Source organism: Phyllostomus discolor, chromosome X (genome assembly GCF_004126475.2).
Source record: "Phyllostomus discolor isolate MPI-MPIP mPhyDis1 chromosome X, mPhyDis1.pri.v3, whole genome shotgun sequence".
In the NCBI taxonomy this organism is placed as follows: Eukaryota; Metazoa; Chordata; class Mammalia; order Chiroptera; family Phyllostomidae; genus Phyllostomus; species Phyllostomus discolor.
In genome coordinates, this window is record NC_050198.1 from 29,787,160 (window position 1) to 29,859,248 (window position 72,089).

General features: G+C 38.1%; 2 pseudogenes; both read left to right on the top strand.

Annotated features, from left to right (window-relative positions):
• Nucleotides 1-35,641: 35,641 nt before the first annotated feature.
• LOC114505692 lies at nucleotides 35,642-36,786 on the top strand (annotated as a pseudogene).
• Nucleotides 36,787-42,539: 5,753 nt separating this feature from the next.
• LOC114505472 lies at nucleotides 42,540-43,881 on the top strand (annotated as a pseudogene).
• The last annotated feature ends 28,208 nt before the right edge of the window (nucleotides 43,882-72,089 follow it).

Below are 72,089 nucleotides of genomic sequence, written 5' to 3' on the forward strand. Positions count from 1 at the left end.
ATCTTCAAGTGAAATTGTACTCCAGAAAGATAGATAATTGTTCTTTGGTTGCTATGAGCCTTGGTTTTGTGTATATTGAGTTGAGAAAAATTTATGAATAACAGAAATATTCATAGTCACCTTAAAGAATGGCTCTGAGAATTACAAGAGTTATTATTTACTGGATTGTCCCTATTGACTGAACAATACATATAACTTATACTCATTGAACATTTCCTGGGTGCTGGGTACTCTTTTAAAGGTTTTATTTTCATTAACTCATTTAATCCTCATGACAATCCTATATGGTAGCTTTCTTTCATTATCTCTACTTTATAGATGAGAGAACTGAGAAACAGAGAAGCTATTACCATTAACACCATAATGTTCAAGTTGGGCGATTAGCTCCAGAGCCTGTACTCTTAGCCACAATACCACTGTACCTCTGTTTAATGCCTTGCATCCCAGGCGCAACCTAAGGACTAAACCTCATTGTTTGCAGTTTAGAAACCTGACTCAACAGCCCACTGAGAGTGGATCTGTCTCTCCAGGGAAGGTTTTCATCAACCCAGTATATCCAACAAGGAAATTTATTAATAAACTTTTGTAAATCAGAGTCATAGGGATGGGGATTATTGAGCCTCCCTGACTAGCATATTCTCTTCCTGTAGGCAGCCCTTCACAGAAGGCAATACCACAGCCACAGCCAACAAAGGGAGTTGATGAGTTCAGGGTTGCATGGTGTTGGGCCAAGATTGTCTGATATGCATGTATCCCTCAGACTAAAGAAATGTGTTCCACCAAATAAATTGCTTAAGTTCCTCTTATGGAGAAGGGTGCTAGAAATGCTAATGTAAGTTTTTCCTGTTAAAACCAGGGCTGATCTTGAGAACACCAGAACCCATTTGATACAGTTCACCCAGAAATGGAATCTACAATGAGTACCTGTGCACATTAATCCACATTCCATCCACATCTTTGAATATTGCCTTGTGCTGAGATGTTAAGTAAAAATGTTGTAACATTCAAAATTTAGTTGCATTTCTATTTATGAAATCTTCCATCATCACTGTACAAGTTAGGTCATTTCTTGTCCTCAAGTCTTAGTTTATGCTGTTCTTTCTTTCTAGATTTCCATTTGCACCAACTTTTTCTCATTAAAACCCTCTCCATTCTTTTATGTTCAGTTCTTATGTTACTATTCTGATATACATGATTTCCCACTCCTACTCACTCCCCCCCAACATACACACAGAAGAAAATTACAGTAGTTCCCTTTTTATCTGCAGGGAAAATGTTCTAATACCCCACCCCACTGGATGCCTGAAATAGCAGATAATGCCAAATCCTATCTATACTATGTTTATACTTATACAGATATACTTTCTCCTTTAAAGGAAGCACTTTACAGCTTCTCTTTGGCATATCTAAATTGCCAGCATCACTAGTCTTCAGCTTTGGAGCCATTATTAAGTAAAATAAGGCTTACTTCAACACAAGCACTGCAATACCACAATAGTCAATCTGATAACCAAGACTGCTACTAAGTGACTGATGGTTGGTAGGGTATACCATTCGAACAAAGAGATGATTCACATCCTGGGTGGGGCAGAGTAAGACAGTGTGAGATTTAATCATGCTACTCAGAATAGCACACAATTTAAAACTTGTAAGTTGTTTTTTCTGGAATTTTTAAAATATTTCATTTACTTACTTTTAGAGAGAGAGGGAGGGAAGGAGAATGAAAGGGAGAGAAACATCAATGTGTGGTTGTCTCTCACCTGTCCCCCAGTGGGGACCTGGCCCTCACCCAGGCATGTGCCCTGACTGGGAATCAATGGGAGACCCTTTGGTTCACAGGCCAATGCTCAATCCACTGAGCTATACCAGCCAGGGCTAGAATTTTTAATTTAACATCTTTGGGCTGTGGTTGGTCATGGGTAACTGAAACTGTGGAAAGTGAAACTGTGGATAATGGGACAGGGTGCTACTGTATAGTGATTATTTTATTTTGTATTATACTGGATTTTTTTGTTTGTATTCCTATCACAGTGATAGGAATTTACCACCACATTCCAGGATTCCCAAGCTACTCTCTCTTGGTCTTGAATATAGAATCTGGACAAAAACAAATTTGTGGTGTATGTATGACATGATTAAACTCTTATTATATAAATGTAACATTTCTGGCTTAGGTCTCAAAAACCCATTGATGACAATAAGCACAATCCAGTACATAGCTATTTAGTGCCTACTACTTGCCTGAACACAAGGGTCTATATTGGAGGGACAGTGATAAGTAAGATAGTCAAGGTCCCTGACCTTGTAGAGCTTACAATCTAGCAGGAAATACACATAAAGAAACAAGCAGTCAAATCATCTTGTACTTTCAGAAAAGGAAAGATATGTACACATATGAGTTGGTATCATATTTTACATTGGTTTCAGTTCTTTTTATTTTTATTGTTAAATAATCAGTTATTATTCTTTTGTTACAGACCAAGATGATTTATAGGACATAAATTATATGGTATAGTTCTATAAGCATAGTTTTCACAATATTTCCAAAACAATCAACTTGTTTTAAATATTAAGGATATTTTTATTTATTTCAGAATGGGTGAATATAATCTGTATTCAATGGAAGATATCATAGAAAAGCAATTAATTATGTGTATTAAATGTTTTAAATAACAGTAACTTTCAATAATGATTAAATTCAATCACTAATTCCTAGAAAGTCAATTTCTACAAAAAGTAGAAATGAGGCCAGTGTGAGAGGCAATCATTTCAGATTGACAGACTCTTAGTTTCTGTGACGTGTCTGGACTATGATAAGCACTGTGGATATAATGAGATGGAGGGTCTATCCCTGCCTTTGAACATCACACATTTAAAACACATCAGATCAAGGGACTGATCCACTTCTTGTGAACTGGTTGGGTAGCCAAAAAAGTTAAATAAAATTCCAGAGCTGCAATGCCACAGAGGCAAATCAGCATTCCCAAAGTGGCTGTATTGTGGGGCTCAACAAAGGATACTTATCCCTACAGGACAATATAGCAACTAGAACCAAGATTCAACATTTTTCTTATCCAGGTGAAAGAACAATTTTTTTGTCTTTATAACTCTACAATCCTCTAAAGTCTTATTTATTTATCATTTACTTTTGAATATATAATACCAAGTTGAGATTCTTTGCTCTTTGTCAGCATTTTCAGTGCTCTAAATTGAAAGAAAGCCTGTGCTTGGCATGAATGGTTTTGATTCACTCCTCTCCACTACCTACAATGTTGTCTTCTCCCATCTACTCATAAGGCAAGTCAGACCTAGGTCAGTAAGAAATAATATATTTAGGCATCTTGGTTTCTATAGAGTAAACAGTTTCACATATCCCCCAAACAGTTCACTCTTTTGGTTTGCCTATAATGGTAGTCGATTGATTTTTTAATTTTTTAAATTGTAAAATAAAATATAGATACAAAAAAAATCCCATCACATATGGGGTTGTGCCCTTGTAACCACCACCCAGGCCAAAAAAAGGAAACTTTGCTAGCCATCCTAGAAGCTTCTGAATTCCCTGCTCCCAATCCCAACTCTTTTCTCACCCCAAAATAATAACTATCTTGACTTGCTTTTTTTTATAGTTTTGTCACCCAAGGGAGTATTTCTATGTACTTTAGTCTAATGTTGCCTATTAAAAAGTTGAAGTTTCTTAATTGACAATTCCCTTCTCCATCTCTTTATTAATACTATTACTATTACTATTATTTCCATTGAAGAACTGGGAATGTTTGACCTGTATAATTTCCCACGGTTTGGATTTTGTTGATTGCAGGTGCAATTGTAGCAGTTCAGCAAATTTCTCTGTCCTCAGTATTCCTACAAATTGGCAGCTAGATCCAGAGGCTGGATCAGAATCATGTTCAATTTCTTTGGCAAGACTATGTAAATAGGTGGCATTCTGTTCTTTCATTGGTAAGGTCACATAACATCTGATGGTCTTCCTTTTTATGATATTAGCAACTGTCAATGTTCAATATCTGGATATGTTAATACACTGGGAGGCTGTAAACCAGTGATTTTTCTAATTCTATTATTTCTTATTTTTATTAGTTAATACAGTTTTACAAAAAGACATTACCTATCCTTTATAATTGTTGATAAGAGAGGTCATGTAGAAAAGACAGAATAAGTGATATTTTCTTTTCTCTGTATTATCACCTGATGGTGCCCAATTCACCAGTGTGAGCCTTTTTTAATATCTCTGATGTTTTTCAACCCGGATTCTCTTTTATTCTCATGATCTTGGTTTAGGGTTTTCTATCAAACTCTTCTGTATCTCACATTGGCTTGTGTTAAGGTCTTTATTGCTAATTTAAGCATCTTTCTTTTTTTTTAAGTGATGGTTCTTAAAGTGTGGTGTCCATATGAACACCATCAGAATCACTGGGGAAATTGTTAGAAATACAATCAACAAAACAAACAAGCAGGCAAAATATAACCAGAGACATTGAAATTAAGAACAAACTGAGAGTAACCAGAGGGGAGGTGGGAGGGGATAATGGGGGGGTGGTGAAGGGTTTTCAGGAACAAGTATAAAGGACACAGGGACACAACCAAGGGGGTGTGGAATCAGGAGGGAGGTGGGGATGGCTGAGGTACAGGGGGAGTGGTAAGGGGAAAAGGCAGACAACTGTAGCTGAACAGTAAAATAAAATAAAAAAGAAATACAGACTTTTAGATCCCATCCAAGGCTACTGAATCAAATACTCTGGGGAAAAGACCCAGAAATGTGTGTTTCTTTTAAATCCCTCCAGGTTATTCCAATGAAACCTAAAATTTGAGCACCATGACTTAATGAACAAATTTTGTAGAGTCCTCCTTGAATGTATTGTTATAGCTCTAGCCATTGCAAAGGTCTGTTAACATTGGAATAAAGATTGATTTTCCTACCATATATTTCGTCAAATGCTTGTTGCATTTGACAATTGCTCTAGGAATGACACCTCTGGTACTTTTAATGGGGTCACAGCTTCTGTTTTATTTGATCCAAGAGCTGGGAGACCTGATATTTTCTGCTAAGATAAACATAATAATGTACTACTTTGTAGTTTCTAGGGAATTAGTGGGGTTCAGTGAGCATTTGTTGTGTCTGCTGAGAGCCAGCATAGAATAAGACACAGCCCCTGCCTTCAATTATTTAGAAAAAAGGCATTTGAGAGCCTATTGTAAGGATCTTCAAGAAAGCAATTGCCACCAAGGTAAGAACTTGGCTATGGATTACTTCAGTCAGCGTGGGTCAAGATTACACTTGGACTTCCTGGAGTCTCTTAATAAGGCTATATCCATATTCACTAAGAGTTCATGGACTACTGATGCTCTACTAACCCAGCCATGGACTGTGAACAACATTATTACTTAATCTGTTAATATGTGATCAGAGCACTGTGAGGAACCATGCACACACCTATGTGAACACAAGACAATCCAGATTCTATGTGCTACTTCCATCTGTAGCATTATTGTCAGCACTCCTATAGTATATCTGTCTTTGCAAGGGCAGGCCCAAGGATATGGATTACACAGGTCTTGGGAGCCAACTAGAGATCATGTAGGCAGGGAATCTAAGGGTTCCAGCTACCCATGTTCTGGAAGAGGGATTACAGCCTCTGGATGAGCACATCTCTTTGAATTAATGGAATTCTTATCACATGAGGAGAGGTCAAGATAGAAAAAAGCCAACATAGTTCCTTCTAAGGAGCAGGGTACAGGTTAACTATGTCTAACGGTGGTACTGGAGGAAGGTGGTAGAGGTGAAGTGTGCTCATAAGTTCTTGGCTCACTGAGGAAACACATATCTTTAGAGCTTTTGGGGTTGGCTTTTGGTCCTGAATCTGGTGATTATGCCTGGTAAAAAATTGTCATTGAAGATATCAACAAAGATACTAGCTCTGGTTTACATTTGGACTTTAAAAAAAAGACTCATATATAAAATCATAAATGAAAGGTGACATAACAACTGATACCACAGAAATATAAAGGATCATAAAATACTATTATGAACAATTATATGTCAAGTAATTGACTAACCTACAAGAAATAAATTCCTAGAAACATACAACTTACCAAGACTGAATCATGAAGAAACAGACCAATAACAAGTAAGGAGATTCATTCAGTAATCATAAAACTCTCAACAAAGTAAAGCTCACACCAGATGCCTTTACTGGTTAATTTTACCAAACATTTAAAGAAAAAATTATACAAACTCTTCTCAAACTTTTCCAAAAAATTGAAGAGGAAGAAACACTCCCAAACCCATTTTACAAGGCCAGCATTACTCTTATATTGAAGCCAGACAAGGATACTACACAAAAAGAAAGTACAGGCCAATGTCCTTGATGAGTATAGGAGCAAAAGTTTTCAAAAAATATTAGCAAACTGAATTTAAAAGCAAATGAAAATAATCATACACTATGATCAAGTGAAATTGATCCCTAGGATCCAGGAAAATTTCAAGATAAGCAAATCTAATATGATATGCCACATTAACAGACTGAAGCAGAAAAAGCATTTGACAAAATGCAACATCCCTTTATAAAAAAATTCTCAACAAATTGGGTGTAGAAGAAATAATGTAGCTCAACATAATAAGGGCCATATATGACAAGTCCACAGTTAACATCATACTCAATGATGAAAAACTGAAAGATTTTGTTCTAAGATCAGGAACAAGACAAGGGTGCCCATTCTCACCATTGCTAGTCAACATAGTACTAAAAGTCCTATTCAGAGTAATTATGCAAGAAAGAAATAAAAATATATCCAAATGAGAAAGAAAGAAGTAAAATTTTTCTTTGTTTGCAGATAACATCATCTTATACATAGACAACCCCAAATACTCTATTAGAACTAATCAACAGACTTTTGGTGAAGACAGAGACATAGGTAAATGTGGCTTGCCTCCTTGCACAACCATGGCAAAATTGGAGCAAAACTACAGAACTATCACCCAAAACCATCAGAAAATAGAGCAGCATGGAAGTCCAAGAAATAATGAATTAAAGAAACCAAATTCATCCAGACAGGCAGGAAGGGCAGAAGGGAAGAGATGTGGAGACATGGAATGGGCTGGTCCCACACCCACATGTGGTAGATATAAATAGCAGGAATATCTCAGGAGTGAGAAGTCCCAGCCCCACAGCAGACCACCCAGCCCAGGCTTCCAGTGCCAGGAAGATAAGTCCCTGTAACTTCTGCCTGTAAAAACCAGTAGTGGTTCAGTCGATGGAAGAAACTGAGGGATTCTTAGGTGTCTCTTGGATGGCCTTGCACATGGACTTACTCACTCTCACTCCCTCTGGGCATGAGCACAAAGGCAACACATTGAGGGGCACCAGTGGCATACAGGGAGGAAATGAAATGTCTGGCATCAGGGCAAATGCTGGGGTACAGCTTCCTCCTTGACAGGACTGCAAACAATGGCCATTGTTCCTTTTCTAAACCCTGCCCCACACAAAGCTACAGTGCTGTGGTACAATACTTGAGACTCCATCAACCTACCTCTCACAATTAGCCCAGCCCTAACAATTACCTGAGGTTCCCACCCTTCCAAAATATGTGGCCACCCAAACTAATAACAGTGACTTTTCAATATTAATGGCTGGGCTAGGTACAGGCTTCAGACCTTCCTAAACCCACTCAAACAAACAACAGCTGAACCCAGCACCCATATCTCTCACCAAGTGGCCATAGGCCAGACACTAGCAGTAGCCATCTGCAGGCCCCTTTTATAGCTTATGCCAAGTGGCCCAGACAGAACACAGATGATGGGCAACCTTGGACTATACTACTGGAGAAACCACAAAGTCTGTGTACCCAGAAGACAGTTACAGACCACATTGAAGCACCACCACCCAACCACCTTCACAAACCACAGAGGGAGGTGGTTGGTAGCCAGTGGTCATGCCCAGTTTTACTAGCTGTCTGGGCTGGGTAAAACCCTACCATTGACCTGTTGACAGGAACCTAGACTCAACTACAAGAGGAGGGAATACTCAGTCCACATGGAAGGGGCACCTTGGGTACCCAACTTAGAAGATAGGGAAGGCTGTGTGAATAGACCCTAAAGGACACCTACTACATTAGCTCATGCTACCAAGATGCACAGTCAAAGCAGCTCTACTTAATACATAGAAACAAACATAGGGAGGCTGCCAAAATAAGGAGACAAAGAAACATGGCCCAAATGAAAGAATGGAACAAAACTCCAGAAAAAGAACTAACCAAAATAAAGATGAGCAATCTATCAGGTGCAGAGTTCAAAACACTGCTTATAAGGATGCTCAAGGAACTTAGTGGGTACTTTAACAGCATAAAATAATCCAATCAGTAATGAAGGAGATAGTAATTGAAATAAAGAACAATTTACAGGGCATAAACAGCAGAGTGGATGAAGCAGAAAATTAAATCAATTAGTTGGAACATAAGTAAGCAAAAATCATCCAATCAGTACAGCAAGAAGAAAAAATAATTTAAAAAATGAGAATACTATAAGGATCCTCTGGGACACTTCAAGCACACGAACATTCACATCATAGGGGTGCCAGAAGAAGAAGAGAAAAAGCAAGAGGTTGGAAACCTATTTGAAAAAATAATAAAAGAAAACTTCCCTAATTTGTTGAAGGAAATAGACATACAAGTCCAGGAAGCAGAGAGTCCCAAACAAGATGAACTCAAAGAGGACCACACCAAGACACTTCATAATTAAAATATCAAGAAAGAATCTTAAAAGTCAAAAGAGAAAAGCAGAAAATTACCTACAGAGGAGTTCCCATATATTTTCAGCTGATTTCTCATAAGAAACTTTGCAGGCTAGAAGGGATGGCAAGAAGTATTAAAAGTGATGAAAAGCAAGGACCTACAACCTGGAATACTGTATCCAACAAAATTCTCACTTAGAATCAGAAGGCAGATAAAGTGCTTCCTGACAAAGCTAAAGGAGTTCATCATCAATAAACCACTATTATATGAAATGTAAAAGGGACTTAAATAAGAAAAAGAAGACCAAAACTGTGAACATTAAAATGGCAATAAATACAAAACTATCAATAATTAGCCCTGGCTGGCGTAGCTCAGTGGATTGAGCGCGGGCTGGGAACCAAAGTGTCCCAGGTTCAATTCCCAGCCAGGGTACATGCCTGGGTTGCAGGCCATGACCCCCAGCAACCGCACATTGATGTTTCTCTCTCTCTCTCTCTATCTCCCTCCCTTCCCTCTCTAAAAAAATAAATAAATAAAATCTTTAAAAAAACATCAATAATTGAATCTAAAAAAAAAAACAAACTAAGCAAACAAGCAGAACAGAAGCAGAATCATGAATATGGAAACATTGGGATGGTAACCAATTGGGAAGGGAGTCTAAGGGAATGGGGGAAAAAGTGCAAGTATTAAGAAGTACAAATTGCTAAATACAAATTAGCAGGGCAATAATAAGAGCAAGTACAGGAAATGGAGTAGCCAAAGAACTTATATGCATGACACATGGATACATGAACAAATGAGTGAGGAACACCAGAGGGAGTGGAAGGTGCTGGGTGGAGTGAGCGAAGGGGGGGAATTGGAACCACTGTAATAGCATAATCAATAAAATACCATAAAATAAAAAGTAACCTCCACAAAAGAACTAATCAACAAATTTAGTTAAGTTTCAGGGTACAAAATCAACATAAAAAAGTCAGTCCATTTCTCACATTAGCAATGAACTATCAGAAAGAGAAACTAAGAAAACAGTCTTATGCACAATAGCATGGCAAAGAATAAAATACTTAGGAATGAATGTAACCAAGGTAAAAAACCTGTACACTGAAAACTATAAGATTCTAATGAAAGAAACTAAACAAGACACAAATAAATGTAAGGGACTGGAAGAATTAATATTGTTAAAATGCCCCTACTACCAAAAGCAATTCAATGCAATCCCAACCAATTTCAATGGCATTTTTCACAAAAATTTCAAAAACAATCCTAAAATTTGTATGGAACCACAAAAGACACTGAATGGACAAAACAATCTTGAGAAGGAAAAACAAAGCCAGGGGCATCACACTTCCTCAATTAAAACTATGATACAAGGCTATAATAATGAAAATAATATGGCACTGACATAAGAACAGACACAGACTAATGGAGAACAGCAGAGAGTCCAGAAGACCACACACATATGGTCAACTAATTTTCAACAAGGGCACCAAAAAGGACACAATGGGGAAGAGATAGTCTCTTAAACAAATGCTGTTGGGAAAAGTGGATATCAACATGCAAAAGAATTAAACTAGATGTCTATCTTGTACCACTCACACACAAAAAAATTAAACTCAAAATGGATTAAAGACCTAAATGTAAGATCTTAATCCACAAACCTCTTGGAGAAAATACAGGGGAAAAGCTCCTTGACATTGGTCTTTGCAATGCTTTTTTTGGATACAACACTAAAAATACAGAAAAGAAAAGCAAAAATAAACAAGTGGCACTACATCAAACTAAAAGGTTTCTACGCAGCAAAAAAAAATCAACAAGAAAAGGCAACTTATGGAATGTCAGAAAACATTTGCAAACCATATGTCTGATAAGGGGTGAAAATTCGAAATACATAAGGAACTCATAAAACTCAAATAGGCTAAATACCTAAATAATCTGACTTTTATTCCAGCTCTGAATACTTTTTTATTTTTCACATCTTTTTTGTGTATTATATTACTATTATTATTTTTAGATTTTATTTACTTATTTCTAGAGAGAAGGGAAAGAAAGGAGAGAGGGAGGAAAACATCAATATCTGGTTGCCTCTCATGCTCCCCCTACTGGGGACCTGGCCCTCAACCCAGGTATGTGCCATGACTGGGAATTGAACTAGTGACCCTTTGGTTTGCAGCCTGCACTCAATTCACTGAGCCCCACCAGGCAGGGCTTATTATATTTTATTGTTGTTCAAATAGAGATGCCTCCATTTCCCTACACAATACCCCCTACCCCAGCAATCCCCACCGCCAACTTTTGATCCTACCCCACTTTGCCTTTGTCCATGTGTCATTTATACACGTTCCTTGATGAGCCTTTCTGCTTTCAGCCCATTATCACCTCCCACCTCCTCTCTGGTTATTGTCAGTTTGTTCTTTATTTCAATGTATCTGGTTATATTTTACTTCCTTGTTTGTTTTGTTGATTAGGTTCCACTTACAGATGAGATCATGTAGTATTTGTCTTTTACCACCTGGTTTATTTCACTTAGCATCATACTCTCCAGTTCTATCCATGCTCTCACAAAGGGTAAGAGCTCCTTCTTTGTTTCTGCTGTGTAGTATTCCATTGTGTAAATGTACAACTGCTTTTTTATCCACTCATTTACTGATAGGCACTTAGGCTGTTTCCAGTACTTGGCTATTGTAAATAACAATGCTATGAACATTGGAATGCATAGGTTCTTTTGAATTGGTGTTTCAGGATTATTAGGGTATAATCCCAGCAGTGGTATCACCATGCCATGAGGCAGCTCCATCTTTAGCATTTTTAGGAAATGCCATACTGTTTTCCACAGTGGCTGCACCAGTCTGCATTCCCACCAACAGTGCATTAGGGTCCCCTTTCTCCACAACCTCTCCAACACTTGTTGTTTGTTGCTTTGCTTATGATGGCCATTCTCAATGGTGTGAGGTGGTATCTCATTGTGGTTTTAATATGCATCTCTCTGATAGCTAGCAATACTGAGCATCTTTTCATATATCTCTGGGCCCTCTGTATGTCCTCCTTGAAGAAGTGTCCGTTCAAGTCTTTTGCCCATTTTTTAACTGGGTTGCTTGTCTTCCTAGAGTGGAGTCATGTGAGTTCTTCATATATTTTGAAGATCAAACCCTTGTCTGAGATATCATTGGCAAATATGTTTTCAGATGTTATTGGTTCCCTTTTAATTTTGTTGATGTTTTCTTTAGTCATGTGGAAGCTTTTTAGTTTGATGTAGTCCCATTTGTTTATTCTTTCCTTTATGTCCCTTGCCCTAGGGGAAATATCAGTGAAAATATTGCTGTGTGGAATATCTGAGATTTTCCTACCCATATTCTCCTCTAGGACTTTTATGGTGTCACAACTTATATTTAAGTCTTTTATCCACCTTGAATTTATTTGGGTGAATGGTGTAAGTTGGTGGTCTCGTTTCTTTCCTTTTTTTTTTTTACATGTAACTGTGCAGCTCTCCCAACACCATTTATTGAAGAGGCTATTTTTACTCCACTTTATGCTCTTGTCCCCTTTGTCAAATATTAATTAACCATAGAGACTTGAGTTTATTTCTGGGCTCTCTATTCTGTCCCATCAACCTATGTGTCTGTTCTTATGCCATTGTCAGACTGTCTTGATTACTGTGGCCTTGTAATATAGTTTGATATAAGGTATTGTGATCCCTCCTACTTTGTTCTTCTTTCTCAAGATTTCTGAGGATATTCAGAGTCATTTATGGTTCCACATAAATTTTTGAAGTGTTTGTTCTGTATCTGTGAAATATGTCATTGGACTTTTGATAGGGATTGTGTTGAATTTATAGATTGCTTTGGGTTGTACAGACATTTTAATGATGTTAATTCTTCCAATCCATGAACACAGCACATGCTCCCATTTATTTGTGTCTTCCTTAATTTCTTTCTTCAGTGTCCTGTAGTTTTCTTAGTGGAGCTCTTAAATATATGCAAATTTTGGAAAATCAACCACAAGTTCATGAGATACCTTCATGGAATACAGGTAATGAAGAATCCAATTGTATTACAAATATAAGACCTAACTTCACTGATATCAGTACATGATTGAATAAATAAATGCAAAGAGACATGTGTTCTGCACAGAATTCCCAGTAATTTAGGTAAATATTCCCTTGTTAAGGAGTTAGAAGTTAACCCATCATACCTTAAGTGTAGGCTGTGCCAGGTGACTTATTTCCAAAAAGCAGGGTGTGGAAAAGGTCAGATTGGGGGTAAAAGTAACTTTACATTGGAAAAGCCTGGTAGATCTGCACTTTCTCAGATGATTAAAGTCAATATCAGCAGTGATAAAACTTGTTGATAGAATATACCCTGGATATGATGTGATGTGAAGGATCTTTCACACCTAGTTGTTTCCTCCCAAAAACCTATAACCCCAGTCTAACCATGAGAAAAATTTCAGGCAAAGAATTCCAAAGTGAGGGACATTCTTCAAAACACCTGACCAGTATTCCTCAAAAGTGTTGAAGTCATCAAAAACAAAGGAAGTTTGAGAAACTCACAGAATAGAGAAAGGTTGGGATGAATGCCATGTGGTATCCTGGATGAGGTCCTTAAACAGAAAAGAGACAGGGGTGGGAGGGACTAAATCCTTATGAGTAGAGTGACATTTAATTAACAGTAGTGTATCAAAGTTGTTCTTTAGTTATAAAAAATGCACCATAGCAATGTAAAATGCTAATAACAGAAGAAATTGTGTAAGGGACATATAGGAACTCCCTGCATCATTTTTACAACTTTTCTGTAAATCTAAAGGTATTCTAAAATAAAAATGTTTATTTAGGCCCTGGCTGGTGTAGCTCAGTGGATTGAGCATGGGCTGTGAACCAAAGCATCACAGGTTTGATTCCCAGTCAGGGTACATTCCTGGGTTGCAGGCCACGGCCCCCAGCAACAGCACATTGATATTTCTCTCTCTCTCTCTCCTTATCCCTCCCTTCCCTCTCTAAAAATAAATAAATAAAATCTTTAAAAAATATTTATTTACATAAAAATAAGTGAATATAGAGGTTTATTATAAATGCTATGGAAAATCTAAAACACAGTAAGGGAGATTGGGTATTGGGGAGTGGACCAGGTGCTATTTTATACTGGCAGTTGAGAAAGACCTGTCTGAAGAGATGACATTTAAATAGGTATGGGAGAGCCGAAAGCCATGTCAGCATCCAGTGGGGAAAGTGTGCCCAGAAGTAGAAATAGCAAGAGCAACGGATCAAGGTGAGAACTGTCAGACAGGAGCCCCTTGAAAATAGTCAGGTACAACAAAAAGAAGGTCTGAACTATGGCAATGGTGGGAGGGAAGGCAATAGGGTCAGACTTGTGGCAATCATGTGGCAATGCTCAGGATGTATTGGCTTTACCACTGCTCACTACTTACTACATTGGATCCTCACTGCAACACTGCCATGTGATCCCTGCTTGTAGGAATGAGGTCACTGAAGATAAGACTGAAAATTTCCAGCTCACAGCTTGCAAGGTCAAACTGGAAAGGCAAAAATATGCATTCTAACCACATATTCTGTGGTTTTCCATTGCCTGAGTCTCACCATACTTTCCATGACAGGACCAAGGTATTATGAAGGCAAGGAACAAGTACTCTGCTAAATTCTAGAAAGTGGTGGGGCAAAAGGCCGCCCCAAAAAACCCAGGGGACAGGTCTTAGCCTAGATTAAACCTGACTCAGAGGGAAACTTTTTATATAAAGTCATGACATTAATAATGTCTCTTTGCCACCTACATATGTAAGGTCAGACGGACAGGTTTTCTACTACTATCAAGTCTAGAGTTCTTGCCATTCTTTAAGAATCCCAAATGGAACATGGAGTCTCATGCCTCATATTATATGTGTGTATATCTCTTAAATTTCTAGATTATGCAACACATGTTCCTCTTTCATCTTTTCCCATTTATACACATGTTTTTAAGGTTGACAAGGGCTATAACTGCCCCTAGGAAATTTTCCCAGGCCTAACAACAGCAGCTGGCTCCCCCTAATTTGTTATCAGAGACTGAAATCAACCACAGGAAACTATCATGCCAGAGTAACACCCTTCTCAGTTCTCCAGCATTAAGGAGATATTGAGATTGGTAGCACCCAAAGTTACATGTCTGAACTTATTATGAATCAATTTGATCATTATACAATGTTATCATTAATATTATTAGCTCTTTAAATCACCAGACCCCTGAAACTGTAACATATAAAGATTTTTCTGTGTACTCACTGTCTAAATTAAAAACATTTCTAATTTATTTTACCCCAAACCTCTTAGTAATAGCTCCAAATAATTCTTGGAAAGGCACTCCATCTTGCTATCCCTGTGCTTCTCTCCTATTGTTGCTCCCATCAGTGCCACCCCTGTTACAACCCCAAAGAGCAGAATTTCTTCTCATCCTCTGAACTCCACCTATTACCATCTTCCTCTATATGTTTATATAGCATGTTCCTTACCATTATGCTACCTTTCTGGGTCTTGGGCATTTGCAAAATTAGACAGAATCTCATAGCAATGTGAGACTCGAGTGTGTGGAAAGATTTTTTCCTCAAATATATTTTGGTCTCAAAGAGGAAAACAATGTTAAAATACTTAGCTGTCCAGAGTAATTTAATTTTTCTAACAATATAATTTAACTTGACCATGCCTCATGTATTAATAGGTTTTAGAGTGGTATCCTCCTCCCTCTCTTACTCATTCTCTTTTCTCCTTTCCAAAACATATATATTAATTGTAATCTCCTGGCCTGGTTGCCTCCAAAATAGACTAAGGGAATTTTTCAGCTGTTAAATTAGTCTCTGTTCTTGGAGAGCATTATTATAAGTGAAATAAGCCAGACAGTGAAAGACAAATACCATATGATTTCACCTTTAAGTGGAGCCTAATCAACAAAACAAACAAGCAAGCAAAATATAACCAAAGACATTGAAATTAAGAACAAACAGTAACCACAGGGAGATGGGAGAGGATAATGGGCGGAAGGGGAAAGGGTTTTCAGGAACAGCTATAAAGGACAAGTGGGCAAAACCAAGAGGGGGATGGGATGAGAGGAGGGAGGTGGGGATGGCTGGTGTGGGGTAAAGAGGCAGAAAACTGTACTTGAACAACAATAAAAGTAAAAAGAAATGGAAAAAAAGAAAACTGGAATATCTATGTCTGCAGCCATGTTGGAGAAACACAAGATATTGAAGGTGTTTATTTAATTTACATTGTGGATCTAGGTTAAACTGTCTGAGAACAGACTTCCTCGACAGCTCTGTTCCAGGCCTCCTAAAATGTTGCATATTATGACTCATGCTTCCTTCCCGAAATGACAAAACTTCCTCACCACCTGATCTAACCCTCTTGCTTTTGGCTCTCTGTGATCTCAAGAAAGGATTTAGTCATATGTTAAATTTTTCCATCGTGGGCAAGGAAACCCATGTTTTGTTTTGTTTTTCAAAGGGAGAAACACACAGACACACACAAACACACCCAAAGAATGACACACAGAAAATTCTAAAAATTATCAGACAGAGAATGAAAACCATCACCCCCACCTACACAACCCTGAAAAATAAATAAATGATTTAAGAATTGTAAAAACAAGTGGGAGATGACTTTTTAACCATATATGTCCCATAGCTTAAAAAGAACTGTTTAGTTTTCTAATGAAGGAACTGTATAGTAACTTGCAAATGTTAATGCTTTTCGTATTCAAGGTGGTCTTAAAGAGCTTGGATTTTGAAGGTAGCTAAACATCAGTGTAAAGCAGCACTGACACATTTCCCAGGAAAATGTGTCAGGAAAATTCCCTATGTCTTTAAAGAGATGTATGGGAAAAATTAGCAGCATTAGAAGAGAGGAGGAGAGAGGGAAGAATGAGGAGAAAAATGGTATATTTGGCAACGATATTCTGTCCCCTTGAAATGGTATGTATTTTCACTGATATGTCCCCTAGGGTAAGAGACATAAAGGAAAGAATAAACAAATAGAACTTCATCAAAATAAAAGTCTTCTGCACAGCTAAAGAAAACAGCATTAAAATGAAAAGAGAACCAACCATATGGGAAAGCATATTTGCCAATGGTACCTCAGACAAAGGTTTGATCTTCAAAATATATAAAGAACTCACAGGACTCCACTCTAAGAAGACAAGCAACCCAGTGAAAAAATGGGCAAAGGACATCAACAGACACTTCTCCAAGGAGAACATAGAGGGGGTCCAGAAACATATGAAAAGATGCTCAGTATCCCTAGCTATCAGAGAGATGCATATTAAAACCACAATGAGATACCACCTCACACCATTGAGAATGGCCATCATAAACAAAGCAACAAACAACAAGTGTTGGAGAGGTTGTGGAGAAAGGGAACCCTAGTGCACTTTTGGTGGGAATGCAGACTGGTGCAGCCACTATGGAAAACAGTATGGAATTTCCTCAGAAAACTAAAAATGGAACTGCCTTTTGACCCAGCAATTCCACTGCTAGGATTATAACCTAGGGACCTTGAAACACTAATCCAAAAGAACCTATGCACTCCAATGTTCATAGCAGCACAATTTATAATAGCCAAGTGCTGGAAGCAACCTAAGTACCCATCAGCAAATGAATGGATCAAAAACCTATGTTACATTTACACAATGGAATAGTACACAGCAGAGAGAAGAAGCTCCTGCCCTTTGGGACAGCATGGATGGAAATGGAAAGCATTATGCTAAGCAAAATAAGCCAGGCAGTGAGGGACAAATACCACACGATCTCACCTTTAACAAGAACCTAATCAACAAAATGAACAAGCAAGCAAAATATAACCAAAGACACTGAAATTGAGAACAGGCTGATAGTGACCATAGGGCAGAAGAGGGGAGATTATAGGGGAAAAGGATGGAGGGCTTGTAGGAACAATTATAAAGGACACATGGGCAATAACAAGGTCAGGCGTGGAAACCGGGATGGGAGAGGGGAGCAGTGGGGTGGTGAGGAAGGGTGTTGGGGAAAAGGCAGACTACTGTACTTGGACAACAATTAAAAATGTTAATGAATAAATAAATAATGAAAAAGGAAAAATGTGCTAATCTGTATATTATCATGTATAACTGAGTACTCATTAACAAATATAATTTACTGGAGTGAAAAAGAACCCAGAATATTAACTCACTATAAACATTTATATGGTAAATAAGGATTTATTTGGAGAGGAGTAAAGAATTTGAGATAAGAAAGTTAAACATATTTTTTATTTTTCAACTATATTTAGTTGAAATTTTGATGTATGTTATATATAAATATACAGTAAATGTGTATGCGTGTGTGTGTATAAAGAATGGTATGTGTATCTATTGACATAGTCTTACATTTGTTCTCTGAGAATCTTCATACATTATGATTGAGTAGAAGAAAGTTGCTTTACACTCTCTATCTCTTTTTATTTCCTCACAACAAGTTAATGGAGTTTCCATCTTAATTTATACTCCCAGCTACACTACTGAGTTTTTGTGGGCTAGTAATTTAATAAAAAATGGAAGGATGAATCGGATGATCCATTTCAAAATTGGAATCAGATGATTCCAATTTTGAAATTCTATGGTCCCAAGATTTTTGTCTATAGCCACAGAATTTCTTTTCCTCTTTTCAAATGAGACACTAAGATTTATTGCTTGTTGTTAACAGCTCTTGATTGATATGAGGACCTCAATGGGTCTACCAACCCCAAGTACTAGGAGACAGGGCCTAGGAACAGGACACTTACTCACTACACTCTTGCTGTAATCCCTCTCCACTGGCAGATCAGCTGGCCCTGGCCTGATTCAAAGAGGGTTGGGGAGGTTTCCAGGACGTAAAGCAGGATTCTTATGTTTTTCCCTGATCACTGTTAACTTGCAATCCTTTCAAAAGATTTTTTGAGTAGAGAGAAGCTTCCATTCATGCCACAAGCATTTATGAATGTTTGTTGAATGTTTAAATCACTGCACCAAGCACTGGGCATAAGATGGAGTTGGGCAAGCCCTACAAGAAATTATGCAATTGTGCGTTAGTTCAGAGAGGCAACAGGCCAAAATATAGTTCCTTGTCAACCATCAAGGGTCTCTAAATTTTCCCCAGTAATGATTCATTCATTGACTCTTGTAAGTTCCTTAGACTTTGTGAGTACTCTATTATAATTTTTGAAAGTACTTGGAAGGAGGAAGGAGCCCACCTCATGGTCCTGAGGAAATAGGATGAAGAAGGGGAAGAGCTGGAGAAGAGTGAAAAGACATGAGAGAGAGAGACTAATGTAATTAATGAGGATGGAAGAATGTGTCTCAAGAGATGTGTTTACAAAAACAAAAAATTCAGATTAATATATTAAACTAAGATCTATACTCTGCTGGCAGTGTATTATCAGTTGTTCAGCAGGCTAGCAAACAGTGTGTTCCAGTCATGTTCCAGGCACTGTTCTAGGTGCCTGGATATGTAAATGAACAGGATAACACTGCTGAATAAAAGAAATTTAAAGTCTGTAGAGAAAAAAAAAGGCAGGAAACAAGAGAGGGAATAAAGTAATTTCAGTTTAATTAAATAAAAAGATAGTACTGATGTGACTGGGGAGTGTGAGGGTGGCTACTCGGGTGGTCAGAGAAGAATTTTCTAGGAGGTAATATTTGAGCTAAGGCCTGAATAATGAGGTATGGGTAGCTTTGCAAATATCTGGGGGAAGACTTTCAAATTGAAAGAACAACAAATGCACACAGCCTACTTGAGGGTCAGAAAGAAGGCTGATGTGATTGAGTCAGAAGGAATGTTGATGCGATTGAAGCACAATGGACAAGGGAGAGAATGGTAGGAGCTGAGGCCAGAGAGGTAAGAAGGGGCCAGCTCATGCAGGGCAGCTGATTAATAATGATAATAATAATAATAATAATAATAATAACAGCTACCAATTATTGCATCCTTGCTCCATGCTAAACACTTTCTGTGGTTTAGCTTCTTATCACATCTACAATAGTTCATCAGGTAGGTATTATTTCCAGTGGTCACCAGCCAGTGTGCTACAGCTGGGGTGTGAGCCCCCAGGGTTGGACCCCAAAACTGGTTCTAGCTCTCAAATATTTTACTCAATTGCTGTACCAAGAAAATATGTGGCCTCAAATTCCTTGTCATGCACACATAAAATGAAGCACTGATTATCATCATCCAACTTAAAGTCTAACAGGCACTGTGAAAGGGACCTTCTTTATAAGTCTGCTTAAGAATGGCAAGCAGTGCCTAGGAATAAAAAGGCTAGGTGGCTGCTTCGTCTACAGATGTCATTTTCCTTCCTTTATCTACCCTCTACCCCACCTCGCCCAATGCAACCCAATATGATACCATCACCCCTACATCTTTTTAGGCCACACTTTCTGGAGAGGATGCACTGCAGAATGATGGAAAACATGCTGGCAAAACATCAGGATCCCATGTTCCAGGCTTATGCATAGCTTGATCACACTGGGGTTGTTGGATATAATTATTTAGCTCTTTTGGCTTCTGTTTTCTCATCTGTAAAACAAGATTGGCCCCACACAGAGAAAAATAGCAGTAGGCAAAGGAAACTCAGGAGACCACAGGAGATGTAATATTTACTTGAACTGTCATCCCTAAAACCCACTGAAATTTGCAGTGTGGCTAAATGTGATAAGCAGAATAATTGCTCTTAAAGATGTCCATATGCCAATCCTAGGAACCTATGAATATGTTACCTTACATGGCAAAAGGCGTTTTGTGGCTGTGATTAAAGATTTTTGAGATGGGGAGATTATCCTAGGTTATTTAGGCCAGTCAGGTGAAATCACAAGGGTCCTTATAAGAGGGAAGAATGAGAGGTCATATCAGTGATTTGATGTGAGGACTCCACCCACTGTTGCTGGCTTTGAAGACAGAGGATGTGACCTATCTCACAGCACACTGTTCTGCAAATGAAAAAAAAATCAAAAGTGAAATCTACTTCCATGCAAAAGTAATTGAGTCCTGTTTTAGAGAAATATACACTATATCAGCACCATATTTTTTCCCTTTTCTCTTTACCCATGAATAAAAATTTCTGATAGTACAAAATAATTTTTTTGGATTCAAGAACCATGTGCCATATATACTAACAGGTCTTATAATGCTCATTTATCGCCTAAATACAAAGGGGTCTATGAGGACTTTAAAGGTGTAGTTGTAGCCTCATACTTTTGGGAGGGATCTTAAAGATCACTTAACTCATCTGCCATTGGAGAAAACATCTTAGAAATGAAGTATGGTGGGGATCAGTCCTTCACTAAATTAAATAGGATCCTCTCTGGGTCCTTGTAAGTTCTCCAAAGTCCTTAAAATAAACATAGAAAGGTATTTTCTTGACCCTACCAAAGAAGTAAGAAATAGGCCTTTTGGTCTGTTCCTATAAGAGGAGCTCAGCTGCCCAAATTCTGAGGCTGAGGACATGTTCTATTTCCCATTAGTTTGAGTGATGCCAAAATTCACTGAAGCTCAGAAAATACTGTTGCTACAGAAGTCAACCAAGCAGATATGATACTGACCTTCTTAGAAGAGATAATTAATTAAATGATTTGAGATAAATTATGTACATCAAATGAAGATTCTTGGAGAAATACACACTGAAGATTTCCTTCTAACCTGCACTGAGTAACAGACACTGCAGTTTAAGGTACTATAAGAAAGTTCTTCAGGGTTTTGTTTTTGTTGTTGTTGTTGTTGCTGTTTTTGTATTTCTTTTTAGTTTACAAGTATAATAATCATGAGGATTTTTTAAATATGTGAAACTGTTTTTTCAAGGTAAATAATTGACTGAATTCCCTTCATAAGTAAAAAATATCTTTTAAAAGGCCAACCCTGAAAGATTAATATAATTTTCCCTTCTCTCATAACAGAACCTCAAATTACAAAATTCCATTTAAACTCCTCTTTTCTTAAAAATAAATGAGAAGCTGAAAAGTGAAACTGAAATAGGTAATTATGGACCTTTTCTAGTAGTGCAAAAATGTACACATGTATACAATTTGTAAGGATTACAAGTATTTCAACAGATTTTTTTGAAAGTTCAACACAAAGAAAATTTACTTAACCCTTAATCAAAATGTTCTCTGTATTTGCTTTGCTCTTCTGGTTCTGTACAGTTAGAATTCAGCAGGCATAAGATTTTTTGTGAATTCCTGCCTTGTAAATCACTATAAGTAATGTTTCATACTTTTGTATTAAGGTGTTTATTAAAGATATCATATCTTTTAGGTTTTTGTAGCATGTTGAGAAAACAATATATGCTTAAATGCTAAGAACAATGCCTGCCCAATCCAGAAGGGTTTTTTGTTGTTTGTTTTTGCCAAATCCAGGAGCTTTAAAAAACATTTCCTACCCCCAGGAAAAAAAAAAGCATTCCTAAATTTTATAATCATTTTTTAAATTTAATTGTTGTTCAAGTACAGTTGCCTCCAACTTACCCCCACCATTCCCCTCACCCAAGCCAAACCCACTCCTCACCCTTGAACCTACCCTTCTTTGGTTTTGTCCCTGTGTCCTTTGTATATATTCCTGAAAACCTTTCCCCCTTTCCTCCCCATTATCCCCTCACACTTCCCTTCTGGTTACTGTCAAATTGTTCTTAATTTCAAGGTCTCTGGTTGTATTTTGCTTGCTTGTTTGTTTTCTTGATTAGGTCTGACTTATACATGAGATTATATAGTATTTGTCTTTCACCGCCTGGCTTACTTCATTTAGTATAATGCTCTCCTGTTCTAACCATGCTGTCGCAAAGTGTAAGAGCTCCTTCTTTCTGTCTGCTGTGTAGTATTCCAGTTTGGAATTGGGCCAGTTTTTTGATCCATTCATTTGCTGATGGGCACTTAGGTTGCTTCCAGCACTTGGCTATTGTAAGTTGTGCTGCTATGAACATTGGCGTGCATAGACTCTTTGGAATTGGTATTTCAGAGTTCTTAGGTTACAATCCTAGCAGTGGAATTGCTGGGTCAAAAGGCAGTTCCATTTTTAGTTTTCTGAGGAAATTCCATACTGTTTTCCACAGTGGCTGCACCATCCTGCATTCCCACCAACAGTGCACTAGGGTTCCCTTTCTCCACAACCTTTCCAACACTTGTTGTTTGTTGCTTTGTTTATGATGGCCATTCTCAATGGTGTGAGGTGGTATCTCATTGTGGTTTTAATATGCATCTCTCTGATAGCTAGGGATACTGAGCATCTTTTCATATGTTTCTGGACCCTCTCTATGTTCTCCTTGGAGAAGTGTCTGTTGATGTCCTTTGCCCATTTTTTCACTGGGTTGCTTGTCTTCTTAGAGTGGAGTCCTGTGAGTTCTTTATATATTTTGAAGATCAAACCTTTGTCTGCGGTTATCATTTGCAAATATATTTTCCCATACAATTTGTTCCCTGTTCATTTTGCTGATGTTTTCTTTAGCTGTGCAGAAGATTTTTATTTTGATGAAGTTCTATTTGTTTATTCTTTCCTTTACGTATCTTGTTCTAGGGAATGTACAGGTGAAAATACTGCTGCATGGAATATCTGAAAATTTCCTGCCTATATTCTCCTCTAGGACTTTAATGGTGTCACTACTTGTATTTAAGTATTTTATCCTTCTTGGATTTATTTTTGTATATGGCATAAGTTGGTGGTCTTATTTTCTTCTTTTTTTTTCTTCATGTAGATGTCCGGATCTCCCAACACCATTTGTTGAAGAGGCTATTTTTCTCCATTTTATGCTTCTGCCCCCTTTGTTAAATATTAATTAACCATAGAGACTTGGGTTTATTTCTGGGCTCTCTATTCTGTTCCATTTATCTATGTGCCTGTTCTTATGCCAATACTAGACTGTTTTGATTGCTGTGGCCATTTAATATAGTTTGATGTTAGGTATTGTGACCTCTCCTACTTTGTTCTTCTTTCTCAAAATTGTTGTGGCTATTCAGGGCCATTTATGGTTCCATATAAATTTTTAAAATGTTTGTTCTATATCTGTGAAATATGTCATTATTTAATAGGGATTGCATTGAATCTATGAATTGCCTTGGGCATTATGGACATTTTAATGATGTTAATTCTTCCAATCCATAAACACTGTACCTGCTTCCATTTTTTTGTGTGTCTGTGTCTTCCTTAATTTCTTTCTTCAGTGTTGTCATTTTCTGAGTACAGGCCTTTTACCTCCTTGGTTAGTTTTATTCCTAGGTACATTATTTTTCTTGTTGTTATATCAAATGTGGTATTTTTCCTGATTTCTGTTTCTGATATTTCATTTTTGGTGTACAAAAGTGCATTTGATTTCTGAATATTGACTTTGTATCCCACTGTTTTGAAATATTCACTCATCAAGCCGCATAATTTTTGGTGGAGTATATAGGATTTTCTATGTACACTATCATGTCATCTGCAAACAGTAAAACTTTTTCTTTTTCATTTCCAATTGGGGTGCCTTTTATTTCTTTATTTTGTCTGATCACTGTTGCTAGGACTTCCAATACTATATTGAATAGAAGTGGTGAGAGTGGACATCCTTGTCTTGTTGCTGATCTTAATGGGGAAGATTTTAGTTTTTGCCCATTGGGTATGATGTTGCTAACAGATTTCTCGTATATGGCTTTTATCGTGTTGACGTATGCTTCCTCTCCTCCCACTTTGCTGAATGTTTTTATCATAAATTGGGTGCTATACCTTATCAAATGCTTTTTACACATCTATTGATATTATCATGTAATTTTTGTCTTTCCTTTTGTTTATGTGGTATATTACATTTATTGGTTTTGAGTATTGTATCAATCCTTACATCCTTACATCCCTCGGATGAACCCTACTTGAACATGGTGTATGATTTTTTTGATGTATGGTTGGATGCATTTTGCCAATATTTTGTTGAGGATTTTAGCATCTATGTTCATCAGCGATATTGGCCTCTAATTTTCTTTCTTTGTTGTGTCTTTACCTCCTTTTGGGATTAGGATGATGCTGGCTTCATAAAAAGAGTTTGTGAGTCTTCCATCTTCTTGGATTTTTTTTGAATAGTCTGTAAAGGGTAGTGCTGAGCTCTTCCTTAAATGTTTTGTGAAATTCTCCTCTGAAACCATCTGGTCCAGGGCTGCTGTGTTCCAGGATTTTTTTTTTTATTACTGATGCTGTTTCACCAGCTGTTTTCAGTCTCTTTAGGCATTTTGTTTCTTCTATATTCAGTTTGGGAAGATTATATTTTTCTAGAAATTTGTCTGTGTCACCTAGGTTTTCAAATTTCTTGGCATATAGTTCTTCCTAGTAGTTTCTTATAATCCTTTATATTTCTGTGGTGTCAGTTGTAATCTCTCCTTTTTCATTTCTGATTGTGTTTATTTGGGTCCTCTCTCTTTTTTTTCTTTATGAGCCTGCTTAAAGGCCTGTCAACTTTGTTTATCTTTTCAAAGAAACAGCTCCTAGATTTATCGATATTCAGAATTGTTCTTTTAGTTTTGATGTCATTTAATTTTGCTCTGATCTTGGTTATTCCCTTCCTTCTTCTTGCTCTGGGCTTTGTTTGTTGCTTTTCCTCCAGTTCTTGTAGGTGTAGGGTTATCTTGTTTATTTGAAATGTTTCCCTCTTTTTTTACTTAGGCCAGTATTGCTATTAACTTCCCTCTCAGGACTGCCTTAGCTGTGTCCCATAAATTTTGGACTCTTGTGAGTTCATTTTCATTTGTTTCCAGAATTTTTTTTTATTTCTTCCTTGACCTCATTCTTAACGTACTCATGGTTTCATAGCATGGTATTCAGTCTTCATGAATGTAAATGTTTTTGCATTTTTTCCCTTGAGGTTGGTTTCTAGTTTCAAACCTTTGTGGTTCGAGAAAATGTTTGATATCATTCCAATTTCTTGAATTTGTTGAGGTTTATTTTGTGTCCTGTCATGTGGTCTGTCTTTGAAAATTTTCCTTGTGTATTTGAAAAGAATGTGTATTTTCCACTGCACTCTAAGAAGAAAAAGAATCCAATTAAAAAATGGGCAAAGGACTTGAACAGACACTTCTCCAAGGAGGACAAACAGAAAATCCAAAGACACATGAAACGATGTTCAATATCGCTAGCTATCAGAGAGATGCAAATTAAAACCACAATGAGATACCACTTCACACCAGTCAGAATGGCCATCATAAACAAAGCAACAAACAACAAGTGTTGGAGAGGTTGTGGAGAAAAGGGGACCCTAGTGCACTGATGGTGGGACTGCAGACTGGTACAATCACTATGGAAAGCAGTATGGAACTTCCTCAGAAAACTAAAAATGGATCTGCCTTTTGACCCTGTGATTCCACTGCTGGGACTCTATCCTATGAATACTAAAACACCAATCCAAAAGAACCTATGCATCCCAATGTTCATAGCAGCACAATTTATAATATCTAGATGCTGGAAGCAACCAAGATGTCCATCAGTAAATGAATGGATCAAAAAACTATGGTACATTTACACAATGGAATTTTATGCAGCAGAAAGAAAGAAGGAGCTCCTACCCTTTGCAACAGCTTGGATGGAGCTGGAAAGCATTATGCTAAGCAAAACAAGCCAGGCAGTGAAAGACAAATACCATATGATCTCACCTTTAACAGGAACCTAAACAACAAAACAAAGTAACAAGCAACATATAACCAAAGACACTGAAACAGAGGACAGGCTGACAGTGACCACAGGGGAGAGAAGAGGGAATTTCAGGGGACATTGGGAAGGGTTCACGGGAACAAACTTAAAGGACACATGGACAAAAACTAGGAGGAGGGTGGTAATGGAAGGGAAGTGGGGAGGGTTGGGAGGGGTGGTGGATTGGGAGTAAAAGGGAGAAAACTGTATTTGTACAATGATTAAAATAAAATTTAAAAAAGAATGTGTATTTTGCTTCTTTGGGATGAGTTAAGTCCCTTTGTTCTAGGGCATTGTTCAATGCTGCAATATTCTTGTTGATGTTTTGTTTGGAAGATCTATCCATTTTTGACAGTGAGGTTTTAAAATTCCCTAGTATAAGTTTGTTGTTGCCTGTCTTTCTTGATGCCCTCCAAGACTTTCTTTATATGGGTGCTCCTATATTGGGTGCATATATGTTTACAATGTTTATGTCTTCTTGATGGATTCTTCCTTTGAGTATTGTGAAGTGTCCTTCTGTGTCTTTTTATAGCCTTTGTTTTGAAGTCTCTTTTGTCTGATATAAGTATTGGTGTCCTGGCTTTTTTTTTTTGTCTGTTTGCTTGGAATATTTTTTTTAACCCTTCACTTTCAGTCTGTGTAGGTATTTTGTTCTGAGGTACACCTGTTGTAGGCAGCACTTGTGTGGGGCATGTTTTCTTATCCATTCAGCTATGCTATATCTTTTGATTGGAGCATTTAATCCATTTACATTTAAGGTTATTATTGATAGGTACTTATTCATTGCCATGTTACCCCCTTTGTTCCTGTGCTCCTCTCTCTTTCTCACTCTTTTCTTCTTCTTCTTAAAACAGTCCCTTTAGCATATCTTGTAGGGCTGGTTTGCTGGAAGTGTATTCTTTCAGCCTTCTTTTGTCAGGGAAACTTCTTATTTTGCCTTCCCTTTTAATTGAGAACCTTACTGGATGGAATGGTCTTGGTTGCAGACGTTTGCTTTTCATTACTTGGAAAATTTCTTGCCATTCCCTTCTGGCTTGTAGTGTTTCTGTTGAGAAGTCAGCTGCTAGTCTTATGGGGGCTCCCTTATAGTTACTTTCTGCTTCTCCCTTTCTGTGTTTAAGATTCACTCTTTGACTTCGAACTTTGCCATTTTAATTATGTTGTGTCTTGGAGTGGGCCTCTCTGAGTTTTCTTGATTGGGACCCTCTGTGTTTCCTAGATTGTGTGGCTTTTTGTCTCATCAAATTAGGGAAGTTTTTCATCATTCTGTTTTCAAACAGGTTTTCTATCCCTTGCCCTTCTTCTTCTTGTATCACTGTTATATGGATATTAGTGCAATTCATGTTGTCCTGCATTTCCCTTAATCTTGCTTCATTCTTTTTAAATCTTTTTTTCCTTTTCTTGCTCTTTCTGGAAGTCTTTTCTAACTTCTCCTCCAGCTCACTGATTCAATCCTCTCCTTCATCTAGCCTGCTTTTGATTCCTTCTCCTGTTATTCTTCAATTCAGAAATTGTACTCTTCATTTCCTCTTGGTTCTTGTTGATTGTTTCTATGTCCTTTTCATGCTGATATAGTTTGCAGTAAGTTCCTTGTAATTTCTCTGTAGTTTTTGGTAATTCTTCCTGAGCTCATTGAGCTTCCTTATAACCATTGTTTTGAACTCAATATCTGATAGTTGTCTTGCCTCTATTTCAGTTAGCATTCTTTCTGAGGATTCCTTCTTTCCTTTTGTTTGTTTCTTTGTCTTCCCATTATTTGTGAGGATCTTTTTGTTTGTTTATACTTCTTAAATTAATTTGCTTTGACTCCTTGTCTTTGTGGTGTGAACTTGTATGATAGGAAACTTGTGAGATTCAGTGGTGCAGTCTCCTTGATCTTCTGAACTTGATGCTCTTGAGATGCTGTTTATGCCTTTGATACCTGTTCTCTGGGTGTAATTGGGTTTTTGTTACTGTTGAGTCTTTCTTTGGTGGGTTCTTCCCTCCAGCTGGTTGACTCAGGGTGTTTCAGCCCATAACATCTTCTATGTTGTTGTGCAGGTGCTGCCAGAAGGAAATCAGAAAACCCTGGGAATGATTCACATCTGTGAATATATACCACCCCCCCCCCCGCAGCAATCTCACTATCAACAGCAAATGAACCAGTATTAATAAGGGTGTAAAGAGGTTAAGACTATTATAAGAAAGGAGAGATATAAACTATAGTATAAAATCTAGTGACTTAGTATGCAAACTTTATGGACAAACAACGAATGTTAAAAAGCTATTCAGGAAAGAATATATCACTAATCACGGAGATTACCGTGTATTTCATCTCGGTAGCCTCTAGTATTTACCACTGTTTTTCCTTTCTGGATCTGCCTCTGGTGACATCAGATGCTGACCCAATCTGACCTTAGGCAGCCTGCTCTGAGAGTGCCAGGGATCTACTATTTGTGGCTGTCTCCTTAAGTTGTTAATCTAGTCACTCTGAACCAGCAGTCAGTCTTAAACCCCATAAGGCATGGCAGAATCACTCTTGGGGGCAGGGCTTTCGTTTCCCCTCAGGTTGCTATTGCTTGTAAGGGACTGGTCTACCTGAGCAGAATGGCTGCTGCCACAGGGGTATGACTCAGCATCGGGGTCCCTGTGGCTACTCTCTCAGCTCTCTCCCCAAAGCTTCTGTCTCCAGTCTCTCCTCACATGTCTCCAGCCCACTTTGCCCCTGTCTTTGCTGGACCTCCCCAGTTAAGTGGCTACAAATGAAAATTTGTGTGTTGACCCTTTAAATGGCTCTTTGCATCACCAGCCATCTGTCTCTGGCAGAGAGCAACTTTACTGCTTTTCTCCACTGGTTGTTTCTGTGTACTTTTTGTGCTCTGGTATTCTAGGCTGTGGATCCCAGTTTAGGGTTTGGACACCACTTTTCTCAAGGAGATTCAACCAGTTGCTTAATTATCCCTCTGGCACTGCTGACTGTGGGCACCCATCCAGCCCTCTTGAGTCTCCACTGCAGAAGACTGAGTCAGGTTGTGTTGAAGGTGATTCTTCTGTATGTCCCAGGTTATAAGACGTCTCTCTTCCTATTGTTCAGTTGTTTGTTCTGGGTGATTTCTCCCAGAGATCACCCAGAAAAAACAGAGATTTAGTTGTAATTGTAGATTGTTTCTGGGAGGAGTTTAGTGTGACTTCCATTTACTACTCTGCCATGTTGCCTCCCCAGATTGTTTTTTTCTTCTTGTTACTCTGGATGGTTGTTCTCGTTTCCATATGTTCCATATCATGGATTTGATTCTCAGCTTCATCTGCTCTACTGTTGATACCCTGTAAACTGTTCATTTCCATTAGTATATCCTTCATTTCTGCCTGGCTCTTTTTTATGCATTGAAGTACTTACTGAGTTCCCTGAGCAGCCTTAAAACCATTTTTTAAACTCCACATCTGATAGATTACTCATATTCATGAGTAATCTATTGCTGCCTAAGGTCAGATGGGGTCAACATCTGACATCACCAGAGGCAGATCCAGAAAGGAAAAACAGTTATAAATACTAGATTAGTTTAGTTCTTTTTTTTAAAAGATTTTATTTATTTATTTATTTATTTATTTATGTTTTTATTTACTTATTTATTTTAGAGAGGGAAAGGAGGGAGAAAGAGAGAGAGATAGAAACATCAATGTGCGGTTGCTGGGGGCCGTGGCCTGCAACCCAGGCATGTGCCCTGACTGGGAATTGAACCTGCGACACTTTGGTTCACAGCCCGTGCTCAATCCACTGAGCTATGCCAGCCCGGGGTCATTTTGTTTAGTTCTTTTTCTGGGATTTTGTTCTATTCTTTCATTTGGACTATGTTTCTTTGTCTCCTCATTTTGGCAACCCTCCCTGTGTTTTTCTCTGTGTATTAGGTAGAGCTGCTATGACTTCTTGTCTTGGAAGCATGGCCTGTAGGGTCCAGTGGCACAGCCTCCCCTACCACCCGAGCTGGGTACTCAAGGTGTGTCCTCTGAGTGGGCTGAGTACACCCTCCTTTTGTTTTGGGCCTTGGTTGCTGTTGGCAGATCATGGGAGGGATGTACCCAGGCCAGTCAGCTGCAAGGACTGGCTGTGACCACTAATCACCAACCTCCACCCTCTGTGGAGGTTCAGCTGTGTAGGGGCAGGATGATGGTGTTCTGACATGGTCTGTAGCTGTCTACTGGGTGTGCAGCCTCTAGGGTTTCCCAGTTGTTGCAGGTCAGGTTCAACCACCATCTGTGTTCTTCCTGGGGCCACCCTGTGTGAGATACAAAGCAATCTACAAATGGCTGCTACTTGTGCTGGTCTTGGAGGTTCCCAGGCAGAGCCAAAGTGTGATCCAAAGCTGGCTGCTCCTAGTGCTGGGCCTGGGGCCACTTAGCTAGAGGTAAGAGGGCAAGGGGTGGGTCCATAATTTGGGCTCGGCCAAGCCTCAGGTAAACACCAGGGCAGGGAAAACAGTGCAAGCCAGGTAGATGGAATCCCTGATTTAGCTCCCGCTTACCTGTTCTGTGGCTCTGCAGGAGAAAGGCTAAGAAAAAGCATAATGGCTTCTGCTTGCCTTTCTCTCTCAGAGAAAGCTGTCCCCCAGATCTTGCCTTGGTACCAGACACTTCAGTTTCTCCCTGGAAGCCACTGGTTCCTTTCAAGCTGCTACCCAAGTTGGGCTGAAACTCAGAGGAAGGGCAACTGAGTAAGTATGGCACAGGCCCTTTAAGAGAAACTGCTAGAGAGTCCAGTAGTTCTCACTGACTCAAAACCTGCTGGTTTTTGTAGCCACAAGTTATGGGGGGTGGGGGCTTATCTTCCTGTCAATGGAACCTTGAGATGGGGGTCCTGGTGTGGGACTGGAACTCTTTGCTCCCAAGTTATTCTTAGTGAATTTTTATTCACCACAATTGGAGTGGGGACCTGGCCATTCCATGTCTTTGCATCTCTGTGTCTCTACATCTGTGTCTCCATATCTCCCACCCTTTTGGATTCTTTAGTTCCTTTAGTTCCGTAGTTGTTGGACTTCCATTTAACTCTATTTCTGATGGTTCTGAGTGATTGTTGGTCTGTAATTTAGTTGTAATTTTGATGTGGTTGTGCAAGGAAGCAAGATGTGTTTACTATGCCACTATCTTAACTGGAAATTCCCTCACTCTCTATCCCCTCCTCCTACATTATTTCCATATCCCTTATCACTCATCTAACACTCTAAGGGAAATCATCACTTTTCACACTAGTGGAGGACCATAAAAATGGCCATGCAAGCTGAAGCCATGCAAGACATTCTTAATAATAACTGGAAAAAATTACAATTTCTCCTTTAATGACTATTAAGTTTCTTGTCAAAACATTAAAATCTCTGTTATTGATGGTTATAAATGTATAGTAAAATGAAAAAATAAACCTTGTGTAATGAGTACTTCTTTATTACACTATAGTTTAAAACATTAGGAGTACTGAGAATTAAAGTACTTTACCTCTTTATAAAAATTAACAATTGAGTGGACATTTTTAAAACAAGATATATTGTTTGCCAAAAGGTAAATGAAAAGACTCTCAACACCCCAGTCATTATGGAAATGAAAACCAAAAAACAATGGGATACCACTTCAAATCCATTAGGATAGCTATTATGAAAGGAAACAGATAATAGCAAGTATTGTCAAGGATGTGGAGAAATTGGACCCATTGTCCATTCTGGTGAGATATAAAATGGTGCACCCACTGTGGATGACACTATGGCAGTTCCTCAAAAAATTAAACATAGGATTATTCTATAATCTAACTACTTCACTTGCACTTCTAGGTATATACCCAAAAGAATTAAAATCAGATACTTGAACAGATATTTACACACTAATATTTATAGCAACATAAAACCAAATGAAATAAAGAAAATATGACATATGGGTTAGGAAAAAAGTAGATTTACAGTTGTGAGTATGTAAAACATGGAGTTTATTCCTGTATTATTATTTAGTAATTATTGTATTATTTTCCATAAAAACAACTGTAAGCCTACCTTTTCTCCAAACTGTACATACAATGGAATATTATTCAGCCTTAAAAAGGAAGTAAATTCTGATGCACACTATAACATTGATGAATCTTAAAGACAGGCTAAGAGAAATAAACCAGCCACAAAAAGACAAATATTCCACTAGTTACCTAGAATAGTCAAATTCATAAAGACTGAAAGTAAAATAGTGGTTTCCAGTACCTGAGGAGGTAGGGAAGGGGAGTTTGTGTTTAATGGGTGGGGTCTCAGTGTGGGATAATGAAAACATTCTGCAGATGGATGGTGGTGGTGGTTGCAGAACAGTGTAAATGTACTTAATGACACTTAACTGTACATTTAAAATGGTTAAAATGATAAATTTTATGTTATGTATCATTTGCCACAATTAAGAAAAACTTATTAAGAAAAGTTCAAGCAGTGTTTGCTTTTTTCTTCTTATTGTAAAATTTATGATATGGAGAGAACATTATTTATATCTCTTGGTGAAAGGTATACTCCTTTCTAAGTTTGGATCAGCCTCCAACATTTTGTCCTTTGTGTTTTTAATGTCATTAAAAACATCTAAGAGTTCTTTCAATGTGAAGTTTTTCACTAGTGTGGCTTCCTCTGTGACATTGTCATCCTTTTCATCACACATCACAATCACTTTCTTCATTTATGCCCATAAATTTGCCTTCACTAAGTTCCTCTGGCTGCAAATCCACAGCCCCTCAAACAGCAAACAATGTGTCCACATTCCCACAGGCAGCTATTTATTCTATATCTCCATTTACCTTTAAATAAAAACCTGGAAACTTACTTACATAGTGCAGTAAAAGTTCTTGACATGCTACATGCATACTACTTGCTGGGTACTTGAATATTTTCTTTTTTTTTTACATTTTATTTATTTATTTTTTGACAGAGGGTAAGGGGGGAGAAAGAGAGGGACAGAAACATCAATATGTGGTTGTCTCTCATGTGTCTCCTACTGGGGACCTGGCCTGCAACCCAGGCATGTGCCCCTGATTGGGAATTGAACTGGCAACTCTTTGGTTCGCAGAGTGGCACTCAATCCACTGAGCCACACCAGCTAGAACTTGAATATTTTCAATTGCCTGCCTTTGTCTTACTTTTTAGTCAGCTAAAAATTGCATGAAATTACCCCCATCTCTCTCTCTCTCTCTCTCTCTCTCCCTCCCCCCCTCATCCAGTTTTAGCATCAATAGCTGTTTGAATGAAATTCTATCTAATAGGCTTTAAAAGTTGAAATAACTTCATGGTCCAATGGATGGACTAATGAAATTGTGTTTGGTAATAAAAAGTAAATTTTTACATTTCCATTCAAGAGAATTAGGGTGACGTGGAACATTATCCAACAGTAATAGTGCTTCAGAAGTTAAATTACTTGGCATGCAGCAGCTATCACTGGGAGACAAGGAGGCAACACACTACATACTTTGCTGTCCTTGTATGAAGTGAACAGATGAGTAGTGACCAGTCACTGACTGACTTGGAAAAGAAGGGATATGATTGCTCACCGATCATAATATGCATAAGTCACTTACATAGCTGTTTTTGAACTGTAGGGCTAGTAGTTAACTTTGTATTTCATGGAATTACTCAGAATTAATATATGGTGGTGACTGAAATCTGAACTGTGCTATTGGGTGACTGTTGTTAACTAAATGATGGTAGCTAAAATTTATTCATATCATAACAATGCAAAGTGAAGACCATCTGTATGATATATCTATTTGTTTGTTGTTTCCCCCACTAGAATGCAAGCTATATAGGATAGTGACTTCACCTATTTTGTTTACAGTTATATTATTAATGTCTAGAACAAAGCCATAGTAGGGGCTCAACACTTATAGAATAGAAAAGAAGGTAAGAAAGAGAATAGGAAAAAAGGAAGGAAGGAAGGGGAGAAGGGGGTAAAATCATTGAGTTAGATCAGCTGTCATGTGCATATGGTGCTCACTGAAGTAAACTAACTCCTAAAAGCACCCAGTTCTCCAAGGATCTGTTTGGGGTCTTACATGTACCCCCTAACTTACATTGCTCCACTTGCTCTCTTCTTTCTCCTCTTTTCCAAACATCCTTCAGGTTGTGCATTTACATGAGGATGTGACTAACAACATTGTGGGGGCCTTAATCGCTTGACCTTTGAGGAAGGATTAGAACCTTACCTCAGAAGACCACAGCCCTGTGGTGGGAGGTGACATTAGGGTCTTCCCAGACTCTCTACTATCAGATCACATAGACTAGTAATTCTTAGATTTTTTTCAAACTGTTTGCATTTTCTTTCCTGAATGACCTAGCGTGGTGCTGCAATCAGAGTGTACAGGATGCTGGGGGTTTTCTCTGAGTATGTTACTTCCCTGAAGCTAGGTTTCTAATTTACTCATGGAGCTCCAGTATACCAGAGCAGATGGGACAGCCTGTCCAGCTCAGAGGGGAACAGACTGACTTCAGATGAAAAACTTCTGTTCCTGTGAGTAAGGACTTAGTCAGCTACCTGGTTTAGGATATACTATTTGTCATAAAGTAGGTGTGGAGGAAATATCACTCATTCTGGGTTTTCAGTGCATTTTTTACTGATGAAATTAAAAAAGAACAAGATGCCAGTTTAATCTTGTGGTCGAGGTATGAATGATAAAGGAATTTTAAATTGCTCAGGGAGGCCATTCCCTTACTCAGAGTTTTAGAGCATTCCAGACTCTTGTGTCAATTAAAGCATATTGAACATCAATAGGGTAGCAAAGGGGCAAACAGTGGTCTGTTTGGAGATCCCCCCTTGCCCCTTCTATTTTTGCTTGCTCTCTTGCTCTCTCTCTTCCCCTTATTCCCTACTTCTTTCTCTTCCTTCCTACCCTCCCTCCTTCCTCCCTTTCTTTCTCTCTTCTTTCCTTTTTTCCTTCTCTCTCTTCCCACTTCCTTCCATGGAAAAAGTAGCTGTTCTTTCTAAGAATAGAATTGCTTAAGTATCCTTTTTTTCACAATGGTTTGCCACCAGAACATAGGTTTCATGAAAACCACCACTAAATCTAAGCCAAAATAGGAAAGGAAAAAATTAAATGCTGTCACTGCGTTTGTAGTTTTCACCAAGTCTATCACTACTGGTCATCTAATCTACAAATGCGGTGGGATTGACAAAAGAACCATTGGAAAGTTTGAGAAGGTGGCTCTTTCAAGTACACCTGGGTCTTCAATAAACTGAAAGCTTCGTGTGAGTGTGGTGTCTCCTTGTAGAAATTTGAGACCTGCCAAGTATCATGTGACCATCATTGGTGCCCCAGGACACAAAGACTTCATCAAAAACATGATGACAGGCACATCTCAGGCTGACTGTTCTGTCCTGATTGTTGCTGCTGGTGTTGGTGAGTTTGAAGCAGGGGTCTCCAAGAATGGACAGACCTATGAGCATGCACTTCTGGCTTACACACTGGATGTGAAACAGCTAATTGTTGGTGTTAACAAAATGGATTCCACTGAGCTGCCCTACAGCCAGAAGAGATATGAGAAAATTGTTAAAGAAGTCAGCATGTACATTAAGAAAGTTGGCTACAACCCTGAAACAGTAGCATTTGTGCCAATTTCTGGTTGGAATGTTGACAAGGTGCTTTAGCCATGTGCTAACATCTCTAGGTTCAAAGAATAGAAAGTCACCCATAAAGATGGCAATGCTGGTGTAACCACACTGCTTGAAGCTCTGGATTGCATCCTGCCACCAACTCATCCAACTGAGAAATTCTATGTCTGCCCCTCCAGGATGTCTACAAAATTGGTGGTATTGGTACTGTCCCTGGGCTGACTGGAGATTAGTGTTCTCAAACCCTGCATGGTGGTCACCTCTGCTCCAGTTGGTGTTACAACTGAAGTAAAGGCTGTTGAAATGCTCCATGGTGGTTTGAGTGAAGCTCTTCCTGGGGACAATGTGGTCTTCCATGTAAAGAATTTTTCTATTAAAAGATGGTTGTCATGGCAATGTGGCTGGTGACAACAATGGTGACCCACCAGTGGAAGCAACTGGCTTCACAGCTCAGGTGATTATCTGGAACCATTCAGGCGAAACCAGTGCTGAATATGCACCTGTGCTTGATTGTCACATAGCTCATATTGAAAATTTGCTGAGCTAAAGGAGAAGGCTGTCATTCTGGGGAAAATCTGGAAGAAGGCCCAAAGTTTTAAATCTGGTGATACCGTCATCATTGATATGGTTCCTGGCAAGCCCATCCATGTTGAGAGTTCCTCTGATTATCTTCCTCTGGGTTGTTTTGCTGTTCATGACATGAGGCAGGCAGTTGCTGTTGGTGTCATCAAAGCGGTGGACAAGAAAGCAGCTGAAGCTGGTAAAGTTACCAAGTCTGCCCAGAAAGCTCAAGGCTAAATGAACATTATCCCCAACACCTGCCATCTCAGTTTAATCAGTGATGGAAGAACAGTCTCAGAACTGTTTCTTTGAATTGGCCATTTAAGTTTAATCAAAAGACTGGTTAATGATTACAAAATTGAAAAATATGAAGGTTTGCATCATAAAACATTCAGAAGGAAAGGAGAATGTTTTCTTGTGCACGATTTGTGTGTGTGTGTGTGACAGCTTTTAAGTTAGTTTTTCAAATCAGCACTTTTTAATGGAAACAACTTGACCAAATATCTGCCACAGAATTTTGAGGTCCACTACAACAAAGTTCAAAGTGAAAAAAATTACTTAAGTATTTCATTGAAAATGACCTCAGCTGATCTCTTCTAATTTTCTAAATCCAAATCCTATATCATTAATTAATTAATTTCATTTTCAGATCATTTTTTTCTCTTTCTCCATCTTCCTCCCTCTTTTCTGTACCCTCAGGTCACCATCCTTTGAACATCCCACTAATGTTTAAACCAAAGAAAGAACGAGATTGACTCCCTCAATGGATAATTGAGAGATTGAGAGGCATCAATGGTACCTGAGCCTGTTGTTAGATGTTCTTGCAGAAAGTTTGGTGAAAAAACTAGTTGGCTAGAATTAGTCTTGGGTTTGGTACATTTCCAATATCTATGCTTTTCCTGGTTGTCATTAGCATAAGTATTTGAGAATCAACAACTAAAAGAATTTGAAAAACTTATTGACTGAAGATTTTTGTCAGACACTCCATTTCAATTGGCATCTTTCACTCTTTAAAAGGTCTGATTTTAAATAGCACTTTCTTCTTTTATTCTACTGAATTTCAGTTATGTGCAAGACCTGTAGGAAAATGCAAAGATGAATAGGACACAGTTCCTATCCTTACAGCTGAAAACAGTACAAGGAGTTTAGCTTAAGGCTGACCAAAAGATAAATAATAACACAGCTAAAATAATAGTAAAAGAAAACATTAAACAAGAAAGGATGCACACACACCCTGTTTAATTTTCAGGTTACCATGACATACAGAATATGCCAAAAGAAGTCTGAGGAAAGAGAATGCTTTGGGGGATGTGGTCAGGGGAGGATGCAAGGTTTGGGAGACGAGTTAAAATCAGAGATGCTTCTGGAAGAAGTTGGGAGACAGAATTGCGAGGGAAGGTATTTTAGGTGGAGCATATATGGGTAAATAGGGCTGGCATGTGAGGTTGTGCAATGCACAACTCAAGAGGTTGGCATTCACATCATATTCTCTGTTCAGAACACAATCTGTGTGGTTATTGGTGGTGATTGTGGTACAACAGTCTAAGAGATATCTAGTAAATAACCTCCTGATGAGATAAGGAGTAGACTTGCTATCACAGTGTAAGTTCTCAGGTGTCTGGGGCTGAATTTTTGTCTTTAAATCTTCAGAGTTTTGCACAGTTTCTGGCACATATTAGGTACTTGATACACTTTTCCCAAATGAATTAACTATAACTCAGTATTGTCCAAACCCTACCAGTTTGTTTGTACAAATAACAGTGAGCTCACAGAATGGAAATACCTTGTATTTCTTTGATAACTGGATAATGTTGGGCCTCAGCTCCAGAACTGTTCCTCTTGCAAGTCATTTCAGTTACTTCTGGGACCTTAAGGGGCATTTCACAAGTGCTGTGCACTGTCCTCTGTTGTTCTTACATTCAGATCTTTTTCCAGTGTTTTCAAAGTAGCAGCACCGCAGTCATGCCTATTCTGCAGAGCTACCATCCCTTCTGTGAGTATGTTGTGTCTGCCCAGGTATTTAACTCTAATGCACCCCAAAGCTGCAATAGTGTAAGCCATGATGGTGTCATGCTCCCTTCTGACTCCTGGGTTAAAGCCTTATTATTTCTATGAAGCGGTGGGAGAGAATGGCCTTTGCCTTTCCAGGGTCATACACACATGCGAGTGTGCGCGCGCACACACACACACACACACACACACACGAAGCTAAATTGTACTTCTCATGTATGACAAAACCCTCCTTAAAACACTGTTTTCAACCAATCCAAAAGAACCTATGCACCCCAATGTTCATAGCGGCACAATTTACAATGGCCAAGTGTTGGAAGCAACCTAGGTTCCCATCAGTAAATGAATGGATCATAAAACTATGGTGCATTTACACAATGGAATTCTATGCAGCAGAAAGAAAGAAGGAGCTCCTACCCTTTGTGACAGCATGGATGGAACTGGAAAGCATTATGCTGAGTGAAATAAGCCAGGTGGTGAAAGACAAATACCATATGATATCACTTTTAACAGGAACCTAAACAACAAAACAAAGAAACAAGTAAAATATAACCAAAGACACTGAAATAGAGAACAGGCTGACAATGACCAGAGGGGAGAGGGGAGGGAATTTCAGGGGAAGAGGGGAAGGGTTTACATGAACAAGTATAAAGGACACATGGACAAAAACTAGGGGGGTGGGTAGAAATGGGAGGGAGGTGAGGAGGACTGGGTGGGTGGGCTGGGATGGGAGTAAAAGACAGAAAACTGTACTTGAACAACAATTAAAATAAAAAATGTTATAAAAAACATAGCCATATAAATAAGAAAAACTATAGAGGAGACAGAGTTTTATTTGGGACTCCTCATATTCTCCTTTCCCAACAAGTGTCCCAGATATTAAGTAGGGAATCAGTTTGGTTAATTAATTCATATCCTAGAGGTAGCATCTTCCATAAATCCCAAAAAGAGGGAGGGTGGGGAGTGACTAGTGGTAGAAGTTCAGGGATCTGTAGCAGTATGGGACAAGGGTTGTGGTCTTTTGAATATGAATCCTCGCCCCTAACATTTGTAGCTACATCCTTAAGAGAACACATCATTACCCAGAGTTTATTTTGGATACAAATGGCTCAAGGCTTTTGCTCCATTGAATATTCTGTACATTTCAGTCAAAGAGATCATTGTGGAAAACTTGCACTGGACACATATAGGTGTGGCCTACAGATATCTACCCACCATCATTTTTAAGCACTCTCTTCCCAAAAGCCAGAAATCCCTGGATTTCTGGATAGAATCCTCTTACCAAGAATTTCTAAGCAATCTGAAGATCAACTTTCACCTCTTCAAATAACTTCTAATTATTCTGGAGTGGGTGACAACACTATCTCCACTTGGGATTGTGTTTGCCAATCTAGTGGCTCCTGAAGAGAGTTTACTATTATATATTTTATTTCTGTGGATACAACTTCCACTAATATAAAGAAGAAAAATTTATATTAGTGGAAGTTATATGATCATAACATGTATAAAAGACCCATGGACCAAGACAACAGAGGGAGGATTGAATGTGGGAGGTGGGGGTGGGTAGGGCAGGGGAGAGAAATGGTGGGAAAATGGGGACAACTGTAATCGAATAACAATAAAAAGGGAAAAAATAAAGAAGAAAAATTTAAAGTGTGTGATTGTAACCCTAGCCACTTTGTAATCTATGGTGTATTTAAAAGTCATTCATGCTATGGCTAAAGAAAACAGCATTAAAATGCAAAGAGAACCAACTGTATGGGAAAACATATTTGCCAATGATACCTTGGACAAGGGTTTGATTTCCAAAATATATAAAGAACTCAAACAACTCCACTCCAGGAAGACAAACAACCCAATTAAAAAATGGACAAAAGACTTGAACAGACACTTCTCCAAGGAGGACATACAGAGGGCTCAGAGACATATGAAAGGATGCTCAGCATCACTAGCCATCAGAGAGATGGAAATTAAAACCACAATGAGATACCACTTCACACCAGTTAGAATGGCCATCATAAACAATTCATCAAACAAGTGTTGGAGAGGATGTGGAGAAAAGGGAACCCTAGTGCACTGTTGGTGGGATTGCAAACTGGTGCATCCACTGTGGAAAACAGTGTAGAATCTTCTCAGAAAACTAAAAATGGAACTGCCTTTTGACCCAGCAATTCCACTGCTGGGATTATATCCTAAGAGCCCTAAAACACCAGTCCCAAAGAACATATGCACCCCAATGTTCATAGCAGCACAATTTACAATAGCCAATTGCTGGAAGCAACCTAAGTGCCCATCAGTAAATGAATGGATCAAAAATCTATGGTATATTTACACAATGGAATACTACACAGCAGAGAGAAAGAAGGAGCTCCTGCCCTTTGACACAGCATGGATGGAACTGGAGAGCATTATGCTCAGTGAAATAAGCCAGGTGGTGAGGGACAAACACCATATGATCTCACCTTTAACAGGAATTTAATCAACAAAAGAAAAAAGCAAACTAAATATAACCAGAGACATTGAAATTAAGAACAATCTGACAGTAACCAGAGCGGAGGTTGAAGGGGATAATGGGGGGAAGCATTTTCAGGAACAAGTATAAAGGACACATGGACAAAACCAAGGGCGAGGGGGTGGAAGCAAGGGAGAGAAGTGGGTTTGACTGGGGTGGCGGGGAGTGGTGGAGGGTAAATGCAGACAACAGTAATTGGACAACAATAAAATATTTTTTTAAATCATTCATGTTAGGTGGCACTAGAGCAAAAAGTTTATTGATGTTGTGTAATTCTCTGAAAGTCACAAAAAACACCAAATCTTGTCTCAGTTTGAAAACTGTCTGACTCTGGAACAGACAAATATGACCATCCCATGTCTGGGGACTGGATTAGAATTCATGAAACATGTATTCCTCATTCTCTCTGCCCACATCTTATAGCCTTAGAGAAGGGAGTTTCCAGGAGCCTCCTTATAATATATGACACTGACTACTCACCTTGGACCATTAGAGTTTAGGAAAGAATGAACTTAGTAAGAGCTTTGAGCTAACTGGAACTAACAAACTTGTCCACCAATAATGCTCAAATGTGTAGTCTTCATGAATACAAATGTTGTAGCCAATACTTCTGACATTTCAGGAGCCTGGGAAATGCCAGTGGGTTTCTACTGTCTGAGGCAGAGCTTCCTCTGAGGAAGTCCTCCCGAAATGGCAAGTGTTTTTTTTTTTTTTTTCCCACTGCTTGAAGGTCAAACCAAATCACTTCTTCCTCAAATAGATTTCACTTTTGATGTCCACGTTAGAATATGTATTTATTGATGAAATCAGTTGAGGGTATGAGGCTGACTCAGGCTTACCCAAGTTCCCCTGTTTATTTAGTACCAGAAATATTTAAATCAGAGCTGACCTTGAAATAGCAACTCTTTGAAAAATGGCTCAGCACTGACTCCTGAGAATCTCCTGTAGCCAATCTTCTTACTTTTCTGTTCCTGTGGTCATTGATTAGAAAGTCTACAGCAATATATGCCACATGTCCGATATTTTCATTTTCACTGATAAACATTATTACACCACATTAAATTCTAGAATACATGAGGGCTGATGAGAATCCCTATATCTTAAATCCCTAACCTCACTGAAAGAATATGTCAGAATTTTATCTCTTGCACTGAGATACTTAAAAATTGGCCTGTATGAATGTGTTTGCTCAAGAGATATTCAAAGTGCAAAATTGTTCATAAATGTTATTCAGATAAGAAGAATGCCATATTATTCTCTCCTCATTTCATGTACTATGATAAAGCCAACTTGATCATTCTAACTATGACAGCACACCCTTGACTCTCAAACTTCTCGCCTTGAGGTCCAGTTGCCTGCTATAACTCTCCTCCTCAATGTTTCATGAAAACCCCAAACGCAGTGGGGCTAAAAGATAATTCAAACTTATTCTGCCTGCCATCTTCATCTTAGTTAGTTTTTCAAATTGGAAAACCAAGGCAGCTTCAACCTGAATCTTGGCTTCTCACCTTCCTCCCTGAACAACATGAGCTTCAGCACATGCTCCAGCTTCTCCACAAGCTACTGGACCCTGGACTCTGTGCAGTCACCCAGCTACCTGGTCCAGCCTGCCAGCAGCACAGCCAGTGTCTATGCAGGCAGCAGAGGCTTGGGCTTCCAGATCTTCATGTTCCACTCCACCAGTGTGTGGGGAAGCTGGGGATCTGGAGGCCTAGCTGCAGGGATGGCCAGGGGCCTGGTGGGCATAAGGGGCATTCAGAGTGAGGAGACTATGCAATCCCTAACAACCATCTGGCCTCCTACCTGGAGAAGGTGAGAAGCCTGGAGGATGATAATGTGAAACTGGAGATCAAAATCCAGGCACACTTAGAGAAGAAGGGATCCTACATCAGAGACCAGGTGTATTATTTCAACACCATCAAAAACTTGAGGGTTCAGATCTTTGCAAATTCTGTAGACAATGCCTGCATCATTCTGCAGATTGACAATGCTCATCTTGCTGCTGATGACTTCAGAATCAAGTATGAGACAGAGCTGGCCATGTGCCAGTCTGTGGAGAATGACATCAGTGGGCTCTGAAAGGTCGTTGATGACACCAATATCACTCAGATGCAGCTGGAGACAGAGATCGAGGCTGTCAGGGAGGAGCTGCTCTTCTTGAAGAAGAACCATGATGAGGAAGTAAATGGTCTACAAAACCAGACTGCCAATTCTGTGTTGACTGTGGGGTTGGATGCCCCCAAATCTCAGGACCTAGGCAAAATCATGGCAGACATCTTGACCCAGTATGACAAGCTGGCTCAGAAGAACTGAGAGGAGCTGGACAAGTACTGGTCCCATCAGATTGAACAGAGCACCACAGTGGTCACCTCGCAGACCACTGCTGAGACATTCATGGAGATGAGACATACAGTCCAGTCATTGGAGCTTGACCTGGACTCAATGAGGAATCTGAAGGCCAGTTTGGAGAACAGCCTGAGGGAAGGGAAGACATGCTATGCCATGCAGGTGGAACAACTCAGTGGGATCCTGCTGCACCTGAAGTCAGAGCTGGCCCAGACCTGGGCAGAGGGGTAGTGCTAGGCCCAGGAATATGAGGCCCTGCTGAACATCAAGGTCAAGCTGGAGGCTCAGATGGCCCCCTACTGCAGCCTTCCTGAAGAAGGGGAGGACTTCAATCTTGTTGATGCCCTGGACAAGAGCCCCTCCTTACAAATCATCCAAAATACTACAACTCACAGGATTGTGGATGGCAGAGTGGTGTCTGAGGTCAATGACACCCAAGGCTTGAGGCATTAAAGGCAGTAGAAATGGGGCATCCCATGGCAAGGAAGAAGACCAATAAAAAGTTCATTGAAATATTTTTTAAAAGGAAAACCAAGAGGCATTTACCCTCAAGTCTCCCTCTCATTCATTCTTAAGTGTGCCATTGGCCACTGTACACTGCAAATTCTCCTGATGAAATGCCTCTTAGATTAGTCCACATCCTCCCTGTCTGTGTTCAGGGACTTGTATTTTTTTTTCTGGATGGCTTCAGCAGCCTCCTGCAGAGTCCTCTTGCCATCTTCCTCTCCTAGAGAGTCCAGAACACACACCTGATAATGTCATTTCTCTGCTCTGAAATTGAGGTTGTTGGGAGATTAAAATCTAGATTCCTTGGCTTCACATTCACCGTTCTTTTTAGCCTAGCCCAGTCACTTCTGCAGCCTAATTTTCTGACAAGTCACAGCCCCCCTCCTTCCGTACCCCTTGACTCTAGCCATGGTCAGCTTTTCACCATTCTAGAAATAAGACTGTTTTTTTCCCCACACTCATTTTGGCTTAGCTCATTCTCTCTCTCGCAAATGCCTCCTCCCTCCCATTTCTGCTGATCCAAATGCTGTTCATTCTTCAATACTCAGTTCAAATGTATCTTCCCAGGAGAAGCTTTCAATGATCTGGTTCCTCAACCCCACCCCAAGGTAATGATTCCACCATCCACATTGCCTCAGCATTTTATTCACACCTCTATGTCAATAGAACTCTCACCCATCATATGTGAACACTTTACATAAGTCTTCCTGTCTTATAATTCATTCTATCCCTGGCTCTCAGTAGCATTCAATAATTGATTAGTGGATGGATGAATGGATTGATTGGTAAAGTTTAAATTTAGGAGAGTTGGCAGACATTGGAGAGAAAAGACAGTGAGAAAGTGGAGAAAAACTCAGAAATTATATCTCCTCATTCCTTCACTTCTAATCCATTATTCAATTCATCCACTTTGCTTCAAATGCAGTTACAGTGGAATTGATCTTAATACTCTCATGCTTCTGTATTTAAGAAGTTAGGAAATTAAGTCAATTTTCCATATCTGCTCACTAAATTTATGAAAAACATTTTCCTACAGCTTGTTAGGGAAAACTGTATTTCCCTTTTAAAATTTTATAGCAAACAAAAGTGCTATGAGCAACTTTCTCTTCTAGCCGAGATGGAATAACAGAGAGATTTATCCCCTATCTTAAAAAACTAAGGAATTGGACAGAGTATATGAAGCAATGGTTATCTTTTTTTTTTTAAAGATTTTATTTATTTATTTTTAGAGAGGGAAAGGAGGGGGGAGAGAGAGAGAGAGAGAGAGAGAGAGAGAGAGAGAGAGAGAGAGAAACATTAACGTGCGGTTACTGGGGGTTATGGCCTGCAACCCAGGAATGTACCCTGGCTGGGAATCGAACCTGGGACACTTTGGTTCCCAGCCCGTGCTCAATCCACTGAGCTACGCCAGCCAGGGCTGAAGCAATGGTTTTCAAAACATTGAATAGCAGTCAAATAAAAACAGTGATCCTTGAAAGACAGGGAACAAAGGAGGTGAGCCCTATGATTACCCTTGCTTACTGCCTGAAGAAGGAATACAGGCCACAGTGCAGGGAGGGAAAATTCAAGGAGGGGGCAGAAAACTCTTTGAGTTGAAGAAATGGAGCTTAGAGTCAAGGATGATCAAGGCAACTAAAGTTCACAGTGTAGGGACAAGAGAGGTGTACAGAGAAAAATTCAGAACTACAGAGGGTCCCCTTTAAGTACAGTAGTCCCTCTTATCCACAGTTTTATATTCTGCAGTCTCAATTACTTGCAGTCAACCACAGACCAAAAATATTAAATGGAAAATTCCAGAAATGAACAATTCATAAATTTTAAATTGCATGCTGTTCTGAGTAGTGTGATGAAATCTGGATCTGTCCTGCTCTATCCTCCCTGGAACGTGAATTGTACCTTTGTTCTGCACATCCATGCTTCCCACCCATTAGTCACTTAGTAGTTGTCTGAGTTTTTAGATTGACTGTCACAGTATCCCAGTACTTGTGTTCAAGTAACCTTTATTTAACTTCATAATGGCCCCAAAGCACAAGAATAGTGATGCTAGAAATTTAGACATGCCAAAGAGGAGCCATAAGTTACTCCCTTTAAGTGAAAAGATGAATATAGTACAATAAGATATTTAGAGAGAGAGAAAGAGAAAGAGAGCACAATGAGTACTCTCAGTACAATAAGATATTTTGAGAGACCACATTCACATAATTTTTAGAGTACATTGTTATAATTGATCTTTTGTATTATTGTTAATTTTTCATCGTGCTTAATTTATAAATTAAACTTTATCATAGGTATCAATATTTAGGAAAACTATAGTATATATAGGGTTCAGCACTATCTGCAATTTCAAGCATCTACTGCAGGGATTGGAACATATTCCCTATGGACAAGAGAGGACTACTGTATTCAGGAAAGTACTGACTAGCATGAGCATGTGAGGAAATTGTGTGAAGGTGTGGAAAGGACCATCCAATAGGTTTAGATAAAAGAAACAATGTCCAGTGCCAGGAATAATAAATACTGCCTGTTCCTACCAGTCTGGGGATGGTTGTTGGGGGTGCAGGGTTACAAGGAGTAAGAGGGAGAGATTATATAAAAAGTCATGAGGAAATTTCTGAAAGTGATCAATATGTTCACTGTTTTGCTCATAAAAATGATTTCACAGGTATACTTATATGTGAAAACACCAAATTGTGTACTTTAAGTATGTACAGCATATTGTATGTGAATTAGATTTCAATAGAGCTATTAAAATACAGAAGTGATATGGTAGAAGTTTGTAGTTTCTATAGATATTTCTTTTCTGTTTTGCTTTGAGTCAATAATTTGCAATAAACAGTTAAATAAGTGGTCATTCATTAATTGATTAGAGTGGGGGGAGAGAGGTGGAGGAAGGTATGGGGGATAAATGGTGATGGACTGAGACTTGACTTGGGGTGGTGAGCTCACAATACAGTGCACAGATAATGTGTTATAGAATTGTGCACCTGAAACCTACATATATTTGTTAACCAGTGTAACCCCCATTAAATTCAATAAAAAAGAAAAAAAGTTTTTAGCTTAAATACAATTAACTCACTACATTTAAAATAAACATCAACTGCTAACCCCCTAAAAAATACAAAAAAAAAAAAACCACACAAAAATTGCACAGTAGAAAAAGGTTCTGTCCCAGAGAGAACCTTAGTGTGGAGAGAGCTACCCTTCAGTCAGCATCTCTCAGCTCATGGGAATAGGTGAGGCCTAAAATTTGATACAAGTTGGGTCACCTTTGAAAAAAAATCTGTATTTTTCACAGATTTTCTCTTTTATGTGAGTGGATAGCCCTATTTTATAGACAAGCAGATTGAGAAGCCTGGCTAATTCCCCAAATCAAAAGTAAGGTTGGAAAAGGGAGAAACTGATACTGCATGAATATCCAACTTAATTTGGTAGGTAAGGTACTTGAGCTCATCTTAAAAGGCCTTGTCTTGGAATGAGCAGATACTCACCAGAGTGGAGGGGGATCTACAAACACATGTAAATGGAACAAAGACTGAATCAGAATTAACACTGAGTATAATGATACACATTTTTTTTTTGGCTGATGGTGTCATGATGCGGCACTGGAATCAATTAGAACACAATTGAAATTACTATAATTTTCTTGATGGTTTCACCAATAATATATTGTCACTTCAGGCTAGGATAGTGGGACAAAAGAATGTGTGTGGTTAAGTATGCTGCAGTTGAGCATGCTACGTGAGTTATTTTTCCCTTTCATTGTTTTTGTATATGGTGTTTTCCCACATGGGGCTCATAGCCCTTCACAATATTGAGGCCCAATTCCTTTGTGTTTTTTTTTTTTTTAAAAAAAACAGTTGCAGAAAGTTTGATTCCAGTTCTTGTTGCTCTCTCCAGGACCCAATAAGTATCTGGCCTTCTTTGGGCTTCGTTTAGAAGGCCAGCCACAGGCATAGCTACCATTTGAATCAAAATGTATTGATGTCAAATATATGCAAAGCTGTGTTTGGCCTTGTTGGAGATACACAGACAAGTAAGATTCAGGCCTTACTTTCAAGAAGTCAGTAGCCTGTTAAAGGAGAAATGACCAGTAGAAAAAAAAAGTAAACATCAAGACCTAAGACAGGATCAGCAGATTTAAGCTGGGGAAGAATTTTGGTTTCTCCCCATGCCTTGTAGGCACCAGGCCAATTACTTTAACAAAATATAGAAATGATCCCTGAAAGTATAGTCTTCAGGCCAACTACTTTAACAATGAACTCTAGGGCTTCCATCACATATAGCCAAAGTCACAAAATAGCTTCAAGAACAGAAGGAAGACTGTGTTGCTGGGATCCTGTAGGTGTGGTGTTGTGACGTATTATTAAAAGTCATATCTTCTTGAATCTATGCCTCTTTGCAATGTGACTTTGCAGCTTTTCCCATAAAGAAGTGATGTTTCTTTTCCCTTGCCTTGAAAATGGCAGATCTTGTGACTTCTTTGGATCAATAGAACGGTTAAATTTATACTATATAAGTGTGGCTTGTCCAATGTAATTAGTACTTCCTAAGTCCAAGTCTCTCTAAATCCAGAAAAAAAAACTTGCTCATCTCTTCAATCATTTTACAGTGTTATGTTGTCTGCTACTCTCTACTGTCACACATTTGTTGTCTCTCTTGCATCGAGGTGGGGCCTTTTGATTAGTTCTGATTACTGGAAGTGCACAGAAGTGAAGGGTCAATTTGGGGGCACTAAGAGGTAGTGGGCTTTCTTTGTGTTCCCTCCAACCACCCCTATCTATAAGTGGATATTCCAAGATAACTATGAAGCTGTGTGAAGGTTAGTGGAGACCCACAATGAGAGGAATTGGATTTCTGGGTTATTGCATGGAGCAGAATCCCCTGTCAGCTCATATTATGTAGTGATATGAGAAAGAAACAAAAATTTATTGATTCAAGTCATGAAGATACTGGGATTATTTGTAACAGATGCTCACACAACCAGTTGTGCACTGGTAAATGTTTAGCAACTGGATTTCTAGTTGAATGAAATGACAAACATAGTGGCAAACATTTAACAACAAAATAAAACAAAACTCAAAACTCCTGATTTGTACAGTTTACTGATTTTCATTGTATAAATGTTCCCAACATGGCCTATTTCAAGCTACTCAAATGATGCCCTTCAACATAGAGCTGGGAAGAGATATTAACCATTGGCTCTTGTGAGCTTATATGAATTTACTCCAGCATACCACTGTTCATAACTTACCCTAATTTACTCTGCCATCTTTAACACAATCTGGGTTTGGTGAGAGTCAAACCAGTCTGTCACATGAAGCCACACACTGAATAGAGCTTGGGTCATCCCACCATTCTCTCTACACTTGTTGACTATATTAGCCTGCGACTTAAGTGTATAGTTACTGATATTTTATGATTGTTTGCTAAAAGGAAATTCAATACCTCCTTAGCATCTGACACAATGTCTTGCACATGGCAGGCATCAATAAATGTCTGCAGAATCAAGTTCTCAGTTAGTTACTTACAAAATATTCAGTGCTCAAGCCTCACATTCATTTTTTGATGTTATACTTAAAAATGTAGACTAATGTTAAAATTCAAAATTAGCTTCTTCTGAGCACTCGAATATATAAATAAAATCTTGGTGGACATTAAGGGAGAGGTTGACAGCAATACAACCATCACAGGAGGTTTTAACACCCCACTGACAACAATCGATAGATTCACCAGACAAAAAAATAAACAAGGCAACAGCAGTCTTAAACCACACACTAGATTGGGTGGATTCAATTGCTATTTACAGAACATTTCATCATCCCAAAGGAGCAAAATATACATTCTTCTCAAGTGTATCTAAAACATTCTCAAAGATAGACCACATGTTAGAACACAAAATAAGTCTTAAAAAATTCAAGAATATTGAAATCATATAAAACACCTTCTCTGACCACAATGGTATGAAACTAGAAATCAATTACAATAAAAAAACTAAAAATCATGCAAACACATAGAGGCTAAATAACATATTAATAAACAATGAACAAGTTAACAATGAGGTCAAGGAAGATGCCAGAAGTTAAAATGAACACATGAAAAACAAAAATTTATGGGACACAGTGAAAGAAGTCCTGAAAGAAAAGTTCATAGCATTACAGGTTTACCTCAAGAAGAAAAAAAAAATCAAATAAAAAAGTCCAAGTGTATACCTTAAAAAACTGGAAAAAGAACAACAAATAAAGCAAACAAAGCACAGAGTAAGTAGAAGGAAAGAAATAATAAATATTAGAGTGGAAATAAATGATATGGAGACTAAAAAAACAATACAAAAGATTGATAAAACCAAGAGTTGGTTCTTTAAAAAGATAAACAAGATTGACAAAACTTTAATCATACTCATAAAGAAAAAAGAGAGAAGACCCAAATAAATAAAATCACAAATGAAAGAGAACAACTGACACCAAAGAAATACAAATGATTGTAAGAAAATATTATAAACAAACTGTATGCCAACAAATCAGACAATCTAGAAGAAATGGATAAATTCCTAGAAACATACAAACTTCCAAAACTAAATCAGGAAGAATCAGAAAATTTGAATACACCAATTATAACTAAAATAATATTGAAACATTAATCAAAAACCTCCATGTAAACAAAGTCCTAAACCATATAGTTTCACAAGCAAATTTTATCAGAAATTCAAAAATTAAATAAACCTATCTTTGTCAAACTATTCCAAAAAATTCAAGAAGAGGGAAGATTCCTAAGTTCACTTTATGAGGCCAGTATTGTCCTAATTTTAAAACCAGATAACAACACTAAAAAGAAAGAAAATTATAGGCCAATATCTCTGATGAATATAGATGCTAAAATCCACAACAAAATCTTAGCAAACCAGATCCAGCAATACATTAAAAAGATCATACAGCATGATCAAGTGGGATTCATCCCAGGGATGCAAGATTGGTACAATATTTGCAAATCAATAAATGTGATACATCACATAAACAAAATGAAGGATAAAAATCACATGATCATATCCATAGATGCAGAAATAACATTTGATAAAATTCAGCACCCATTTATGATAAAAACTCTCAGCAAAGTGGGAATAGAGGTATAATACTTCAACATACCAAAGGCCATATAAGACAAACCCAGAGCTAAGATCACGTTCAAGAGGCAGAAACTAAATGTGTTTCCCTTAAGAGGAAGAACAAGATAAGGATGTCCACTTTCATCACTTTTATTCAACATTATACTGGAAGTACTAGCCACAGAAATGGACAAGGAGAAATAAAAGGCATTAACATTGGAGAGGAGGAAGTAAAACTGTTATTATTTACAGATGGCATGATAATATATATAGAAAACCCTAGCCCTGGCTGGTGTGGCTCAGTGGAGTGAGCACTGGCCTGTGAACCAAAGGGTCACTGGTTTGATTCCCAGTCAGGGCACATCCTTGGGTGTGTCCTTATCTAAACATAAGCAAATAAAATATTTTTTAAAGAAAATCTTAAAGACTCCACCAAAAATTTACTAGATCTAATAAATGAATTTGGCAAAGTAGCAGGATACACAATTAATATTCAGAAATCAGTGGAATTTTCATACAACAGTAACTAACCATTAGAAACAGAAATATATATAAAACAATCCCCAAGCAACAAAAAATAAGATACCTAGGAATAAATTTAACCAAGGAGGAAAAAGACCCTTACTCAGACAATTATAAGGTACTGAAGATAGAAGTTGAGCAAGATACAAATAAGTGAAAGCATATGCCATATTCATGGATAGAAAAAATTAACTACATTAAAATGTTCATACTACCCAAAACAACCTACATATCAACACAATTCCTATTTTAATTCATATGGAATGTCTCATTTCTAAAACAAATATTTCAAAAATTTAAATAGAACCACAAAAGGTCCTGGAATAGCCTCAGAAATCTTAATAAAGAACAAGTTGGATGTATGACACTACTTAATATCAAACTATACTACAGGGCCACAATAACCAAAACAGCACAGTACTGGCACAAGAACAGGCATAGAGATCAATGGAACAGAATAAATAACACAGAAATAAACTCACACATTTATGGTCAATTAATATTTGGCAAAGGAGGCAAGAACATACAATTGGGAAAAGACAGTATCTTCAATAAATGGTGTTAGGAAAATTGGACAAATAACATGCAAAAAGTGAAACTAGACTGACCAACTTACAACATACACAAGAATAAACTCAAAGTGGATTTAAGACTTAAATGTTAGGTGCAAAACCATAAAAATCCTAGAAGAAAACATAAGCAGTAAAATTTGAGACATTTCTCATAGCAATACTTTTGCTGATATAGCTCTTCAGGCAAGGGAAACAAAGGAAAAAGAAAACAAATGGGACTACATCAAACTAAAAAGCTTTTGCACAGCAAAAGAAACCATCAATAAAACAAAAAGGCATCCCACTGAATGAGAAAACATATTTATCAGTGATACATCTGATAAGGGGTTAATTTTTAACCCCTTATCAAGAACGTATAAAGAACTTATACAACTCAACACCAAGAAGACAAACAATCCAATTAAAAACCGAGCAAAGGACCTGAATAGACACTTCTGCAAACAGGACATACAGATGACCCATAGAAATGTGGAAAGATGCTCAATGTCACTGATCATTAGAGAAATACAAATTAAAAACACAGTCAGATATCATCTCATGCCTGCCAGAATGGCCATCATCAATAAATCAACAAATAAGTTTTAGTGAGGATGTGAAGAAAATGGAACCTTTATCTACTGTAGATGGGAATGCAGACTGTGAAAAGCAGTATGGAGTTTACTCACAAAATTAAAAATGGAACTGCCTTTTGACCCAGAGTTCCATTATACTTCTGAAAATATATCCAAAGAAACCCAAAACACTAATTTGAAAAAAATATATGCATCCCTATATTCATTGCAGCATTACTTACAATAGCCAAGATCTGGAAACAGCCCAAGTGTCCATCAGTAAATAAGTGGATACAAAAAAATTGTGGTACATTTACACAATAGAATACTATGCAACCATAAAAAGAAGGAAATCTTACCTGTTGTTACATCATGGATGTTCCTAGAGAGTATTACATTATGTGAGATAAACCCATCAAAGAAAGGCAAATACCATATAATCTCACTTATATGTGGAATCTAATAAACGAAATAAACTGACAAACAAAATAGAAATGGAGGCATAGATACTTGGAACAGATTAATAGTTGTCAGAGGGGAGGAGGATTGGGGGGCTGGATGAAAGGTGAAGGGATTAAGCAAAGAAATTAACACATAGACACAGATAGCATTGTGGTGATAGCAATAAGAGAGGTGGGGGTAGGTGGAGGTGGACAAAGGGGGCCAAATGGGGACAGAAAGAGACTGCTTGAGATGATGGGTGCATGATGCACTGTGCAGATGATGTTTGTTGAGTTGTACACTTGAAACCTGGTTTTGCCAACCAATGTCTCCCCAATAAATTCAATAAAAATTAGCCTCTTCTGATATATGCAATATCTTTCTTTTCTTTGCATTTATTATATGTTAACAAAACATTCAAAATTAGAGATGTAAAGCCATATCAGTCTGACACATTCATGCTTATGATTACTATTCTTTAAAGTTATTTTGCCAAAAAGCATATACATATTTTGGCTTACTAGCTCAAATTCTAGTCTCAGTAATGTCATCAGTGAAATGAGGGTGATGACTTCTATCTGTGAATTGCTGGCATCCCTGGTTTAAAAGGCATTTGAAAACTGACATTTTTTAAAGCAACTTATACAGTAGGACTTAGAGTTAATTTTTTAGTTTCTTTCCAGATATAAGGTTGTTTTGAAAGTAGGACCCTAAAATAAACAGAGAAATCCACAAAACTGGGTCCTTATAATATTGGAAGTAGCCCAAAGACTTTAAACATAACTTCAGCATGCACAATGCAAAGCAGAGGGTAAGTTGATTGTCAAAGTCTTGCAGTGGGATTTTTTTAGCTATAAATATTCCAGCAAATAGCAACAAAATATAGATTAAAATTCACTTTGTGTTTGCCTTTTCATTCAAGTGTTTTTCTTAACTTTGGAAATGCATACCATCAATGGAGATATGTATGTAACATATTAAATTTTATTTGATTCTATGTTTAGTATTGAAACTAATTAAAATGTAAATACTAATGAACCATTGACTTTGTGTGGGATGTTTCTACAAGGGATCAAACATAAACCTGAATGGTAAATTTGACCAGAGGTCATGTAAGTCACATAACAGACAAAAGAAGATACAAAAAATCCTCTTACACTGCAAAGCAACAGAAAATCTAGTTTGTGTAGTTTTTAAAAAATGTTCTCTTGAAATTTGAGTCCATGTTTCCTTTAAAAAGTCTGAAAAATATGGATTTGAGAGTATTTTCTTATATCTCTGATTAGACTCCCAAAACAAATAATACTAGTTGCTGAAAAAGAATTATATTAACTTAATAACAGATATTCTGTGGGAAAAAAATAATATGGGAATGAATGTTGCTTACTCCATAATATGAGAGTTCAGACTTAGACCAAATGCCTTACATCTGAGGAGTTCAAACGAGAAAATACAATTTACCAAATAACTAAATACCTCAAGAACTCATAACACTGCTGATCATTTAACTTTGACTTCACTGCCAAACATGCAGGACACTTAAACTTGCTAAAGGAAATTCAGGGCAAAGAATAAATCTAGAGCATGTGAGCTCAGCCTTTCTTGGTTTATGGCCAAAATCTTTGGTGGTTGCCTTCATAGTGGTATGGCTTACTAAGTTTTGCTGGGGTAAAAATTTCTGGGTTTATCAACTTTGTACCAAACTTTGCTCTTTGTTTAAAAAGCAATTTAGCATGACATTTTTTTAAAATGGAGAATATTTAAATTACTCCTTTTGGTCACATATACTTTTTTCTGTTTAACTATGAAAATTGATTATTTAGCTATGTATATACCTTGATGACACATTCTCACTGTTTCTACTTATTGGTCTTTTTGAACTCACTTATGTTTGCCATTTAGATGCTAAAAAAGTGTTTTCTGTAAACAGACTTCCATCAAACACTGTGGTCCTTGTAGCACCCACAGTAAGTAAGGCTGCATGAAGGACTTGAGTATCTTATAACACTCTTTCAAGGTTCTATACCTAAACCAGTCCGTACTAAACTGAGTTTTATCATTCTTAATTATAAAAAACCCAAAATGTGTTGCTGGGAGAAAGACCATACATCAAGTGAAAGAACAAACTCTTTAAAATGGCAAGTTTTTTAAAAATGTATATTGATGAGGTCTTTTTTAAAGATTTTATTTATTTATTTTTAGAGAGGGAAGGGAAGGAGAAAGAGAGAGAAAAACATCAATGTGCAGTTGCTGGGGGCCATGGCCTGCAACCCAGGCATGTGCCTTGACTGGGAATCGAACCTGCAATGTTTTAGTTCGCAGCCCATGCTCAATCCAGTGAGCTACGCCAGCCAGGGCTAAAATGGCAAGTTTTTATACTACTTACATGGGTCAGTAATTGCTTACAAGCAAAAGAGTGTAATGTCATAATCAATATTAGTGGTGGCAAGGGTAAAAATACCTCCTATAACAAGATTCACTTTGCCATCAACATTGCTATATTTCAACAACTTTAAAGTCAAGCATTTGGGAGACTGTTTTAAAATTTAATGTTGGTTGATCTTTTGACAAAATATAGGATCAGAGCCATTCCAGCAAAATGGGTATTCTGTTAAGCCTGTGGACAGACTACAGGGAAACAGGATTATCAGGGCACTGGGAAGATGGGTGCAGAAAATGTCCAGGGACACCTACACAATCATTCTGTTTTTTTTCCTTAAATGAACACGAGGTCTTGCTGATGCTGAGTTTAGCTCAAGAATCTCTTTCCCATCCTTCTTCAAGCTTTCCTCTAATGCTTTGGATATTTCTAAATACTTCCCTCTAAAGGCAGACATTATTTGTACAAAATATTCAATGGTACTGTGGTGTAGCTAAAAAATAAATTTCTCAAATCAAAAAAGAAAACAGACAAAACTCCTCAACTTTACATGTTCAGTGTCACCTGAAGTCTCCAAGGGATGCTCCAGTAGGGGCTGGTAAGATAGCTGCACAAGATATGCTAAACCTGCCCTTTTTCTGTTTGGTCACGTTGCTTCCAAGATGACTCTATATTCTTCCCTAAATAAACTAGGTGTCTAATGTAATCATATTTTTAGTGTATATGTGTACTTGTGCATGCATATTTACACACATATGGTCTCTTCCATATATGTGTGCACTGAAATATGCAACTATCATTCAAAACGTTATGTGTGTAGTATGAATAAAATTTAACATTTGAACATATGGCTAAATTGAAGGGAGAGAGAAATGGTGGAAGTAATGGGAGGTAATAAATGTATCAGAAAAGTATAAGAAAATTATAATGAATTTAAATTAAAAGGAGGGCACTGTTCTGGGTAATAATGACCAACTGAACACACACATTCCATCTGCCACAGAGCTGCAAGAACAGAGAAGAGAGAGAAGATAATAAAACTAAGGAAACTAGAAAAAGATGCATAAATGGCAACTCTTTTAAGAGACTGAGCTCAACTGAGTTCTAAATCAGCAATGTGAAAGCTAAGAAACAACTCACTTTGCACCTGAAAATTTTCTGACTTCAGGATTTTGTGGCAGCTATGGAAATGGCAGTTAAGGTAAGGCAAAAAGGGGAGGGTCCATTGAAAATCTGTGTAAGAAGTTAGGTCCCAAAATGTCTCCTCAATTCCAAACACCCAAGAGATAGATGACTCCTACCACATCCTATCAAAAGACTTAAATTTTATTCATTGTAATAAATGAGAAGGACAGCAAGTGTCTGGGCCAGTGGACACTATGTACATACAGCAGATAGTGGAAATACTGTAATGAACATTAAGGAGAATAATGAAAAATTTACATACTAAATGTTAACCTGGCAAGGTTTCTTTATCCAAGTGCTGGCAAGAAACGATAAGGAACCTCTCTTGGGAATCTGACCAATTCAAGGGGAAGTATATTTTATTTGGGGGGGTTTCCTAATGAAATAAAGCTGGCAGATAACCCTATAGTGCTTCCCACAATTAAAAAACCTACCCATGTACACAAAATTTTATAATATATTCTAACAGTCAAGGGCCACCAGATATGAGAAATATGAAACAAAGTGAATAAAACAACTAAACAGGTAAAGGCAGGAAATAAGATTCTCAGAAGGAAGAAGACTTTGAAAAAAATTTTTTTATTTTAATCATTGTTCAAGTACAGTTTTCCCCCTTTTACTCTCAATCCAGCCCACCCACCCAACCCTCCCCACTTCCCTCCCATTACCACCCTCCCCCTAGTTTTTGTCCATGTGTCCTTTAAATTTGTTCCTGTAAACCCTTCCCATTCTCCCCTGAAATTCCCTCTTCTCTCCCCTCTGGTCACTGTCAGCCTGTCCTCTATTTCAGTGTCTTTGGTTATATTTTGCTTGTTTCTTTGTTTTGTTGTTTAGGCTCCTCTTAAAAGTGATATCATATCGTATTTGTCTTTCACTGCCTGGCTTATTTTGCTTAGCATAATGCTTTCCAGCTCCATCAAGCTGTTGCAAAGGGTAGGAGCTCCTTCTTTCTTTCCGCTGCATAGAATTCCATTGTGTAAATGCACCATAGTTTTTTGATCCATTCATTTACTGATGGGCATCTAGGTTGCTTCCAGCACCTAGCTATTGTAAATTGTGCTGCTATGAACATAGGGGTGCAAAGGTTCTTTTGTATTGGTGTTTTAGTGTGGAAGAAGACTTTTAAAAAAGGAATATTTATATCCTCAGAAAGATAAGATATTATATTCATAAAACAAGAAAAGATGGTATGAGAAAAGAACATTCAGAATATAAAGAGTTGAAGAGCTGTTGCAAATAAACTAAAAATTCAATAAATGATTAAAAATATAAAATTGAAAAATCTCTCAGAAAGTAGAACAAAAATATGAGATTAAACATAAGAGAAAAAGATAAGTAAAGAACCAACTGAGAAGATAAAACTTGAACAACCTGAGTTAATTTTGTAAGAGGAAATGATGTACCTTAAATCATTTGTGGAGGTAGTCTTATGAATTCTTAAGATTTACAAATTATTTCTCTAACAAGCTTTTAGCCCTGGTTGAGTGGCTCTGTTGGTTCTAACATTCATCCATACACTAAAAGGTTGCAGGTTCAATCCCCAGTTGGGGGATGTACAAAAGGCAACTGATTGATGTTTCTCTCTCACATCTCTCTCTCTCTCTTCCCCCACCCCCTTCCTCTTTCTCTCTAAAATCAATAAACATAATCTCAGGTGAGATTTTTAAAAGTCTTTTAAAAAAGTTTTAAGTTATTTTCTTAGTGGTGGCTTAGCAACAGATGTCCCTCTCACCCATTCCTGTGTCCCACACACACAGGGCAAGAAAAAACAGAAGGGAAGTCACCGTCAACAAAATAAAATAATTCCAGAACATTTCCCAAAATTGAAAGACTTGAATTTCCAGTTTGAAAGAGCTCATCATTATGGAATTTTATTTTTCCACAGCAATGCTGGAAGCTAGAAAACAATGGAACAATGCCATCAAAGCACAAAGGAAAAATAATTCCCAACCTAGAATTCTACATCCAGTGAAACTATGAATTAAGTATAAATGCAAAATAAAATACCTATAATCCCAAAAATTTATGGACCATGTCCTTTCCTGGGAAACTACTGGAGTATATGCTTACCATATACTCCAAAAAGGCGGCAAATCACAGAAGAGGAAGATACAAGAAAAGACAACAGGAACGCCAAATCAAGAAGAAGGCAAAAGAGAGCTCTGGCTGGTGTAGTTTAGTAGATTGAGCAATGCCTGCAACCAAAAGGTTGCCATTCCGGTTCAATTCCCAGTCAAGGCATGTGCCCAGGTTGTGAACCAGGTCCCCAGTTGGGGGTGTGTGAGAGACAACTGATTAGATTGCACACATGTTTCTCTCTCTCCCTTTCTCCCTCCCTTCCTTTCTTTAAAAATAAATTAATAAGATATTTAAAGAAAGAAGGCAAAAAAGAATACCTAAGATGGTGGTGAAGAGATAGTCTAGAATGAATGACAGTGTTTGGCAGGACTAAGAAGCAAGCTGTTTATATTTCAGCAGATCAGAACTCTTGGGAGAAATTTCTCTGGCAAAAAGAAAAAAATAAACTAGTAGAATATCTAATATATTCAAAATTATTGACATTAAGGATGGAGAAGAGTCGAAGAGTGACATATTTGTAGGTATACAGAAAACTAAACAAACAAAAGAAACAAGAAAATTATTTATTCTAGGCAAAGCAAGATTTATGCAACAAAGAAAAAGTAGCCATAATATACTTCATGGATTAGCTATTGCAACCATTCAAGGGTGAACAGGTTTATATGGGATTTGGGCAGAAAGAAGAAAATTCAAAGATCCCTGGGAACACCTGACAGGTGATCCCTTGTGAGAATGGTGGGCATCCCTAACCCCTGAAAGGCAGTGGGTCCTCACTGTCTTGGGCAGCAGTACTTGTGTTCTGGTTGAGTGCTATTGCTGTTTGTACTGATATTGCAGCATTTGGGTGTAGGGTTCTGCCCTCCTCATCCAGGGACCCTCGTGGAAGACACCCTTGCATAGACTGTATGGTGAGGAACCCTGACAGGGTGGGTTGTAGGGGAAATGGAGTCAGTCAGGTTCCTCACTGGGCCCAATAAGCAGTATTCCCATAACCTTGAAAATGGGTCCAATAAGTAGTATTCCCATAGCCTTGAGAATGGACCCACATGTGCAGAATCATGCTTTGTTATACAATATCTTGGCACCCTGTGGACTTTGTGTGTGTTTAGTATACAAGGGAGCCAGGACTTCCCCACTGGTTGACACATGGATCTCCCCATTCTTGAATAAAGGCATGTCAGGCATTCCCACGGCTCCACAAATTTTCTGTCATTTGCAGGAATCCCGTGTGAACCTATCTGGCCTTGAAAGGCTGCAAGACAGCTAAAACTAGTTATTATTATATAGCCATAATAATGAAACACTGAATATTTTTCAAACTGACATTTCTATATGGCTACTTTGTGAAAATAGGTGATGGAAATTATACTTGTATATGGGATGGTGGGGGGATAACTTGTACCACTGACAATCAAGAAGTAGAAGTAAGTATTGTATTTAAAAATATAGATGCAAGTAGCAAAAGGTAGAAGTTGAAGGTGGTTGTCTCTGGAGAGTGGGAAATGCTGAGTGTGGGGCGAGTCAAGATGAAGAGCTCATGGACAACTGTTTCCTTTTTCCATAAGTCTCATAGACCTACTAGCTTTTTAAAAAAAGGTTTCATTTATTTAGTTTTAGAGAGGGAGATAGAGAGAGAGAAACATCAGTGTGTGGTTGCTAGGGGTCATGGCCTGCAACCCAGGCATTACCCTGACTGGGAATCGAACCTGCGACACTTTGGTTTGCAGCCCACACTCAGTCCACTGAGCTATGCCAGCCAGGCGACCTATTAGGTTTTTAAACTAGGTATGTTTCCCCACAACTTCTAGAAAAATAAAAAATAAATAAAAAACTACTAAAACTTTTTTTAAAGAACAACCTGTAAAACTTAAGAATTCATATTTTAGATACTTCGATTTCCTTCTACAAAATTAACAGATTATTAGCATATATGCAAATTAGGAAACAAAAATGCCAGTTTGTGAAAAAAAAGTATACAGAAATTGTGGCATGCTATAATAAACAAAACAAGACTATGTTTTTTATTTGTCCACTAGATAAATTTTCTAAATGAGAGATTAAAAGTTAATAAAGCCCAACAGAAAGAAGTAAACTATTAAAAACAAATTCTCCTTAATTTCAAAATTTGTGTGAGGTTAACAAAATCATATACAGAAAACTATCTTTCTATAATACAAACTATGAAAATTGACTACAAAAAATCTCTGTCTCATCAAATGACAAGCTAATTTGAAGGACATAAGGGGATTTTTGAAATATTAAATCTAATCAATTTAGAAAACCATACAATTAAGGTTAATGACCATACACATTACCAAGGAACTTCAAAATCCTGATGTCTTCTAAATTAAAAATGATTATAATTTAAATATAGTGATAAGTACGTTTTGTTCATTTTTAAAACTTTGAAAATCCATGTCTTATGTGGACTGAATATACTATTATTCAATTAATCAAAGTAATGCTTTCCTAACCATTACGGATTAATTACAATTTACAGTCTCTATTAACAGGTGATGGTTACCAATTAATTCCCTTTTTAACAGTACATTCCTGGTAATTTGCTGATAACTAGTCAAAAACACAATGAATTGTGTCGAGTTAAGCATATTTTAAGTAGACTGTGTAATTCCAGTTTTAATATATGTGTTCTGGGTTACCTAAGTATATTCATGTTAAAATCTGAAGTTGCATGTAAATTATTTATCACATTTACATGTGGAAGGCAGTGAAGCTAAATGCCATCAACTAAAACAGAAGATTCCCAGAAGACAAAAAAAAAAATACTGCAGCTGCCCAAAACTCTTATGTCCTTGCTAGCTAATTCAAACTCAATTTCCTCAATTTGCACGTAACAAACAGGTTACACTGTTAAAACATGTTTCCTTGGGCATGCTTTCAAATATATAGTCAGAAGAACTTGAGAATTGTCATCATTAAATATGGAGCTTCACTTCCCATAGCCTTTATTTTTTAACTTTGTAATTGAATTTATGGAGGAGATATTGCTTAATAAAATTATATGGGTTTCTGGTGTACCATTCTATAATACATCATCTGTATATTGTATTGTGTGTTTACCACCCTGAGTCAAGTCTCCTTCCATCACCATTTTTGCACCCTGTACCCTCTTCTAACTCCCCCCACCCATTTTCACTCTTGTAATCACCATGCTGTTGTCTGTGTTTATGAGTTTTCACCCAGCCTTGAAACTCCCTCCCCTCTGACAGCTGTGAGTTCCTTCTCTATGAGTCTATTTCTAATTGTTTCAGTTTATTTTGTTCATTAAGTTCCATATGTGAGTGATATCATATGGTACTTGTCTTTCACTGAATGGCTTATTTCACTAAGCATACCATTCTCTAGGTCCATCCCCACTGTCACAAAGGGTACAATTTTCTCCATTTTATGGTTAAGTAGTATTCCATTGTGTAAATGTACCATAGCTTTATTTTCCATTTATCTACTGATGGGTACTTAGCCTGCTTCCAAATCTTCGCTATTGTAAATAATGCTGCAATGAACACAGGAGTGCATATATTCTTTTGAATTAGTGTTTTGGGTTTCCTTGTATAGATTCCCAGAAGTGGAATCACTGGGTCACAAGAAAGTTTCATTTTCAATTTAACGTAACTCCATACTACTTTCCACAGTGGCTGCACTAATCTGCATTCCCACCAACATTGCATCAACCCTTTCACCACATCCTCGCTAGCACTTGTTGTTTGTTGATTTATTGATGATAGCCATTCTGACAGGTGAGAAATGATATTTTACTGTGCTTTTAATTGGTATTTCTCTGATGATTGGTGATTGTTGAGCATCTCTTCATATGTCTATTGGCTATCTGTATGTTTTCTTTGGAGACAAGTCTATTCAGGTTCTTTCTTTAATACAGCCTCCTTTACCTATTTTTTAAATTGGATTTTTTTTGTCTTTCTGGTGTTTACTTGTATAACTTCTTTAAAAGTATTGGATATGAGCCCCTTATCAGATGTATCATTGGCAAATATGTTTCCCATTTGTTTTCATTAATCAAGAACAAACTTATTAGAGAAGGTGAAAAAGAGGCAAAGTTCTGAGGCAGAAATATTTATAGCAATAGCCTACATATAAAATCTAGACGTGCAAGAAGTATTTTTAAAAAGGAAATTTCAGTAGCACGGTCAGTTCATCAACCAGCATTTTTTAAGTTATTCAGAGAGTGTCTACTACATTACTATGTGCATGGGACTGTAATAAAAAAGGCCATTGTTTATGACCATGAAGGGTAGAAGTTCCTCCTTTCTTTCTGCTGCATAGTATTCATTGTGTACAAGTACCACAGTTTCTTGGTCCACTCATACACTGATGGGCACTTAGGCTATCGGCAGCACTTGGCTATTGTAAATAATGGTGCTATGAACATTGGGGTGCATAGGATTTTTGAATTGGTGTTTCAGGATTCTTAGGGTATAATCCCAGCAGTGGAATGGCCAGGTCAAAAGGCAGTTCCATCTTTAGTTTTGTGAAGAAATTCCATACCATTTTCCACAATGACTGCACTAATCTGCATTCCAATCAAGTGTACTAGGGTTCCCTTTTCTCCACAAAATTGCTTGCACTTGTTGTTTGTTGATTTATTAATAATAGTCATTATGACCAGTGTGAAGAGGTATCCCATTGCGATTTTAATTTGCATCTCTCTGATGGCTAGTGATGCTGAACATTTTTTCATATGTCTACAAGCCCTCTGTATGTCTTCCTTGGAGGAGTGTGTGTTCAGGTATTTTGCTCATTTTTAAATTTCTTAAGTATATTTTATTGATTATACTATTACAGTTTTCCCAATTCTCCCCCTTTATCCCCTCCTCACTTTGCACACTCCCATCCTCCAGCATTCCCCCCTCTTAGTTCATGTCCATGGGTTGTACATATAAGTTGAGGTTTTTTCTTCAGCTGAAGGTGCTATTTAAGAGTTCTGGCCAATATGAAGGTATAGGTGGACACACTACGCCTCCTCATACAACCAAAAGATGTACAACAACAAATTAAAAAACAAAAAACAACCAGAATTGACAGAATATCAAACTGTATGGCAGTCCAACAACCAAGGAGTTAAAGAAAAAACATTTATCCTGACTGGTAGGAGGGGCAGAGTCAGCCAGCCAAGCAGAGAGAACCCTTGGCAAGGCATTGGCTGATGGACCCCAGGGAGGTGGCAGATTGCACACCAGGGGGTCCCATATTCAAATACAGATAAACCTGGAGGAACAACTGGGAAGCAAGACAGACTACACAACCCAGAGTTCCAGTGCAGAGAAATACAGCTTCAAACCTCTATTTGAAAACACCAGTACGGGTAGAGGAGGCAATGGGAGAAACTCCCAGCCTCACAGGACAGTTCATTGGAGAGACCAACAGGGTCCTAGAATGTACACAAGCCCACCTACCTGGGAATCAGCACCACAAGGACTGAATTTGATTGTTGGTTGTGGGGAAAGTGACTGAAAACTGGCAGAGAGCAGAGCAGACAGGATTGTTCCCTCTTAAACCCCTCTCCCACATACACCTTCACAACACAGTGACCTGGGTTGCCCCGCCTTAGTGAACACCTAAGGCCCCACCACTTTCTATGTAACAGGCATGCTGAGACAAAAAAAAAAGAGGCCCAAATGAAAAAACAGATCAAAACTGCAGAAAAAAACAACTAAGCAACGAAGAGATAGCCAACCTATCAGATGCAGTTTAAACCACTGGTAATCAGGATGCTTACAGAATTGGTTGAATAGGATCACAAATTAGGTGAAAAATGAAGGCTATAAAAAGTGAAATAAAGGAAAATGTACATAGAACCAACAGTGACAGGAAAGAAACCGGGACACAAATCAACGGTGTTGACTAGAAGGAACAAATAAATATTTGAGGAGAAAAGAATGAAGAAACAAGAATTCAAAAAAGTAAGGAGAGCCTTAGGAACCTCTGGGACAACCTGAAACATCCCAAGATGAAAATCATAGGGGTGCCAGAAGGAGAAGAGGAAGAGCAAGAAATTGAAAACTTATTTGAAATCATAATGAAGGAGAACTTCCCCAATCTGGAAATAGGAATAGACTTCCAGGGAAGCTCAGAAGTCCCAAAGAAGTTGGACCCAAGGAACCACACACCAAGGCACATCATAATTACATTACCCAAGATTAAAGATAAGGAGGGACTTCTGGCCAAGATGGAGGTGTAGATAGACACGCTGTGCCTCCTCACACAAACAAAATAAGGACAACAACAATTTAAAAACAAAATAACAACCAGAACCAACAGAAAATTGAACTGCATGGAAGTCAGACAACCAAGGAGTTAAAATAGAAACATTCATCCAGATCGGTAGGCAGAGCGGAGTCGGGCACCTAGACAGAGAGTAGTCATGGCACAAAAAAAAAACACCCCAAAACAAAACACTGGCACTGGGCATGCAAGACGGAAGTTCATGGACTCTGGGCGCGCAGGTGGAGGCTGGCAGACCCCAAGTGCAAGGTGACAACAGGCAGACCCAGTGAGGCAGAGATTGTGAAGCAAGGCACTGGGCAAGGCGGCTGCCTGACCAGGCAGTCCCACATTCATGCATAGATAAACCACAAGAGGTTGGGGAGCGAGACAGGCCTCACAGCCCAGGGTCCCAGTGTCGTGAAATAAAGCCTCAAGGCACAGATTTGGGACACCTGTGGGGATTGAGGCACAGGGAGAGACTCCCAGCCTCACAGGAGAGTTTGTTGGAGAGACCCACAGGGTCCTAGATGGTACACAAGACCACCTACACGAGAATCAGCAGCAGAAGGACCCAGTTCATTTGGGGGAAATGAAGGAAGGCACTGAAATCTAGCAGAGAGCAGAACAAGCACCATTGTTCCCTCTCTAACCCCTCCCCCACATACAGCATCATATCCCAGCTACTGGGTTGCCCCACCCTTGTGAACACCTAAGGCTCCGCCCCTCATATGTAACAGGTGTGAAAAGACAAAAAAAAAGAGGCTCAAATGGAAGAACAGATCAAAGCTCCAGAACAAATACAGCTGAGCGATGAAGAGATAGCCAACCTATCAGATGCACAGTTTAAACCACTGGTAATCAGGATGCTCACAGAATTGATTGAGTTTGTTTGCAAATTAGGTGAAAAAATGAAGGCTACACTAAGTGAAATGAAGGAAAATGCACAGGGAACCAATAGTGATGGGAAGAAACTGGGACTGAAATCAATGGAGTGGACCAGAAGGAAGAAAGAAATAACCAAACAGAAAAGAATGAAGAAATAAGAATTTAAAAAAATGAGGAGAGGCTTAGGAACCTCCAGGACATCTTTAAACATTCCAACATCCAAATTATAGGGGTACCAGAAAGGGGAAAGGAAGAGCAACAAGTGGAAATGTTATTTGAAAAACTAAAAAAGGAGAACTTCCCCATTCTGGCAAAGGAAATAGACTTCCAGGAAGTCCAGGAAGCTCAGAGAGTCCTAAAGAAGTTGGACCCAAGGAGGAACACATCAAGGCACATCGTAATTCAGTTACCCAAGATAAAAATGAAGAAGAGAATCCTAGAAGCGGCAAGAGATAAGGAGACAGTAACCTACAAAGGAGTTCCCATCAGACTGTCAGGTGATTTCTCAAAAGAGACCTTACAGGCAAGAAGGGGCTGGAAAGTAGTATTCCAAGTCATGAAAGGCAAGGACCTACATCCAAGTTTGCTCTATCCAGCAAAGTTTTCATTTAGAATGGAAGGGCAGATAAAGTGCTTCTCAGATAAGGTCAAAGAAGTTCATCATCACCAAGCACTTATTTTATGAAATGTTAAAGGGACTTATCTAAGAAAAGAAGATAAAGAAAAAACATGTATAGTAAAAGGACAGCAAACTCACAATTATTAACAACCACACCTAAAGGAAAACCAAAAGAAACTAAGCAAACAACTAGAACAGGCAAGTGTTGAAGAGGATGTGGAGAAAAGGGAACCCTAGTGCACTGTTGGTGGGAATGCAGACTGGTGTAGCCATTGTGGAAAACACTATGAATTTCCTCAGAAAACTAAAAATGGATCTGCCTTTGACCCAGCAATTCAGCTGCTGGTATTATATCCTAAGAACCCTGAAACACCAATCCCAAAGAACTTATGCTCCCCAATGTTCATAGCAGCACAATTTACAACAGCCAAGTGCTGGAAGCAACCTAGATGCCCATCAGTAAATGAGTGGTTCAAAAAACTATGGTACATTTACACCATAAAATACTACACAAGGGAAAGAAAGGAGCTTCTATCCTTTGGGACAGCATGTATGGAACTGGAGAGCATTATGCATACATGGTAGGTAGAAAATAGGGGGAGGGCAAGAATACTATGGGAAATGTAGAAACTCAAGAACTTATGACACATGGACATGAACTAAAGGGGGGAATGTGGGTGGGAGAGGGTGTACAGAGTGGAGGGGAGTGAAGGGGGAAAATGGGACAACTGTAATAGCATAATCAATAATACATATTAAAAATATTAAAGATAAGGAGAGAATCTGAATAGCAGCAAGAGAAAAGGAGACAGTTACTTACAAAAGAGTGCCCATAAGGCTATTAGCTGACTTCTCAAAAGAAACCTTGAAGGCAAGAGGGGCTGGAAAGAAGTATTTGAAGTCACAAAAGGCAAGGACCTACATCCAAAATTACTCTATCCAACAAAGCTATAATTTAGAATGAAAGGGCATATAATCTGCTTCCCACATAAGGTCAAGTTAAAGGAGTTCATCATCACCAAGCCCTTATTATATGAAATGTTAAAGGGACTTATCTAAGAAAAAGAAGATTAAAACTATGAATTGTAAAATGACAACAAACTCACTGTTATGAACAACCAAACCTAAAATCAAAACAAAAACAAAAACAAACTAAGCAAACAACTAGCACAGGAACAGAATCACAGAAATGGAGATCACATGAAGGGTTATTAGTGGTAGAGTGGGTAGGGAGACACAGGGAAAAGGTAAGAATAAATAGCATAAATGGTAGGTAGGGGGAGGTTAAGAATAGTATAGGAAATGGAGAAGCCAAAGAACTTATAAGTACAACCCATGGACATGAACTGAAACAGGGGAATGAGGGTGGGAGGGGGTGTGCAGGGCAGAGGGGAATAAAGGGGGGAATGGGACAATTGTAATAGCATAATCAATAAAATATATATTTTTAAAATATATAAAGGGACTTAGATAAATCCCTTTGAGTTCTCCATTTCCTATAGCATTTTTTACCTCCACGTCTATTTAATGCCTACCAATTGTATTTCCTCCTCCCTGTACCTTTCCTGGCCATTCCTCACATCCCCCTCCCCACTCCAATCTCTCCATGTAATACCCATTTCTGGCATTCTATTCCTGTTCTAGTTGTTTGCTTAGTTTTTATTTTTGTTGTTTTTCTTTTCTTTTAGGTTCATTTGCTGATAGATGTGAGTTTGCTGTCATTTTACTGTACATATTTTTTGTCTTCTGTTTCTTAGACAAGTCCCTTTAACATTTCATAAAACAAGGGCTTAGTGATGATGAACTCCTTTAACTTGTCCTTATCTGACAAGCACTTCATCTGCTCTTCCATTCTAAATGAAAGCTTTGCTGGATAGAGTAATCTTGGGTGGAGGTCTTTGCCTTTCATGACTTCAAATACTTCTTTCGAGCTCCTTCTTGACTACAAGGTTTCTTTTGAGAAATTAGCTGATAGCTTTATGGGCACTCTTTTGTAGGTAACTGTCTCCTTTTCTCTTGCTCCTTTAGGATTCTCTCTTTGTCTTTAATCTTGGGTAACTTAATGATGATGTGCCTTGGTGTGTTCCTCTTTCAGTCCAACTTCTTTGGGACTCTCTAGCCTTCCAGGAGGTCCTGTAAGTTTATATCCTTTGCCAGATAATAACCTTTCAATTTCTTGGCCTTCCTCTTCTCCTTCTGGTACTGCTATAATTCGCATATTGGAAAATTTCAGGTTCTCCCAGAGAATTCTCAGCCTCTCTTCACTTTTTTGAATTCTTTTTTTCTTCATTCTGTTCCAGTTGGGTATTTATTTTTCCCTTTTGTTCCAAATCGTTGCTTTGAGTTCTGGCTTCCTTCCTATCACTGTTGATTTCCTGAATACTTTGCTTTATTTCATTTTGGGTATCTTTTATTTGTTTTTTTTTTTTTCATTTTTCCACCAAGCTCATTCAGTTCTGTGAGCATTTTGATTACCAGGGCTTTAAATTCTCCATCACATAGTTTGGATACCTCTTCATAGCTTAGCTCTTTCTGAAGCTTTGCTCTGTTCTTTCATTTGGGCCATATTTCTTTGTCTCCACCCACTGGTCTGGTTGTTGTGTTTGATCGGTTCTTTAATACTTTGGTTGTCGGAGCTCCATGCAGTTTGATTTTCTGGTGCTTCTGGTTGTTTATTGCTTTTAGATTGGTTGTTATCCTCCTATTGGTTGTGTGAGGAATCGAAGGGTTTCTACCTACACCTCCATCTTGGATGGAACCTCCCTTTACCCAATTTTGATTTGGGATGTTTCTATTCCTGGTGTGGAGTCCTATGAGGTTTTTATATGTATTGGAGATCGAACCCTTGTCAGAGGTATCACTGCAAATGTATTTTGCCATATGGTTGGTTCCCTTTTCATTTTGCTGATGTTTTCTTTAGCTGTGAAGAAACTTTTTATTTTTATGTAGTCCCATTTGTTTCTTTTTTCCTTTATATCCCTTGTTGTAGAGAATGTACCACTGAAAATATTGCTGTGTGTAATATCTGAAATTTTCTTGCCTATGTCCTCCTCTAAGACTTTTGTGGTGTCGCAACTTGTACTGAAGTCTTCAATTGATCTTCAGTTTATTTTTGTATATGGTGTAAGTTGTTGGTAGAGTTTCATTTTTTTGCATGTGGCTGCCCAGATCTCCCAACACCATTTGTTGAAGAGGCTATTTTTACTCCATTTTATGCTTCTTCCCACTTTGTCAAATATTAATTGACCATAGACACATGAGTTTATTTCTGGGCTCTCTATTCTGTTCCATTCATCTATGTGTCTGTTTTTATGCCAGTACCAGACTGTTTTGATTATTGTAGCCTTGTAAAATAGTTTGATGTCTGGTATTGTAATTTCTTTTTTTTTCTTCTTTCTCAAAATTGCTGTGGCATTCCAGGGTTTTTTATGGTTCCATACAAACTATTGAAATGTTTATTTTACATAAGTGGAATACATCATTTTTTTAAAATAGGGACTGTGTTGTATCTATAAATTCCTTTGGGTAGTACGGGCATTTCCATCGTGTTAATTATTCCAATACATGGACATGGTACATGCTTTCATGTTTTTTTGTCTTCCTTAACTTGTCTTTAGTGTTGTGTGGCTTTCTGAGTGTAGGTCTTTTATATCCTTGGTTAGGTTTATTCCTAGGTACTTTATCTTTTTGCTATAACAAATGGGATTTTTTTTCAGGTTTGTGTTTCTGATATTTCATTGTTCATGTACAAAAGTGCCTTTGATGTGTCTGTTCTCATGCCAGTACCAGGCTCTTTTGGTTATAGTGGCCTTGTAATACATTTTGATATCAGGTATTGTGATTCCTCCTATTTTGCTCTTCCTTCTCAAAATTGCTGCAGCTATATGGGGTTGTTTGTAGTTCATATAAATTTTTGAAGTATTTGTTCTATATCTGTGCAGTATACTGTTGGTACTTTAATAGGGATTGCATTGAATCTATAAATTGTTTTGGGTAGTATGGACATTTTGATGATGTTAATTCTTGCCATCCATGAACACAGTATATGGTTCCATTTGTTTGTGTCTTCCTTGATTTCTTTCTTCAGTGTTGTGTCATTTTCTGAGTACAGATCTTTTAGCTCCTTGGTTAGGTTTATTCCTAGGTATTTTATTTTCCTTACTGCTATATCAAATGGGATTTTTTTCTGCTTTCTGTTTCTGGTATTTCATTGTTAATGTACAAAAATGCCTTTGATTTCTGGGTATTGACTTTGCATCCCGCTGTTTTTGCCAAATTCATTTACTTGGTCAACTAGCTTTTGGTGGAGTCTATGTGATTTTCTATGCACACTATGATGTCATGTGCAAACAATGACAGGTTTGCTTTCTAGTTTCCAATTTGGATGCCTTTCATTTCAGTTTCTTGTCTGATCACTGTGGCTAGGACTTCCAATACCATGTTGAATAAAAGTGTTGAAACCGGACATCCTTGTCTTGTTCCTGATCTTAGTGAGAAAGGGTTTAATTTTTGCGCATTGAGTATGATGTTGGCTATATGTTTCTCATATATGGCCTTCATAATGTTGAGGAATGCTCCCTCTATTCCCACTTTGCTGAGTGTTTTTATCATAAGTGGGTGCTGTACCTTATCAAATGCTTTTTCCACATATATTCATATGATCGTATGTTTTTTGTCTTCCCCTTGGTTTATATTCTGCACAACTATTTAATCTTTTTAAAGTATTATTATTGATTATGCTATTAGTTTCCCTCATTTTTCCGTTTATTCCGCCTCCACCCTGCATCCCCCAAACACTGAAGCATTCCCCGCCCCCACTTAGTTGATGTCCATGGGTTGTACATATAAGTTCTTTGACTTCTGTTTCCTATACCATTTTTGTCTCTCCCCATCTTTTTTATGCCTACTAATCATGCTTCTTCCTTGTACTTTTCCCCCCATTCCTAACTTCATCTTCACCACTGAAATCCCTCCATGTGAAGTCCATTTCTTTGACTCTGTTTTTATTCTACGTGTTTGCTTGGTTTATGTTTTGTTTTTCTTTTACTTTAGTATCATTTGTTGATAGTTCTGTTTGTTGTCATTTTACTGTTCATAGTTTTTATCTTCTTTTTCTTAGATAAGTCCTGTTAACATTTCATATAATAAGGGCTTGGTGATGATGAACTCCTTTAACTTGACCTTATCTGCGAAGCACTTTATCTGCTCTTCCATTCTAAATGAAATTTTTGCCAGATAGATTAATGTTGGGTGTAGATCATTGCCTTTCAGGACTTGGAATACTTCTTTCCAGCCCCTTCTTGCCTGCAAGGTTTCTTTTGAGATATCAGCTGATAGCCTTATGGGAAATCCTTTGTAGGTCAACTCTCCCCTTTTCTCTTGCTGGTTTTAAGATTCTCTGTTTTCCTTTAATCTCTGGTAACTTAATGATGATGTGCCTCGGTGTGTTTCTCTTTTCAGTCCAACTTCTTTTGGACTCTCTGGGTTTCCTTGAAGTCTATTTCCTTTGTCAGATTGGGGAAGTATTCTTTCATTTTTATTCAAATAAGTTTTCAATTTCTTGGTCTTCCTCTTCTTCTTCTAGCACAGCTATAACTCAGATAC